Source organism: Rattus norvegicus, chromosome 9, assembly GCF_036323735.1.
Source record: "Rattus norvegicus strain BN/NHsdMcwi chromosome 9, GRCr8, whole genome shotgun sequence".
Taxonomy (NCBI): Eukaryota; Metazoa; Chordata; class Mammalia; order Rodentia; family Muridae; genus Rattus; species Rattus norvegicus.
The window spans coordinates 25,854,352-25,926,440 of NC_086027.1; the positions used below are offsets into that span (position 1 = coordinate 25,854,352).

A 72,089-nucleotide genomic window follows, 5' to 3' on the forward strand; every position below is an offset into this window, starting at 1 on the left:
AAAGAGCACATAATTTCCCCAAACAGTGCCAATAGCGCGGACCGGGTATTCAAACATATGATCCGGCGTGGGCTTTTTTTTTTTTTCATATTCAAACTGTAATGTTGTTAAGGGTTTAGTCATTGATTCAGCCATCAAACCTGCAAGGAGAAACTACTAGGAGCCACAGAGCTTGACCTAGTATGAACTGCATATCCTTTCTGGATCTGACTGCAGCCTTAGCCAACCCGCACATTTTCTTCGTGACAAAATAGTGGCAATAACAGCCTCGTTCGTCTTACTGCGGCTGTGGAGAGGAAATAGAACAATGAAAACCAACAAATCCCAGGGCCACTCACAAGGGAGGTCCCCTTCCAGAGATGAAGAGCCACGGATGCTTTCTGCAAAGGGACAGACTTCATTCCCAAGCCTGACACACCATTACCATTGTGAGTTGGGTCTAGATAAGTTCTAACCTTTATGTGTTTAAAATTATCTATGAGCTCTCCTTTTCCTACTTTAGTAGCCTCTCCCCACCCCCCAGCCAATTCTATTAGGTACTTGGGGAGAATCTGTCTTGATTGAAAAGGTAGCCTGGGAGGACAAATCGTTCAGAAAGAACTTAAGGTTCTAATCCTCCATTATTTAAAAAAATTAAGCAAAGGATTTGACATCAGAAGAACAAAGTATATAGACTGTTATAGTCGGGAGACAACATTAACCTCTCTCTCTCTCTCTCTCTCTCTCTCTCTCTCTCTCTCTCTGATCAATATAAGGGCCAAGTAGCTGCTGTTGTTTTCTTTTAATCACTGATAAATTAAGCTTCCAAAATTGCATCCCTCATAATTCAATAACATGAGCTTGTGTGTGTGTGTATGTGTGTGTGTGTGTTTTTTTTTTCTTTTCTTTTTCTCCCAAGAATGTGATTGGTCCTTTCAGCGAAGGGGTGGGGAGAAGAGCGACATCTAGAAAATGAGTACCTTTTATTCAATAATGTTTAACATCAGCGGAGGTGCAAAGCCACTGGAGCGTCGCTTTGGAAAGAACCAATAAAAAGACCTGACAGATCTGAGCAGACCCGGCTAGAAGCCCAGCAAGCAAACTTCTGGTTTTGGCAGGCCCTTCAAACTCACGGTAAGTTTAACAAAGGGTTGAAATAATTTACAAAGGACAACTTCTAATACCTACAGCCTAAAATTGGACCTGGAGTTCAATGGTCCATGAGGGGGCTTTTGAGGACATCCAGGCATGATTCACAGGGAAAGACACTGTGACCTGGATTCGATGGGTTGTGTTGGGGAGTCCTTCCCTCCTCATTTTCTTGGAGGTTGTAAGAGCAAGGAACAAGGCACTAACTGATCAGAGCTTATTCTGAATACTAATGTGTAATTAAAGAAGTTATTATTTTTTCCTGTTGAGTTTCGGCCTGTGTGTATCAAGTAATGTTTACAAATGGTGTCTGAAAATAACATTTCAGTTTTTCTATTTCCTGAAACACTCTGCTGCTTCATTGACAAAGTAAATATCTTTAACCTGTATGTTCCTGTTTGTAATTTTTTTTAAACCTTGCATGATACTCACTTTTGAGAGCATGAACAAATTCTACTGTTGAAAATTCCACACGTGTTTCACACTGGCCATTATTATCAATTCTGATGCTGTTTTCTGTTGATGGTTACTATTAGCAACCAGTATTTGAGTTCTTCTGTGGCTGTAAATCATAGCTCATGATCTACACAAATCTGTGAGTTCAGGGCTGAAATATTTGAATTTGGGGAGTAAGTTAGGGGATCCTTGGCCCCCTTTTCAAGGTTTTTAATCTCCCCCCACATTTCTTTCCCAGTGATTTGGGGGCTGAGGAGGAAATGAGAGGACCGTTGCGAGGTTGAAGTCAAAGGTGCTTTGTAGGCAAGGATTCTCGAGTCCTGTGTTCCTTGATGGTGCTGGTGGGATGTTAGAGGTTCCAGTTCCATATCTGTTCTTCCTATCTGCTCTTAGGGTAGTCTTAGGCCAAGAGCAGACATTATTGAGTGAAGAGGGTTGGGTCATTTACCTGCTTCTCTAGGAAGGGCTCTTGGAAACATGCAAAGTTCCCCAGGAGAGAGATGGTCAATGGGTGCTGTGTTGGAGATGGTCCACACCATCTGGCCTTGTAGAAGGATTCCTTTCTCATTCTGCAAATAGAAGTTACTGAAGACAAACGATTACAGCAATAAATTTTTATGTAAGATGTGTACCTTGTGGAATTTGTCTAGGAGAAGGAGGCTGGAGAGATAACATGGGTTTAAATCAACCTGAAATTTGCTGCTTAGAATTTCAGAGGGGAAGGTGGGTAAAATGGACACTGACCCCACGAGAGATGTGGTTTAAGACAATAGTAACTATTTCAAAATATTCAAGTGGATTCTTCTATCACTTAAGACTTGCTTTCTGCTCGGAGCTGAAATTGTTGAGAATAAATTGGCACAAAGGTTGTTATTCTCGACAGACGATGCTGCTCTATTTTTTCCACATGGCTGAGAAGATATTGAATTATTGATTATTCTGTTGCTTGCTTGGTTATGTAAACACGTTTTCTTTTTCCGTCTCCCCTTCTACCCTTGTTACCTCTCTCACACGTATGCTCCATGTGTCCTCCTGTATTTTCCCTTTAGTGGCTTGGAAACAAATGCTATTCTTGTATTTGATTGCCTAGTATCATACTGGGCCATACCAACAGAAGTTAGGGCATGTGCATGTGTGTGTGACCAGCACCTGCAGTCAATTTCTAGTTTTCTTCCTGGCTGTGAACATTTTGCTTGTCGAGAAGGCAAAGATCTCATTAACACTCTGTGACAGATGAAGGCTACCCTGGCTTCTGGGATTTGTGTTCCCAAACTGTGTTATTTCTTGATTTCTACTTCAAATGTTCCTGCGATTTCTGGTTGTTCCCATTGTAGAGTAGGCTCGTACTACATCTTGATCGTTGTCAGCATAATCTCAACTTTTTAAGAGGATCAAATTTGATCCACAGTAAATTAGGACAGTATCAACGGTATCAAGGATGAGGGCACATCTGAAGCGTCTGTAGCTGCTCACACACAGAAGAAGAAAAAGCATTACCGAGGTTTGCTGAGTTTATAGGACACTCAGGGGGCAAGAAAAGACACTTACTAGGAAGGAAATATCCTTGGTGACACACGGGATCTGGATTTCTGATTGACATCCACCCAGGGCAGTGTTGGCTTCCGAGAAAACACAGAGGAAGAGAACAGCTGCCTGCCCGGTAGTGAAATTCTAGGGCTCTCTCTGGTTCCATGTAGAAAAACCAAATGGAACCACCACCACCAAAACCCCTTCAACTTCTCACTCTGCAAAGCCCCAAGGACAGTAATTCATAGCCTCCGTAGGGGCCTGTGCAAAATATTTATGAATATTTATATGAATGGATAAATTGATGGTTTGAATGTTTTACTAATATAACCACTAACACTTTTTTAAAAAAATATTTAGACAATTAATATTTCAAAAGTGAGATACCATAGGCAGTTAGCTGAGAAGTTTTGGGTCTCATTAAGAACCTTCCTCACCAAATGAAGTGCAAAGAACTACCATTAAGTGGAATAACTTTGGTATATATTCGTGTGTATATATTTATATATGCAGAAAATATATCTGTACATCTACAAAAAAAGAATCAGTTTTACCCCTCAAAGCATGTATTCCTACTTTCTGTTTCCCTGCTGAGCTCCGACTTCAGCGTGAGGAGGGTCCTGAGAAAGACAGGAAGGGGAACAGTGCTGACTCAATAATGATTCAGCGTCCATAGTGGATGCAAGCTGCTAGTTCGGGGACTCTCTCTGTTCCCTGATGATGCTCATCATTCTTTATACTTCAGCTTAATGACCAGAGAGAGCCCAAACCCAACCTTTTATTTACTAAGGCTACACCACAAAGGCTTTGATCATTGTTAATAATCATCAAAAATTCTCAGATTTACATAAATTCCACAAGTCCTGGATCAATAGTCCAAACCCCCGTTTCCTTAGAGCAGAAACTAAACACAAAGCAAAAACACATTTCTTTTTAGCTTTACACAACCTGTTCTCCACGGGTCACTGGGCAGAGCTCTTGAGGTTTCCTGGTACAGCAGACAGCAGACTTTAGTGACTATTTTCACGTAAGAACAGAAAAGTGACAGACTACTAAAATTGAAATGATTCCTTACAACATTTTAGAGTTTATGTAAGTAAAGCGGTTAGCTCCCTCTAGTACCTCTCTAGGCATCGCTATCTCCAATTCTTCAAACAGCCAGGAGAACAAAGTGCTAACATTTCGTATGCTTCTGCATCATCTTTTAATCCTCTGATCTTTGTTTCCTCACCCTAGCAATTCCATGGCCTTGTGTGCTCTCCTGACATTATCTATTCCTAGATCATATATAAATTCCTATTTTTCTAACCATACCTTTTCTTCTTGAGAACACTCTAACTCTCTCTCCTTGATGTCCCCAAGTTCATCCTGGCTAATTAACACAGCAGTCATTGGACCAGGGAGTACATGTGTCTTCTCATGATTGCCAATTCAAAGCCAAGTCTGGCATTGAACTATTTCTACAATGGACCATGTAGGCTTTTGTGGCCCTTATGGCTATGTAGTCTAGATCCTTTCCCATGGCCCTAAAGGCCAAGTGGAAGGCTGTTTCTCCTCATCCTCGACAGCCTCATAATCACCTCCATTCCTCATTCCTGAACACCGCGTCTGTTTCAATTATTACGTCATGATTAGCTCTGAGCAATGGGGGGAAGTATATCCCCCAGAAAGAAAGATTGCAAGTAGAGTAATAAAACCAGCAGACCAGCTTCAGGGCAACAGCAAACATCAGCAGACATGAGGATCATGGGGATCCATGGCCTAGGGATGCTCCAGGGGCAGACACTGTGTCACACCTCCCCTTACACAGCCAACAGACCCGGCATTTCCCTATGTTTTCCTTCTACTTAAAATATTTATTGGTTTATTGGTATTTAAGTGTTTCCCCCCTAAATAGTAACACTGTTACCATACGATCACAACGTTCCTCAGCTCATTTTTAAAGGGAAGTTATAGATACCACCATGCTGGTGCAATGGGAGAACACATAGCTGGAAACTGGAGAAGTAGAGAGGAGATAGAACTAGAATAGAGTCAAGGCTGAGCTGTGCATCTCCATGGTCTTTAATAAGCAGATTCCTGTGCAATTATGACCTATTGACTGACTGGCTGTTGTTGGGGAGAGGGAAAGGTTTCTTGACCTGCTAGGCTGGGCTCAAATCGTTGGAGTTTATGTAGTGCTGAACTTCAGTTTTCTAACATGATCCTTTAACACAGTAAGAAAAGTAGGCCTCATTTGGTAAATTGTGCAAACCAGCAATGCGACTTCTGAATTCTACCCAACTTGAAGGGTTTGCTTGACTTTCAGGTTTTGCTGTTTGTCTTTCTTTGATATACTCTCTCTCATTCCTAGGATGTTCTTTATTTAGATGTTCCCTAGTATTATTTACAGCCCCCTCACCCATGCGTGTCATGACTGACATAACCCATGCCACGGCTATTTTCCCATTGGGAGGTCTCTGTTATTAGCTTCACAGAGTCCTCATGCTAAATTTTCCAAGGTACTGATGTATTGGATCTCATGTTCTCAGAGAATTTATCACCAGAAGGAAATTTTGTTCATTCTCTCTCTCCCTCCCCCGTTACACACACTCACTCACTCTCTTCTCTCTCACACACATTCTATTTCTTTCTCTCTGTGTTTGTCTCATACACTCGCTCTCTTTTTTTCTGTCACACACATCTCTTTGTTTCTCTTTCACATACACTCACTCTCCTCTCACTGACACACACACATTCTCTCTTTCACACACATTCTCTTTCTCTGTCACACACACATACACACACACAGAGAGAGAGAGAGAGAGAGAGAGAGACAGAGAGAGAGAGAGAGAGAGAGAGAGAGAGAGAGTCTCTTTCTCTCTTTCATACATACACGGCCTGAAGTTCATGGAGTGAGAGCAGACAAGGCCAAGGCCACATGGAGCAGAAAGTTGCTCTCATTGTGCATCTGTAGACACCCATACTTCCTAGAATTTTTGTTATTTTCTGTTTTAAACTACAAGAAATTTAGGGAGCCAGAGGAAAAAAATTCTTGTGTAATGTTTTTATGATTTCGAAGGTGATTTGTGGATCAATAAAACAGAGCAGGTTAGACTCTTTTCTTTTGTACTAGTGTGTGTGTGTGTGTGTGTGTGTGTGTGTGTGTGTGTGTGTGTTTGGGAATGTGACCTTATAAAATATACTTGTTCATATCTGCCACCAAACCATTTTATAAGTCCCCTTTGTTTGGACATGAGGACTTAGGCCTAGTTATGCCTAAAGTTATCCCTTAATTTCAAATACAGATCCACAGAGGCTATAAAATATATTTATATTGTCATATTTATTGTAGTAATCCAAGCTCTATTTAAAACTTCTATGCATCACTGTGGGTAGGAGATGATTTTGACTTTTTTTTTAAAATAGTGAGCTGTTATGAGAAAAGCCTTGTTGTTTTATTCATGGTTAATGAATCAGTGAGTACACCAGTCAGAATGGCTAAGATAAAAAACTTAGGTGATAGCAGATGCTGGCAAGGATGTGGAGAAAGAGGAACACTCCTCCATTGTTGGTGGGATTGCAAACTGGTACAACCACTCTGGAAATCAGTCTGGTGGTTCCTCAGAAAATTGGACATTGCACTACCTGAGGACACAGCTATACCTCTCTTGGGCATATACCAAAAAGATGCTCCAACATACAACAAAGACACATGCTCCACTATGTTCATCGCAGCCTTATTTATAATAGCCAGAAGCTTGAAAGAACCCAGATGCCCTTTAACAGAGGAATGGATTTAAAAAATGTGGTACAGCTACACAACGGAGTACTACTCAGCCATCAAAAACAATGACTTTATGAAATGCATAGGCAAATGGAATGAACGAGAAAATATCATCCTGAGTGAGGTAACACAATCACAGAAAAACACACTTGGTATGCAATCATTGATAAGTGGATATTAGCCAAAAAACTCAAATTACCCAAGATGCAATCCACAGACCACATGAAGCTCAAGAAGAAGGATGACCAAAATGTGGATGCTCCCACCCCTTCTTAAAAGGAGGAAATATCCATAGGAGGGGATATGGAAGCAATGTTTAGAGCAGTGACTCAAGGAATGGCCATTCAGAGCCTGCCCCACATGTGGCCCATATATACAGCCACCAAAACTAGCTAAGAATGATGAAGCTAGAAAATGCATGCTGAAAGGGACTGGAAATAGATCTCTCCTGAGAGACACATCCAGAGCATGTCCAATACAGAGGTCAATGCTAGCAGCAAACCACTGAACTGAGAATAGGACCCCCTTGGGGGGAATTAGAGGAAGGATTGAAAGAGTTGAAGGAGCTTGCAACCCCATATGAGGAACAATGCCCAGCAACCAGAGCTTCCAGGGACTAAGCCACTACCAAAGACTATACATGGACTGACCCAGGGCTCCAACTGCATATGTAGCAGAGAATAGCCTTGTTGGGGCACCAGTGGAAGGGGAAGCCCTCGGTCTTGCCAAGATTGGACCCCCAGTGCAGGGGGATATGGGGGAGGGATAAGGGGGATGTATAGGGGGAATATCCATATGGAGGAGGGGGAGGTGAGGGAATGGGGGCTTATGGACAGGAAACCGGGAAGGGGAATAACCTTTGAAATGTAAGTAAAGAAATAGATCTAATAAAAAATTAAAGAAAAAAGAAACTTAAAAACAAAAGAATCAGTGAGTAAGTGATGGAAGGAGCAGGGTATGTTTCATTGCTTAAAGGCATATGCTAATATGAATAATCAAAAAATTTCCAGGCTTTGGAAAATAAGTATTCCTGTGTGCAAAAATTAGACAGGGTCTCTGGCTTCAATGTGTACAATCTGTTTGCAAATTCATGTGTTGAGGATGAAGAGGTGGCTCCCATGTTAAATTATTCATTATTATTTATAAAAGACAGCATTTAACGGGTCTTACAGTTTCAGAGGGTTAGAGTCCAGGAGGGTAGACCATAGACATGACAACGGAAACATCTGAGATTTCACATACTGATCTGTCTGGGGAGGAAATGGTCTTTGCCCCCAATTGTATTTGCCCAAGCTGAAGAACTACTGCCTGTAAACCACGAAGACCAAGCTGCACATCGGCTACAAACGTGTGGGGCACCTAGGTCCAGCCTCTCCAAGCTCTTTGATTGGTCATTCAGTCTCTGTGAGCCCCCAGGAACCCAGGTTAGTTGACTCTGTAGATATTCTTGTGGTGGGTGTCTTGGACCCCTCTGGTTCACTCAATTCTATCCCCAACTCTTCCACAAGATTCCCCCAGCACCACATCAATTATATGCCCTGGCAGTGGGAGGAGACAGGAACACCACAGGGAGCTAGCTGGCAGGACTTGTGATCTCTGCAAGCTCAGATGTCGATCAAAAGTTATTACCTGTATAAAGATATGAAAGACGACTACCAACATCTACCTCTGGCCTCCACATGTACACCCCTCACATATGCGCTCTCGTGCATGCAAACACGCCAATCACGCGCAGGGAAAGACGAATAAAAAAGAAATTCATTATCTTGTCAGTAGTGAACACGAGGGACCCGTAAGATGTGACTCTTCGGAAGTTGCCATGGATCAGAATTTTAAGATCCGACGAAGTGTGCGAAATCTGCCTCAGCCCTCATCTTCTGTTTCTGAATCTAAGGGGCCAGACAGCCAGAGTGCTTGGGGACCTAGTGATGATAGACTTCACCAGAATATCGGGAATCAGGAGCTTGACAGTGAAAAGAAATCCTGTGGATGGGCAGGGTTTGAGATGGAGTGGACTTGGTAACCAAGTTCCTCTACCCATAGCTTTCTGTAGTTAACTGGGGAGGATGGGAATGGGTATTAATTAGAGTGTCCTCACACCACAGAGCCTTCTGCCAAGTGCCGTTTCTTACTGAAAAGCCTTTGTAGGTTGTAAACTGTCTATCAGAAAGGGGTTAAGCCTGCCCTTTTATAGAAACTGAAAGCACTGCAGCCCCGTGACACCTACTGATTGCCTGTCACGCTGTGTGAGGGTAAGGCAACTCTGGAGAACGGATTCCTTTTACTTCGAATGTCTCAGAGGGCTGAACAGCGACATCTACTGGTGCAGTCTGAAATGAGCTGGTTCTAAGTGACACCTCAGAAGAAATATTTCTCCTCCTTTAGTACCAAGAAGTAGCTACTGTCTCACTGGACGTCATGTTCTTAGCAATGCGTGTCACTTCCCAGAAGCACCTGGTCCTTTCTTACCAGGGAGGGGAAACATGCAGTATCACTTAAAGGTTTTTGTTTGTTTTTTGTTGTTGTTTGTTTTGTAAACTTTGCAAAATCAAAATTCAAAAGAAATAGCACAGAATTCTGTGTGTTTTGTGAGTTTCACATTGCTCAGGATTTTATCCTGGACTTGAAGGAGTGTGGCTGAAATAAGTTGTTCTCTGCTTTAAGAAACTCTAAACCTTCCCGTGGCTAGGCTTCCGTGCTTTAGTCAAGACCCAGTTATTTTCTAAGTAGACTATTTTTCCCTAAGATTTATTTTATTTTTAAGTGTGTATGTGTATTAAATGTGTGTAAGCATGTATGTATGTGTGTATGTATGTGTCTTTCTGTGTACATATGTAGGAGTGTGTCTCACTCTGTGTATATCTGTGTATATCTCTGTGTATGTCTCCATGTGAATGTATGAGAATATGTATGTGTGTCTCTCTGTATGTGCATGTGTGTATGTCTCTGTCTGTGTGTGTATTGTGTGTGAGTGTGTGGGTGTATGTGTGTCTCTCTGTGTGTGCATATATAAATGTGTTCCTGTATATATGTGTGTGTCTGTATGTCTCTCTGTGTGTGCATGTGTATCTCAATCTCTCTCTCTCTCTCTCTCTCTCTCTCTCTCTCTCTCTCTCTCTTTCTCTCTCTCTCTCTCTCTCTCTGTGTGTGTGTGTGTGTGTGGTAAGTGCCAATGCCTAAGGTCAGAGGTACCAGATCCTCCTGGCGCTGGAGACACAGGTGGCTGTGAGCCACCCTGTTTGGGTTCTAGGAACCAAACTCAGTTCTCCTATAAGCATATTGTGTGCTCTTAGCCACAGAATACAGCTCTCCAGCCCTTTGTTTTTTTAAAGATTTATTTATTTTATGTATGTGACTACACTGTCATTACCTTTAGATACACAGACAAAGGTTTTGGATCCTATAACAGATGGTTGTGGGCCACTAAATGTTGTTGGGAATTGAATTTGGGACCTGTGTAACTACTGAGGAATCTGTCCATCCCCCAGACCTTAATTTTTAATACATATATGTTAACATTTATTATTTGAGAAACACAGACACACACACACACACACACACACACACACACACACACATACACACACAAACTATATATAATTTTTTTCCATTCCACTCCTCTGACTCTCCCAGGTCATCCCCACCTCTCAATTTCAATTTCATTTGTTTTTTTTTAAACACACTGAGTCTAATTTGTGTTGCCCGTACACACATGGCTGCAGGGCCACCTCCTGGACCATGGTTAGCCTACCAGAGGCCACATCCCCGAAGAAAACTGACTCTCCTTCCTTTAGCGGCAGTCAACTGTCGATAGCTTCTTAGCAATGGATGGAAGCTGGCGTTCCCCACTCATGAACAGCTTCAACTTTTAGGTTAACCCTGTCAATCTCTGACCTATTAGCTTCATTTAGTGAAGTGTCCATATTTGCATCGAATGCTCTGTTTCTTCCCTCAGCAATACTCAGCAGCTCACCATGCCCGTTAGGAATGGAGAAGCTTGGGCTACCTCGGAATGCTGTATTCCGGCAAGTCAGCGTACATAGAGCCCACATTTCCTACTTCAGATCTTTACAAAGTTCGCTAGGGAGCAATAGGGCAAACTAGTTTTCAACCTTTTATTCACTGGGGAGGTGTGAAAAGCCTCAGAGGCAGCCTGAGGAGAAAATGCAGGCTTGTCTAGACTGCAAATTGAACAACTGCGTGTTGGTGTATTTACGTCATTTAAGAAAAAAAAAACGGTGAGCATCTCCCCACTAGGTACCAATCACCCGTGGGGCCCGGGAGTGTATGCCTTTTGTTTTATAGAAAGGGATGCGTTTGTGAGCAGATTCACGGACTTAGTATTTACGTCTGTTGAGATCTCTGCTGATTTGCTTTACAGACCCTTGGGGGTGTGAGGACAGCATGGCCTTGAACCACACTGCCCTGCCTCAGGATGAGCGCCTGCCCCACTATCTTCGAGACGAGGACCCCTTTGCTTCCAAACTTTCCTGGGAAGCGGATTTGGTGGCTGGCTTTTACCTAACAATAATCGGTAAGGTTCCTTAACGTTTCTATGTCGGAGGCTGCATTGAGAGAATTCACAGGCTGCATTGATTTTGCACAAATGATTCCGATACTTACATGGGTTATTAGCAGGAGTGGAGAAGGTGGCTTGGCATTATGACAGTCAATCAGTGTTTCATAAAAAAAATGATTGCTGCTGTCATTAGGGACAAGTATTTCATTAATAATCCAGAGAACATTCATAGTGAATTCTTTATCTCAAAGCTGTTTCATTTGGTCACTTGACTAGTAGGTTTCTTTTCTGGTTATCAAAATGGATAACAGATCGTTTTTCTTTTAAAAAGAATGGCCCTCAGACACCATCTGTTTTAGCTTCCTCCTCTCGTAACTGAGGGAACTCTGGCCCAATACAACAGTGACGGTAGACACAGCTTTAAAAGTTGCACCATCTCAGTCCTGCGAAGATAGAAATTATTCTGGTGATCAGTGAAATTCTGCCTAGGGTGAGAAGAGTTTCATGTATAACTCACACAGGGTTGAATCTGTCTCATGTTAGACCGTGTTATTCAAACCGGCAGCCACCCATGGCTGCATGGCTTCTGAGTACACAAACTGTTACATTTCAAATGAGCATATTGTAGTAAAAATGCATGCCTCCTATTGAAGGCTTAGTACTTGGAAAATAATGTACAAACATCTCACTAATACTTTGAAATACAAAATGTCCATTGAACTCATAATTTATGGATTATGAGTTTGTGGATTAGATTTCTACATAATTTATGGATTAGTAGATTAAGTATTAAATTATTAAAACTAACTTTTCTATGTCCTTTTATGTTGCTTAATGTGGCTACCAGAAAACGAAACAACTGAATATCTGTGTAGCTCACACTTCTGGTTTATATCATACTTCTATTGGATTGCACCAATGACATTTTGCACCAATGACATTTGGTCTGGGCATGGTGGCACATGTCCTTAAGCCCAACATTTGAGAGTCAGAGGCAGGTAGATCTCTATGAGTTTGAGGCCAACCTGGTTTAGATAAGAGAATACCGGGCCAGCCAGAGCTACACTGTGGTACCGCCTTTAAAATAAATACTTACAGCACTTTTTAAATTTAAAGTGATATTAAATTTGGGCGAGCCGTGTGCAGGTGGGTCCCATCTTTAGGTTTATGTGTCTTTAATATTTCAGATGTTGGTTCGAGCCTGCTTTCTCAACCTCTCTTTCTCTCTCTCTCCTTTCTTTGTTTCTTCCACTCTCCCTCCCTCCCTATTTCTCTCCCCCTCCCTCTCTCATCTGTTTATGACTGCGAAGAATTTCATGTAATTCCTGAAATTGGAAAAACCACATTAGAATGTTCCATAGATCCCTCTATGGTCAGTACTTGAGGCAGAACTTATGAGGTTGAATTACATGCTCTGTTGCAAAATAATTTCCAGGGTCCTCGTACTTACTGTGAGCATTTGACTACTTTTCATTTAACTTAAATTTGGCCTTTTGAACACAAATATATGAAGTATCCACTCTTTGCTACTCTTAAGTAGATGGGGCAGAGCAGTGAATAAATGACCCCTGAAATAAACTTCGTATCATGTCTTATTAAGCTCAGTGATCAGAAAAGGCAGACGAGGAATCATTTCACAAATTGTACTTAATTTGTTTGATGGAGTTGCAAGGGGTGCTTTGAAAATAGCATCCTTAACCAGATAAATGACTCTAGGCAATCTAACAGTGGGAGAACTATTAGCCCATCCCCTCCCTAGCTTGATGGACTTTAGCAAGAGAGTGTAGCAGTGTTGATGGGAAATGAGAGACATTCTCATTTAATGCATGTTGGGGGCAAGGGAGTCAAAAATCAGATTTAAGTGCTGGAGTGAAGCTTAAAGAATAGGTGCTGGAAAGGGAGCCCCCAAGCGAAGGGAGCATTAGGTGAATCAGGGAGACAAGTTGAAGTCACAGGATAATCATTTGGGATGAGTAAGAAGGGCAGATTTGGATGAGGTTGGAGAGACTTAAACTCTTCTTTCTAGACCCATGTCTGCTTGCCACCTGTCTAGATCCTTTTGAAGGAGCCAGAGTGGACAGAGCAACATTCTTGGCCATTTTTATTAAATACTTTGAATCTTAGGGGAAACTGAAGAATGAAAATTGATACCCTAGTTTGGTATGCAGGAGAAATAAACACGAGACCCATTTGCCACTCTCCACTCTTCAAGTTAAAACCTACTAATTGCCTACGAGGAAGGCTTTTCCTCCTGTCTATGCGCAAAAGATACAGTGTTTTGATGATCGAAGAAGATGTCCACCCCAATAGTCTCTATCGCCTTAATCTTGTTTTCCTTAGTCTGAAAAATATATCTGATTTCTTTTGATGCTCATCTGCAGACAAGGTTGCTCATGGAAACAATTGAACATGGCATTTCATAGAGTTCACTATTTTTAAAGTCACAACGGGCACTGGGTGAAACCCTATGAAATAGGGTTAGTAAAATGTTTAAGAGAACGCAAGTAAGAAATAATCTCAAGAGAGGCTGGCTCGTGAAAGGGTGTTGGAGGAGCTTTCTGGATTGACTGCATGCAAATACTTAACTTTTTTGGGATATGACATAGATGGAATTTGTCTTACTATTTTTGAGCTGCTTTTTTTTTTTTTTGGCACTTTTTGTTCCCAGTGTGCCTTGCTAGACGGTTTCTTATCAGGAGTTGCCTTTTATCTGGTTTGCTCTAGGACTGCACGACCCCTTCAGTCCCCCCCCTCCCCCATTTGCTTTAAGAAAGCTAAAGAGCCTTTCATGGACCATTAAGCATCTTTGGCTCCAGAGTGTCAGTATCCCCTAAAAGCACAATGCAGTCAGGTCCTGGTGGTTTTACACCATCAGCGAAGACACATTTTTCCCCCCCCCTTGGCCCCTCAAATGAATTGTGGTGGAGGAAGTAAAGTAGAAGTTTAAACAGAAAACTCTGGGTCTCTCCTGTTAATACTTTGCTTATTCCTTACTACTGAAGGCAGCTGTACCAGATTCTCATTTACACACAGCTACACAATGAAGCAAGGATCCCTGAGGAAATCTACTCTACATGTTAAGCTATGGAAGTAGGTGTATTCTTTTCTTAAATACAGTCAGTAGATAATGGGTCTATTTTTTTTTTTGGATTTTTTTTTTTTTTTTGTAACTGGGTTTGTAAGAAGTTGTGAACAGTTTCATTGTGATGCCCCAAACAACTTGTCATTAATAAAAGAATATTCCAACTTGGGAAACACATGTTTGTCGTTGTTGTCAGGTCTGGTGGGTTGAGGGTCACTTTCTCTCTCCTTGGTGGGAGGGCAATGCTTAAGTTGTCAGTGGTTCCGCACTTACCCTCGACAGCTAGTCCAGGGGTAGCTGAAGGCATCCCGTGTTCCAGAGAGTGAGGGTCCACTCCACTGCAGGAATCTAAGTCCTGGGGCCTGTGTGGAGGAGACGACCCCTTCCTTGCAAGGGCTCACAGCAGCCACCTCTGACCACACCTCTCCCACGTGCCGGTGCTCCTACGTGAGCCCACAGTGGCAACGAAGTCACCTCTCTTGGTTGACTTTATTTGCAGGATCTCATAAATAGCTAAGGGGTTGATTCCACTTATCCAAGGGAGGGAGTCACATAAAGCCAATACTTTATAAAAATGGCTGAGGAAAACACTCTGCCCTGGGGCCAGTACAAGAACTGACCATTGGGATTCCCACACCCTCCTGAGCCTAACGAGAAGTCAGTGGTTCCACTGCCTGGGTAAGTTCAGTCCTGTAATTCCTGACTCCTACCCCTTCTGAGGCGACCCATCCCTTGCCTGTCACTCACAATCCATGCTCTTGCTTCATCTTCTCGACTTAGATTTTATCTAGTGTCCTCTCATTACCCTCTAAATCTGTGGAGTTCATTTAAAACAAATTGAAGTGTTTCATCTGCAAGTGAATCCTCATTTTAATGACGGGACATCTTATTTTTCTTTGTAGGGATTCTCTCCACATTTGGAAATGGGTATGTCCTTTATATGTCTTCTAGACGCAAGAAGAAGCTGAGACCTGCGGAAATAATGACTATTAATTTAGCAGTCTGTGATCTGGGGATTTCAGGTAATTCAGCCACGCTGCTCTTTCTTCATGGGTTTAAGATGTTAGCCACTCTAAATCCCTCCCTGGCTCCGGGCTCACGTTCTTACCGCCTGCTTCTTCCCGTCACAAAGTGTTTTTGCACTGTTTGTAGCCAGTCAATGAGATGTCTGCTAAAGAGACCAGCTGATACCTTCTTACTTTATTTACTTTATTTAATAATATATTTATTAAGAGAGCCTTTATTATGTTTGGCTAAGCATGGGACCTCTGTCCATTTCTCCCTAGAAAACTGGGAGAAAGCTATTTCAAATTGATACCTGGAAACAAAGGAAAAGATTAAATTTTCTCCAGTGGAGGGCCACATTCCAGGGCAGGCAGGGCCTGTGATTAAGAACAGTGAGCCAAAGCGAAACAAACTCCATGTTTTTTTGGCGAGCTTTTAAAAAGTTTTTATTTTATTTTATTTTGGTCTTACTTGTTTTCTGTTTGTTTGGTTTTCATTTCATTTCATTCTTTCTTTCTTCCTTCATGTGTTTGTTTTCTTTTGAGAGAGAGAGAGAGAGAGAGAGAGAGAGAGAGAGAGAGAGAGCACCAGCTGGGTGGGTAGGGATCTGGGAGGAGTTGGGAAGACAATGATCAAAATACATTCTATGAAAAAGAAAAACAAAAATTATTTTCTATTTTTCTTTCCTTCTTTCTTTCTTTTTTCTTCCTGTTTCCTTGTTTCTTTCTTTCTTTCTTTCCTGACCACCTGTTTCTTTTTCTTTTTTTCCTTTTGAGACAAGGTCTCCTGTACAGCCTGTAGCCCAGGCTGTTCCCTGACTTCCTACGTAGGTGAGGATGACCTTGAACTCTTCACCATCTTGCCTTCCCTGAGTGGTGGGGTCACAGGCATGTGGCTCTTTTGTTAGATTATTTTTGTCAAATATTTTATTTTTCACTTATTTTTTCCTTGAATATATACATGTGTTATGTATGTGTGGGTGTGCATATGTGGGCAATTTTGCTTGGTTGCACACATTCATGTGTATTTTTGTGTGCATGAATATTCACGTGCATGTAGGCACACATATGTGTGTGCCCACATGTGTGTGTGTGTGTGTGTGTGTGTGTGTTGTGTGTAAACCAGAAGCCAACACATTGCTGTTTTCCTCAGTCCTTGTCTTCCATATGTACTGAGGCAAGGTTTCTCCCTTGAATGTATAGCTTGCCAATTTGTTTCTCTAGCTAACCAGTTTGCCTTAGGGAATCCATTCTCTCTGTTTCCCATGGGTTGGCCACCTAGTGTTTACATGGGTGCTGAAGATTCAAACTCGGGTCCTCACACTTATATGAGAAGCACTTTACCCTTGGAGCCATTTTCCAAGCCCACTGTTAGGCTTTATCCCAGGGATGTTGTGTTCAGGGTACAGTTTTGGACAATACATGATACCATCCCATCCATACTTCAAGAGTGCATAGGGCTATGGATCCAGACTCTAACCGCCCACTGCTTTGCACTCTGTGGCTACTTTCCCGCCATCGTGGAAATCTGGTGAAAATAAACTGTAAGATGATAGAATCTTAAAGGGGAAATTCCAGCCAAAGACAGTGACAGGTCACTACGAGAGCTGCTGGAACAACGGTGATTTTAATTGTAACTTAAGGACTCACCACAAGCTTCTTCCTCCATGATGCTTAAAGTTGGCTGCATAAAAACATTACAGGGGGGCACTTAAACGTACTAATATCAGGGAGTTTAATAAGTGCCCGAGAAGCTCGGTGGATAAAGTACTTTGCTGTGAAAGCATGAAGACCTGAGTTGGATCCTCAGCCTCCATAAGTGTGACAATACATACATGCAATTCCAACCTTGGGGAAGTGGAGACAGAAACATTGGGGGACTTCGACTACAACAGCATCTTTGAAAGTCCCTAGTGCCCCCCATAAGGTGGCAAGTGATTGATAGAGAAAGACAACTAACATTAGCATTTGGCCTACACATTTGCATAAACAAATGGGTGTACCTGCACACACATGTGCACACACACCACACCACACACACAGACACTCAGAGATACAAACATATCATACACACAGAAACACACAGAGATACATACATACATACATACATACATACATACATACATACAGATACACAGAGGTACGCACTCACGCACACGTATTTCCACACATGCATTTCCAGATAAGTTACTATGTGGATCAAATAGAAAACTTCTGGATTTTTCTCTTGCTTCTTAGACTTTTCAGATAACCCAGAAAAGAAGAGCTACAAGATTCTTTCTTTAACTATAATTTGTTTAAGAAAGAGTAATTCTGGGTATGCGTCATCTTCTTCCAGGGCTGACTGGGCTCTACCCTACCCTTTATTTGGATTCAAAATCTGTTGTTATCTAGCTATTATCTCAGGTTGTTAGGGAGGGAGGAAGAGTCTTTGAAGTCTTTGCTTTTACATTGAGTTTTTTTTAACAAAGCAGTTTCTCGCCTCCCGTTTAAAATAGTGTGCATCTTCATAAATCAAATTTTCTACTGCTGCTAGTTTACAACAACCAAGTTTAATAATAGTTATCATCGACCCATTGATGCAGTATTAAATAGCACGTGTTACCCTCTTCCTGAGAGTTTGCATGCTCCAGGTTACTTGAGAAGGCGTTACTGGGTGCAGATAGACTCCAATATCACAAACAATTTTTAGAGGGTGGTAACTGTCTATTAGAAGCAGAAAGAGGTCCTGTAAGCATCTTTCCCTGTGTGAACCCACGCGGTTTGTTGAAAGGCGGCAAAGGGCCTGCCATTTCCGCTCTTGCCACGCGATGGCGGTAGAGCAGCAGGCATGGTTCGGTTTTTCTCCATCTGCTCGCCTAAGGCTCCCTTCCTAGTTCTGAGTGTAAAATGTCTGTCCTAGTGAACTCTGTCATTTCAGTTACATCCTTCGCCAGTGAGTAATAGCTGACTGCTGCTTAAGGCTGACACAGACAAGACGCGAATTTAAAACAAAATGCTCTTAATTGGTCTGATACATGGAGACTCCTTTCAGCCTTGCCAGTCTGCTCTAGAGATCTCAGGAAGCACATCCTCCCTTCCCCAGCCAGTGTGCTTAGAGGAATCCACCAGAAGGTGTTTTCTTCCACCTGAGCTTTCTTTGGTAAATCTGGGTCACGTTTAGTGTCTATAATACACTCTTCCAATACATCCTAAAAAAATTGTCTTTTTCCCTTACCCAGCTGCATTCTTTATTTTTTAATATTTTAGTTTTATTTTTTACTTATTCACTTTCATCCCTCTCACAGTCCTCCTCCTGGTCACCCCTTTCCACACACCTTCCTCCATTCCCTTCTCCTCTGAATGGGTGGGGCCCCTGGGCATCCCCCTACCCTAGCACATCAAGTCTTTGAGACTAGGTCCATCCTCTCGCATTGAGGCCAGGCAAGGCAACACAGTTAGAACAACATATCCCACAGAGAGGCAACAGTTTTTTTGTGATAGTCCCCGCTCAGTTGTTCAGGACTCACATGAAGACCAAACTATACATCTGCTACACGTGTGTAGGGAAGCCTAGGTTCAGCCTGTGGTGTGTGCTCTTTGATTGGTGGTTCAGTCTCTGAGAGCCCCAAGGGTTCAGGTTAGTTGACTCAGTTGGTTTTCCTGTGGAGTTCCTATTTCCCTAGGGGTCACAATCCTTCCTCCTATTCTTCCATAAGAGTCCCCAAGCCTCATGGGGACTTGGCTGTGGGTGTCTGCATCTGTCTGAGTCAGCTGCTGGGTAGAGCCTCTCAGAGGACAGCCAGGCCAGACTCTTGTCTGCAAGCATAACAGAGTATCATTAAAGTGTCAGCGATTGGTGCTTGCTCAAGGGATGGGTCTCAAGTTGGGCCGGTGGTTATTGGTTGGCCATTCCCCCCGATCTCTGCTCCATCTCTCATCCCTGGATTTCTTCTAGGCAGGATAGATTTTCAGTTAAAAGTTTTGACCCAGCTGCATTCTATTCTAAACACTGAAGAAGCAGATTCTAGAATCAGACGTGTCATATATATGCAACTAATGTAGGTTGTCTTAGGCACAAATGCTCTTATTCAGGAATGTGTAGTAGAGTAAGCTAGAGAGTTAGAGAAAGTAAATCGGTGCCTGCGTTCCCTTCAGACAAATTGTATCAGCAGGCCTAGGGGTTGGAAGTCCTGGACAATGAGAGCTAAAGCAAAGCAAAACACAACGAAAACCAAACTGCAGTGACTCCATCGGGAACCAGGCTGAGGAACATTCCACTCTGTGGAAGAGAGGAGGGGGAGAGGGAGTGACAGAGGGAGGGAGACAGAGACAGACACAGAGACATTGATATTTGTTGTAGATGACCTTGCCGAGACGCATCAGAGGCTCCACTGCAGGCTGGGTGTAGTGTTAGAGCTCACAATCCCAGCATTTGGGAGGTGAAGGCAAAATGCTCAATAGTCTGGGGTCACCCTGTATCTTCAGCTACAGAATAAGTTTGAGGCCAGTTTGGGCTGCATAAGGCCCTGTTTCAAAACAAACATACATGTGCGTCAGCATGCATCTTCTCTCCCTGTCTCTCTGTCTCTCTGTCTCTCTCTGTCTTGCACACACACACACACACACACACACACACACACACACACACACACACGTTTGCACCCCCTCCCAACAAAACAAAGCAAAGCAAAACAAACAAAAACGCCATTTTGGATGGAGACCTAGCATGGATATTAGTTCTTGTCTTTAGGCCACGTTAATTTCTTCTTCTGCCTTGACCTCCACACAGGGGATTCTCTGCAAGCTTTGGGGTTTGCTGTCTTTTCTGCCCTGAAGACTTTTCAGGCTACAGATCTTCGTGCCACCTCAATGTAAAAAAACCCTTATGTAAAATAACGATGCCTGTCTATCTCTGCTTGTTTTTCCTCACCCCACTAATTCCTATTTATCATTCTGTCATACTCCCCGCTTCTCTCGGGGCCTGGTTGTAAGCATATTGAACCTCGAATTTACTAATAGCTGTCGGGTGTTTGAACCTCACATTGATTAAAATGGCTATCTTGTATCTGAGTAAGACATAAATCAACAGAACAAGTGTGACAAAGAATGAATAGAAAGGGAAAAATTGCAAGAGAACATGGGAACCTGGTTTTAATCTAAACATGGGAGAGCTTAAAGAAGTGATTGGTAAGCAATTTTTGTTCGATTTTAGAAATAGTGTACAAAGAAATGAGTTTTGCAGAACTGTCTTCCATAGTTTTCATTCATTCTCCCTTCCCTTCCCTTCCCTTCCCTTCCCTCCCCTCCTCTCCCCTCCCCCTTACCCCTCCCTAAGCCTAATATTTTCCATCAGCCCTCTAGTCCTCTGTTCAAAAGCAGTAAAACACAAAACCAAAAGACTTCAAATAATGTCATAAACTAACCATAAACAAGATATTATATTTTTCCTGATTGAAAGAAGGTTGGCCTCTCCATGACAGTCTTGCCTCACACACACAGAGTCACGCACAGATGGTGCAACCTTCCACACACTCACACACATGCCTGTCTACATGCAAACATATACATATCAAGTCTACACACACATATATATTCGCCATGTAGACACACACAACTATCTATCTATCTATCTATCTATCTATCTATCTATCTATCATCTATCTATCTATCTATCTATCTATCTATCTATCTATCTATCTATCTATCTATCTCTATATATTTGTGCTGTGAGAGGCACTTCACAGACTCCTGGAGGGGGGAGCATTTGAAAAATCATTGTATTAGAAAAGTTCCTTCCAATTCCCAAATTTCATTTCTCACATTTATCTTGAATGGTATTGTTTTCCCGAAAACAATATATGTACTTGTATGTGTATATGTATATGTAATATATATGTACATACAATGTATATGCATATGCATATGGCATATACGTATATGATGTATATGTATAATTTAAGTTCAGATTGAGAGAATATGAGTGTCACACACCTCTGTGGCCTTCTACTCTCCTTGCCCTGAATTCAAGGCATGGTTTCTTTTTCTGCATAGATGATCTCCCCCTTTCCTGTCCCAAGTCCCACTTCTCAGGGCTTAACTCTGAGTGTGTGATGTTACATCTGGTGTTAGGAACCGTATCAACCCCTCACAGCAGGAGTGATTGTTTTAACACATTCAGCGAGGACAGAAAACTCACGAACAGTGTGTAAAAATTCATGAAAGGTGCATTGGAAAGTTTTTAATAAAACTTAATATGTATTTCTGGTTAAAAGATTCTTAACAAGCTAGCATGATGAAGGGGTATCTTTGATTAAAAGGCAGCAAAAAATATCACATTCAATAATAAAAGATTTAAAGGTCTCTCTCTCCCCCTTTTGCTCTCTCGCTCTCCCCCTCCCTTTCTTTCATTCTGAGTCATAGTCTCAGGTAGCCCAAAACGTCAACCAGCTCTCTAAGTAGTACAGGTTGATTTGAATCCCTGATCCTCCAGAATCTACTTCCCAAACCCTACAGCGGCAGGCTAATGCCGACATTATCTGATTTGTGTGCCCTGAAGATTGAACCAGGACCTTGTGTACCCCAGGCAAACACTCTACGAACTGAGTTGCTACGCCAGCTGAAACAAATAGAAACACCTCTTTAAGAATTAGTCAATAGGTGGATGTCGACTATGATACATCTATTCAATATTATTCTGTAAATCTTAGATGTTGTAATGACACAAGAAATAGCAATCAAATGAGTTTAAAGCTGTAATTAATTACTTGTTATTCCTGCGACTACACAATGGAGTATCAGCACGCTTTACAAGCTAGTGGACGCAGTACATAAAGGTTCCAATTCTTGGCACTGAAGTATTTATTGATCTAAGACCTTTAACCTTTTTTTAATAACTGAAAATAGAATCTTCCCTGATATGCATTCTGGTCACAGTTTCCCCTCTGTCATTCCTCCCAGCTCTCCCCCATCTCTCCTCTCCCCCTAGCTAACCCCTCTTTATCTCCCTTCTGAAAAGAGCAGGTCTCCAAGAGAAAACAACCAAACATGACAAAGCAAAATGCATCACTCAAGGCAAAAACCATCACACTGAGGTTGGACAAGGCAACCCAACAGGAGGAAGGGTCCCAAGAGTATACAAGGAATCTTATTTTATTTTTTCCTACTTAGATGAGGCATATTTCATAATCTGTGGAGTAACAACACCAGCAAGAGTATATAGTCAATACATCTGGGCACAAGATGCTTTCTGAATGGAAAATTTGTAAACGTTCTGAATATTCACCATTAAAGACTAGAGCTGGTACCCTTTGTTGGGTATCGTTTGACTAGCCAAGTATGTTTGCTTTGGAGGCCGAGACATAAATCTGCCAATAAGTGTGGCTGAATAGATGTTTGAAGGTCACCGTAGAAAACCTTTTTCCCTGGAACACTCGTTCAACACTCAAAGTTGAATATTTAATTTTGAACAGGAGGAAAACAATGCAGTCCTAGACAATCAAGGAGGAAAAATCAGCTTAGAAAACGTATGCTTTAGGAGAAAATTTCTCTTGGATGCTCTGTTGTAAATGTAGTGTCCTTCTTCCCCATCTTTTAAATGAACCACTTTAATAAAATGTTAGCAAGGATCACATGGCTGTCATCACCCTTCAGGGTCACATCTATTGTACTCCTTGAAGCCCAATCTCTCTGAGACAGTTACAATAGTAAATAAAGTAATACTTAACTTTAAAAAAGTTCTTTGACTATTGGGATGAATGAAAACTTTTCAGGGTAATTTCAAACTTAGTTCATGAAAAAAAAATCAGTGACATTTTAAAAATAGTTGAAAGGTAATTTTGAATGGTTTTATTAGCATATATTAATATATGACACTACATACATGTATATAATATTATTAAAATCAATTCACTCCTTCATTACCCCCTCTCGTTTCCCCATCTTTCTCACTAATTCCTTACTACTTCCCTAACGGCCTTTTCTCTACTGTCACATCTTTTGTATGTGTGTCTCAATGAATTATATTAGCATTGCTTACAGAATCCTGGTCCCCCCTTACCAGTGCACACCGCTGAAGGATACATCTCTCCCTTCCTCAGCAGCCGTTAAGTACTTATCACTCTTCAGGAAGGGATGGACACCTGTGATCCCCTTCCCTCCCATGACAGGATGTTGACCAGCTTAGCTCACCTAGTACAGCTAATCATGTATGCCACGAGCTCAGGAATGTTAGTCATATTACGTCATGTCAGGACATGTCAAATTATGTTAGCACTCCTTATGGCTTCCTAGTCCTTCCCGCAGCTCTTACATTCTTTCTGCCCCTTCTTTTGAATTGTTCCCCGAGAAGGGATGTGTTAAAAATGTCCCGCTTGGGGTTGGGGATTTAACTCAGTGGTAGAGCGCTTGCCTAGCATGCGCAAGGCCCTGAGTTCGGTCCCCAGCTCCGGAAAAAAAAAAACAAAAAAAACAAAACAAAAACAAAAAATGTCCCGCTTACAGCCTGACATTCAACAGTCATTTATTCTCAGTACTTTGGTCAACTGTGATTCTTGTAGTCACTACTGTTAACTGCAAAGCGACAGTTTTCTGAACAAAGCGACGTTAATCTATGGCGAAAAACATAGTTATTTAGAAGACAGATCATGCCTCTTTAGTAGGTCAACGTTAGTAGCTTCTTCCCAGTGCCCAGGACTTCCCACGCCATCAGCTTTTGATTAGGGTTCCAGTTCCACAGACAGTTAGTTCCTCTACTTCTGGAGCAAGCCTCGAAGCCAATTCGAAAGTAGCTGGTTACTCCTATGATAATCGTGGCATTATCCATTAGTGTACAAGTGGATTCATGGGTTGTTATTGAACACATGATCTACAGCTGAGTGGGGCTGTTGAGGACAATTCTCTCCCAGCAGTCTGCACGGCACCTTTACGCCCTATGAAGCCTAGCCAGCATGGAGGAAACTTTCAGGCCAGTTCCTGCTTGATCACTTTATGTCTGTGACCAAGACCTGTTGGGTCTTCATTTGGTTGCTGTGGGCCATCAATGAACTGCCAGAATTTTACTAATCTATCAGTTTTGTGTAATGAAGTAAGTGGGTGTGTGTGTGTGTGTATGTATGATTGTGTGTGTGTGTATGTTTGTGTATGTTTGTGTGTGTTTGTGTGTGTGTGTATGTATGTGTGTGTTTGTGTGTATGTGTATGTATGTGTGTGTTTGTGTGTATGTATGTTTGTGTGTGTGTGTTTGTGTGTGTGTATGTATGTGTGTGTTTGTGTGTGTGTATGTATGTGTGTGTTTGTGTGTATGTATGTTTGTGTGTGTGTGTTTGTGTGTATGTATGTTTGTGTGTATGTATGTTTGTGTGTGTGTGTGTGTGTGTGTGTGTGTGTTTGTGTGTATATATACTCACACCTTGAAATGTGTCTGTAGGAATGCAGGGCCAGCTGAGTTGAGTGAACCCATGAAGGTTTTAACTGCAAGGATCCTCCTTTGACGCCTGCTTGATGCTCTAGTTGTAGGCAAGCCATTCACCATCATCTCTTGCTTCTGCCACCGCTGGGTGTTTGGCTGGTTTGGCTGCCGCTGGTATGGATGGGCTGGATTTTTCTTTGGCTGTGGAAGCCTGATTACCATGACTGCTGTCAGCCTGGACCGCTATCTGAAGATCTGTTATCTGTCTTATGGTAAGTGGGAAGGTTCCTTGTTCCCCGATAGGAAAGTTAGATGATTTGAGTGTCAGACCTGTGTATATTTTATACAGTAAATAAAGGTTATTAATAACTCCAGTGACCAAGAATCCTTTTATTCATAGCCTCTCTGGTTCTATTGTTTATTTAGATTTGACCTGTGTTGATGTATGTGTCCTTTAGTCCTACTTTTATAATATGCCTACAGCTTTTAAATGTCTCACTTTCTGTTGTAAAATACGGAAGTGTCTACACATTTCCTCATGCGAAAACCAAAAACGAAAAGAACGAATGAACAAGATCAGGATTTAGCTGATGACCTACTCAGTTTTTGTGATTATAAGAACTGCTATCTATGGTTTTTTTCTTTAGGACTCAGGCTCTCTAAGGTTTCAAAGATGGAGAATTCCAGAATGTTCTCCAGGTTTAGAGAGCCATACAGATGTTCCTACCTGAAAGGATACACGCACTGAAATACGACTCTGCAGGTCTCTTGTGGTGTTGGTAGGTAGATGGAGCAGCTAAGACCTGGAGAGGCAGCAATAATGGAGTTTCCAGAACTCCATATTTTAAAGATTAGGCTATTTTACTAATTCAAGTTTTAGTATGTTTTTTCTTTGGATCCTGGGAATTTATTGATCCAGGAGAAAATTTGGGGGCACTTAATTTTCATAGTAAGAATCAGACCTAACCAGGGCATGGTTGTGACTGTCTTTGGCTAAAGCTGCTTGGACCGACAAACTGTTAGGTAGTGTGGCTGAAGCTACAGGACAGAGGATGGCCGGCATACAGACATGGTGAAGAACATTTTCTTTGGTCCTTAAAAAGTTGATACTCTGAAGGAGGACTCTGAAGGAGACCATGTATGGGGCAGGAGGAGGGTAGTTGTAAATGTTCTCAAGATTCAACACTCATTAAATAATTACATCTCGTTTCATAAATGTCTAAAACTTCCAGTTGAAACAGCCTGAGCCCAAAGTTCCAATAAGATAAAGCCGTACAATTATGCAGTTTGTATGATGTTAGAGTCCAATTCTCACCATAATCTTGTCTTATAGCACAGCAAACGGATTTTTAATAAAACCGTAGATTTCATAGACAAGAAGACAAAAACGTTCAACTTCTCAGGAGTATTTGAGGAAGAATAAACTGAGATCTCTGTTTTAAAATGTCATCTAGAGTTTAAACTTTGTATCAACTAAAGAGAGGATGCTCTCCATTTTCAGAATCATGGCGGGGCATAAATGCCGTAGAAGAAAGGTATATATCACCAAGCTTCCTCTAAGCTTGACTCTATGACATTTCACCCTTTAACCTGATTCACTATTGGACCTTCACACAGTGTTCTCTAGCCTATTGGAATTTAAAAGGTCACTCAGGGACATGCAGACATATGTGTTGGGAAGCAACCACGTAATGTTGTTAAGTGGTCATTCCCGAGAGATGACCTTTTGGACTCTTGAGTAATTCCAGTGACCAGTGACGGGGAGCTTACTACTGCTCAAGGCAGCCCATTCTCTGATTGGTCTGCTCTCATTGTTACAATGTTATTCCTTATATTGAGACAAAACTGCCTCCCAGTAACCTCCACCCATTGGTCCTAGTTCTGACTTCTGGAGCACCACAGAACCCATCTACTAATCTACTCCCTCCTGTACTTGACAGCCTTTCAGCATACTGGAACGTAAGTATAAAAGCATCTCACTCAGTAACCCTCACTATCAATGCTTATCCGTATGCCTATGCACGTCCTCATGAAGCTATGTCCTAACCTCTGCCAGTGTTTGACGCGTTATGATGGATAACCAAGAGCTGACGAACATTTGTGGCTACCCGATCGCTACCCTCCTCTGGTTGGGCTTGAGGAAAATTTTGTATTTCATGATGTTCAATGCCATGTATTTGAGTAAACAGAGACGATGGAGCATAGATACAGTTTCTTCTGTTTCTTCTTAGTGATCACACACACACACAAACACACACACACACGAGAGAGAGAGAGAGAGCGAGAGAGAGAGAGAGAGAGAGAGAGAGAGAGGAGTAAATGAGTAAATGTTCACGTTAAGGTCTAAGTTAATAGTTTGCAGAGTTGACACGATTTCATTTACTTTAAACATCATCAAAACCTTTAAGCAAAGACTGGGGCGGAAGATCAATTGGCAGAATGCTTGCCTACTGTGCACGATGCCCTGTGTTCTAGCCCCAGCATCACATAAACTAGGCACAGCCGGACTGTGCACCTATAATTCCAGCTCTTGGGAGATGGAGGCAGGAGAATCAGAAGTTCAAGTTCATCCTCAGCTCTCTAGCTATTCTGAGGCTAGCTTGGGTCAGAGTCCATTCGTCAAAGAAAACACAAGGAGCTAACCGCAAACCATAAGCCATGGGTTACCAGAAATGCCCCTTAATGTCAAGAACACTGAACACTCAGAAGGGCCACACGAATGAAATCACACCGCCCTCAGAGGAACTGAAGTTTTAGTGACTTAAATCTCACTTGCCTAGAACAGAAGCAGCCCCGAGTGCATGTGGAAACAATCAGTTAGCTTTACTCGGTGTTTTTTGATAGTTCTTCCCTGCTTCTGTGCAGCTGAAGCAGCAGGGAAGCCTTCTCACCTCCCCTTCGACAGTATGCTACGTCAGGTGAAGTGATTTCCATGGTGACTGTTGCAAAAGAGCTAGCTGACCTGGCCTTGGTGACTGAGTTGAACTTCCGGAAATGATCACTAGAGTTTTACAACTTAAAAAAAAATAATGACAGTAGCACTTCTTTCTCTTGGAATTCTCTTTTGGTTAAGGAACTAGTGTTGAAACACTGAGCTCTTTTGTCTCCCACTCCTTTGATCCCCATTCTTCTTGAAGACATTTTTTTCCCCCAGAATTACTTACACAGCATGTCCGACAACCTAATCAGATTGCCCGCCGCTTTCCCATCATGCCTCTGAATTTTCAAGCACAGTCATTCACTTTAGCACCACACCACGGGTTCAGGATCAAGACCCGCCAACCCCACTCAACAAATTCCTAGGCAAGGAAAGGATGTAGACACAAAAGAGGTTTTAGAAATAAGGGTGCTTTAAAGGCAGGACGAATCCTTTGATTTCGCACCTCCTGGAAAGGATTCTCCTTTGACTTCTTAGACTACTCACTAACATACTCTTGAGATGTCTTCCCGAGCTCCCCCATCGTCTTCCGTGTCCTTTCCTCTTTTTGTCTTGCTTTCCCACCCTGAGCCACTTCTCCCTCCCAAAACTCCTAGGTGCCTAGAGAAAACTTTCCCCGTGAATTCTCTTCAAATTGCTTCCTCCTGGACAAAGGCTCCAGCTCTGGAACTTTCTTTGCCTTGACTTCGCTCTCCCCCAGGCTTCAGTTAATCTGTCCGCGTCTCCTAGAATTCAGTGGAATAAATCTTTGGAGATGGAATTTGCCATGTCCAGGGGAGGTGTCCGGGTGCAGGGCGGGTTACATGTGGGTAATGCTCTTTTTTTCCACCTCCAGGGGTCTGGCTGAAGAGAAAGCATGCCTACATCTGCCTGGCAGTCATCTGGGCTTATGCTTCCTTCTGGACCACCATGCCCTTGGTGGGCCTGGGGGACTATGCACCTGAGCCCTTCGGAACCTCGTGCACCCTGGACTGGTGGCTGGCCCAGGCTTCGGGTGGGGGTCAGGTATTCATCCTGAGCATCCTCTTCTTCTGCCTCCTGCTGCCAACGGCTGTGATTGTTTTCTCATACGCGAAGATCATTGCCAAGGTGAAATCTTCTTCTAAAGAGGTAGCACATTTCGACAGTCGGATTCATAGCAGCCATGTGCTCGAGGTGAAGCTGACCAAGGTAACGGTAACTGTACTCCCTCTATAGGTATGGTTTTATTGAACACTCAAAATGTATATGTGTACACACACACACACACACACACACACACCCCTCACATTTTTTTGCACAGTTTGCGCCATTTTGTTTTGCTTGGACTCTGGTTGGCTTTTTAAGGACATGCTGCCATCCACATGGCTTCCTGGTTTACCACAGAGTGTTCCTTAATGGTTGGATCCTTGGGTAAGTGGGAAAGAACACAGTTGGCAGTTCTTTAGATATTATGGCAAATGGAAAAGAGACCATGGAATTTGACAACAGATAAAGGTTTGAATAACACCACAGACACTGCCCTGTTTGTAACCCAGCACTAGACATCTAGCTTTTTAACGGTAGTCGATTGACTTTTTACATCGTAATTAAAATATAATTACATTACTTTCTCCCTTCCCTTTCCTCCCTCCAGTCCCTCCCTGACCCCTCCCTACAATTCCCCATGTCTGCCCTCACCCTTCTTGATAGCCTTTCTTTCTTTATTATTGTGTACACACGTTCGCGCGCCTACTTCCCACCATGCACGCACACGTGCACCTACGTATTGACAAATCTATAAATACGGCTTGCTGAGCCCATCTTTTGCTGTGACACCCGGCTTCTTAGAGTCCATCTCCTCACTGTGTAGCAAGTATAGTAAGTCTGGGTCTGGTGACACAGCTCGGCCCGTCTTACAGAGGAACCAGATTTGCCTTCGGCATCCACGTGGTGGCTCACGGTTCATCCGGAGAGTGAATGAGATTCAGGCAAGTGTTTGGATCTGTTTAGTTCTCCATTCCACAGCCCATCACTCGCTGTGGTGGCTCCATTGACTACTTGATTCAAGGTGGCCTTGATAACTGTGAAGTGCTCCTGTCAGAGGAGCACTCTGGTCACGCATCTCTTTCTTTGGCCCTCTCAGCCACCGGAAGTGCTCATGATGTACATGCATGGAGGCAAAACACCCCCACACATAAAACAAAAGTATCTGTAGGAAAAAAAACCAGTGCAACTTCCCATTAGGGCACCCACTATACGTTCACACTGATTTTACTTGATTTCTACTGAAGTAAGAAGATACAATCTCACAGCCACCCTTTCTCTGTCTGGAGAAAACCCTTCCTTCATTCAGCCTCTGCTCAGGATTGCTTAGTTTCTCACCCCTCAGAGTTTCTGCTTCCTGCCAGGCCAGTGGTCTAAAAGTGTGTAACTCAAGGTGACAGTCCGAGATTTAGTGGCAAAGTAAGCTCATCGTCTGCGTCCTCTATTTCCTGCTGGTATTATCTCGACTTGCCTTCTTTGGGTCTGATCTCGTCCAGCAGGATATGAGGTGGCATCTGTCTATAGCTCCTTTTCAACCCGCTCTCTTCTCTAGTTGTTCTTTTTATGGTGGTTTCTCTGACTTTCATCGTACACGCACTATGAACGGAAGCGTAGTGTGTATTTGCATATGCATCTGGGCATCCTTCACACACGAGCACGATGCTTTTGTACTCTCTGGTTCCATGGTTCGACATCACCTCACTTTTCTGTCTGCATTTGACCCTGTGAAACAAGTTTCATTATTGGCCAATAGAGGCATGTTCAGTAGCATCAGAGACTGCCTTTCTTCTGTTCCCAGAGCTGCCAGTGCAGCCTGAGGAGTTGTCAAAGTGTCCTGGTGAACATTGGTTGGAGATCCTGGTCGGGACTGTTCTTTACTGACCTGGCTTTTTATGAGGTATCCAATTCCTTTTGGTCATGTCATGCAGCTCAGTGCATGTGCTTTATCCTAACCACAAGGCCTCTGTGAGCAGTGTTCCTACTCTCTGCTATAACCTGGGCGGCCAATCCTGTGAACTCAGCTAGTTCTGCTGCTTTGCTCATACAGCCCTGCTCTCTGCTCCTTGGCTCAGAAAGGCCAGTTCAGGACAGGCTTTCGACTCCCCTGACATCCTCTCTTGTTCTCTGGACTATAGACATTTCACCTACTCAAGTGGAAAATTGGACTTAAATTTTCTTGCTCACTTTCAGCATCCCTTAGGCCTGTAGCTGGGACAATCGATTGTTTTTCAACACACACACACACACACACACACACACACACACACACACACACACACACACACTCCCCAAAACCCCCAAAGCTTTTATTTCAACTATTTCTCTCTCCTGTTTCATGTTTCCTCTCTCCCTCTCTCCCTCCTTGCCTTCCTTCTTCCCTTCAGATTTCACGTATTCCAGAGTGGCCTCAAGGTCACTGTGTAGCTGGTCTGGCTCCGCCTCCCAGGTGTTAGAATCACAGGTGTGCTTTGCCATGCCCAGCTGTGCTTAAATTTCTATTTTGAAACAGAGACACCTCAAACTGAATATTTAGTTATTCCACTGGGCATTTCCGCTGGGAAAAGTATCATACACTGAAGTGAGTCTCTTGCAGCTCATCTAAGAAGGGGGACAGTGCTGTGGCTGGAAGGGAAGGTCAGAGAGTGTGCCTCTATTTTTCAAACATTATCATGCAGATATCTTGGCATTCACTATTTGTTCCTTAGCATTCCCTAATCACCTATCACATCCAGATCTGTAGTTAATATGAGGATCCCAGATAGCTCGTAATGTCCCTTTCATCACTATAAAGCAGTCCTAACTGTCCCTAGACAGAGTCCCTAAAGCAGGTCACTAGAGAATATGGGCATGTTGCCTTTAGAGGTATCTGTCCCACGGAGTCAAGCATTTGTCTCTCTTTCTCTGCAAGAGAGTGAATGAGATTCAGGTAAGTGTTTGGTTCTGTTGGGTCCTCCATCCCACAGCCCAGCATTTCCTAGATGGTAACTGCGGTGGCTCCATTGGATACCTGATTAAAGGTGGCCTTGATGACTGTGAAGTGCTCCTTTGACCTCTGGCTCAGGCGTCTTTTTCTTTGGGACAGTTGGTTTGTTTCACTTTTTTCCTTTGATTGTGAAGCCTTGAGAAAAAAGCCTGAGGTATGAACTCGGGTTCTCTCAGGTGACTTATTTCATTGGTTGGCCTATTGATTGTTAACCTGTCAGTGAGGTGTCAGATTCAAGGCACTCCCTATGTGGATGCTAAGGGCAATGCAGAGGAATGGCTGCTCTTTTTTTTTTTAAAAGCTAATTATTTAGTTCTCTTTGTTCTCCTTGGTGTGTCCAAGCTTAGTGGTCAATTCTCAGAGAGGCATTTCAAAAATGGAATTCAGGTCTTCCTCTTACCGTGTTTCACAGAAACATCATTACTTCTTGAGAATTGTCAAATTTCTAGTTAATTCGCAATTACATACTCATTCTTGTGATTTCTTGCTCAATGTCTTTTACTGCCAGTCAATAGAGGCTGCAGGGACACTTTGACTTTTTGTTACTTCAGGTCCCCAGGACCCAACGCATTGCCTCTAGCATGCTAAGTGCTTAATATATATTTGTTGAAGGGAAGAAAAAAAGCCAAGTCAGAGAGACATAATAACAAAAAAGAATTTCAAATTAATGATCATTTCCAATTGTGTCCCTAGCCCCCTGAGAGGACATACACTGTTACCATTTATTATTGACTTTGGTGGTCAGTGCTTGAATCCTGTGTTGAGAAATTGCTAACATTTTTAATTGTTTTGGAGGAGTATGGGTAAGAGGAATACGACCCAAGTTCAAAATGTGGAAAAATCCTGGGACATACCTGTGGATGCCTATCACTAGGCATCTTGTCACGTGTCTCAGGGTCTAGTGAGAGCAGATTCAAGCCCAGAGTCCTTACCCAGGTCGGTGTTTTCTACAGCAGAACCAATCAACTGCCATGTTTTGAGTATCTCCCATTCCAGAGTCTCAACTGTAAGTTAGTGCCCCAACCTGCATCTTTTTTTTCATCTTTATTAACTTGGGTATTTCTTATTTACATTTCGATTGTTATTCCCTTTCCTAGTTTCCAGGCCAACATCCCTCTAACTCCTCTCCCCCTTCTCTGGGGGTGTTCCCTTCCCCATCCTCCCCCCAAAACCACAGCTTTTGCTTGGTTTTAGAGTAGTGGTATTTTAAGGTTTGAGAAAATTGCAACTGGAAAGTGTGGATTTTTTTTTTTAAAGCATGAGCTCATGTTCTCTACTTGGATCCTAGCCAGGGCAAACAGATGGCAGGCGCCCCAAAGACTCCAGAAAAGTTTCTTTGCAAGTTGGGGGAAGAGGGTGTGAGACGGTTGACCTCAGTTGTCACTCTGTGGGTAAAACAGAAGAACCCAAAGTGGACATGCTTAGGTTGTTGAATGAATTAAGCTCTTAGAAGGTAGCCTGAGAGCTCAGACGTTGTTACTCGTGTATTTGTACATGAATGAGGGAACTGAGGAACAGAGAAGCTATAGCACGTTATATTTCCTGCCTTACTATTTATTTTCTCCTCTTCACCTCCTCCCTTTCTTCTTCTCCTCCTCTTCTTTTTGCTTTTCTTTTTTAAAGATTATCTTCTATAATACGAGTTTGCCTGGGACTCACTCTGAAACCAACATTGGCCTTGAACTCATGGCCATTCCTCTGCCTCTGCCTCCTGAGTGCTAGAATTACAGGCGTGCATTCAGGCTGGCTTCTGGCTTTTCTGTGTTTTAATAGTATGTATCACTTAGAGACCGGCATACTCACCCCTGTAAAGCAGCTGCCCCTGAAATGGCATTACTGTCTTTCAATCCAATTTTCACTGGTTGTGGGCAAATGTATGCTTGCTAAGTAGATCTATTATAATATATCTTGTTCTTTTCATCCCATGCTTGGACCAATCAAATACTCTCCTGCAGTGGGCAAGACCTCCTCCTACCCCTTTCTCTCCGTGCACTGATCTCACTCCAGGCACTGAATTAGGATGGCTGTTGCTTGCTTGGTGATATATTTCAAACTTGCTATTGATGGAGGTTTTATTCCATTTCTGTCTTGATCGGGGGTTTTATTCCTACACAAAGCATCATAACCAAGAAGCAAGTTGGGGAGGAAAAGGTTTATTCAGCTTTCACTTCCACATTGTTGTTCATCACCAAAGGAAGTCGGGAATGAAACTCAAGCAGGACAGGAAGCAGGAGCTGATGCAGAGGTAATGGATGGATGTTACTTCCTGGCTTGCTCAGCTTGCTCTTATAGAACCCAGGACCACCAGCCCAGGGACGGCACCACCCACTATGGCTCCTCTCACTCTTGATCACTAATTGAGAAAATGCCTTACAGCTGGATCTCATGGAGGCATTTCCTCAAGGCAGGTTCCTTTCTTTGTGGTAACTCCAGCTTAGGTCAAGTTGACACACACACACACACACATACACACACAAAACAACAAAAAACAAAAAACAAAAAACAAAAAACAAAAAACAAGCCAGTAAGTACAATCTCCTTGGCCCCTCTTCTGGGCTTCACCTTTCTCATAAGTTCCATGTATTTCATTATTCAACAAGCATGCAGCTGATGCCTGACTCAGATCCAGGCAAAGGAGCTCAGAGGGAGGAACTGAATTGCTCTTCTGTAAAGTCTGTGAATAGAGCAACAGAGTTTTTTGTTCTCTTTCTAGTCAGTGGGGTTAATCTAAGAATGAGACCATAAAGAGGCATAGTATCTCATAGCCAAAGACTCCTGTATCATCCTTCTACTGAGTCCCTCACACTGGGAGGATGGGACCTTTATACTCGCTCCTCTCTCTTTGTCTGCTCTGATGAGTGAGGGTCATGTATAACTTCAAATATTTAAGCTCAACCCCATCATTTTAGGACCCTGTTAACAAGTTAGTTGGATGGAATTGAGGACATTCAATGGCATTACTTTGTAATACTTGCCAACTTGAACTAGAGCTGGGGAGAACTGACATCCTTGGGTCTTCTGTGGCAACTTATTTCAAGTGATCCAAGTTGCAGATGTGCGATTCTTTTGTACAAGCTAAACATGAATTCTGTGAGAATTTCCTCCCACAAAACTGTCTAATTTGGGAACTGGGGGTTTTAGTGCTTTGTCAGTGAACCAAGAAACAGTGATGGGAGTGAAGTCATTAAAACAATAAACAACCTGGGATGGATCGTGGCTGCTGGAGCCTCTGGTAGCACTGGCTCGAGGATGGCTGGGAGGTAAATGTTGGAAAATAGGAATGAGATTGAAGTGGGAAAAAAACAAGAAATGAATTGATGAAAATGTTAAGCCCCAGTCCAAGCTCTGGAAAAATATTACAAAGGTTTTTAGAAAGCCCATGGAAAATATACTAGGATATCTTGAACATTAATGAGTTATCTAGTTAATTGATTTAGGCATGTGTGTGTTGTGTGCTCGCATGCACATGTGCCTGTGCTTGTCCCATTGAATGCGCAGATGTCAAAAGACAGCTTGCAGGAACTGGTTTTCTTTCCCCAGTGTGAGTCCCTGGGATCAAACTCACCTTGTCAGGCTTAGTGACAAGTACCTTTCCTCTGTGAGTTATCGCATTCATCCAGGCTTAGTATTTAAACAACTGAGGCCCCACCCACTGTACTTAATTTGCTGTTTTGAAATCCACAGTACATCCAGTTCTCTATCTTCTAAGAAAGGATAACAGCAGTCATGTCATAAGCCTTTCCTGTTCCTATTGCACCTTCCGATAGAAGGAGAAAATATTATGGGCTTTTGCTAATCTATTTTCTGTCAATGGCTTTGGCAGCAGTGCAGAAAATGAATTTCAAGATGGCATAAAACCATCCTATGACTCACCCTAGAATCAAAGATGGGGGCTACGTTAAGTCTCTATGAAGCTGCTAACACAAGCTTTATTTATGTTGCCAGAGTTTATTTGGGAATTTAAGAAAAAAGGGGCTTCACTGAGCATTTGGGGGGAATCTACTCTTTACAAGCAAAAATCACACTAAACCAAACAGAAAGGACTCCTGGGTAAGCTTCTGACGGAAGAGCAGGTTCAAAGGGCGACGGGTGTGTGTGTTTAGTTGCAATGGGTTAGAAGTGTTGATCACAGAAAAGAATTTTTTAGCTTATGATGCAGAAGTATTGTCGCAAGACTCTGGAACAGCAGCTCTGGTCTCATTTGATTCATCTCTTGAGGGGTCCACGTTCTCTGAAAAGTGGAACAAACTGTTCAGTACTGAGGTTTTCCTTGCCTGCCATTAGTTTGAAGATGAGCTTTGAAATTCTTTCTTTCTTTTAGAAATATTTATTTTATTTCTAGTCTCGTGTGTGTGTGTGTGTGTGTGTGTGTGTGTGTGTGTGTGTGTATCTGTGTGTGAAAATGTGTGTAAAGGTACCACAGTGACCAGAAAAGGTATTGGATTTCCCAAAGCTGGAATTGTAAATGGTTGTGAGTACTGGGCACTGAATGTGGATCCTCTGAAAGGGTAGGCTACTTTCCTCAGCCTCTTGAGCCTTGAAATTCTTGAGTGAACATTTATAACCTCAAACATGAGAGCATATTTTCCATGTGTGTATGTGTGTTTCTGAGCACACGCTAAGCAAGCATTCTATCACTAAATTCAGCCTTATACTTCATTCTTACATATCTCACAAAGGTAGGTTTCCATGGCAACACATCCACATCCATGCTGCTCTTTAGGTCACAGACAGGCTTTGGATCATTCCCTGGCTATAGTAATTATGCTTCTGCTAACTCATATGGAGATACACATGCATATGCATATGTATGAATTAATACACACACACACACACACACACACACAAGCCTTATTGTCAGAAAAATAATATCCAGCCATGCCACTAAGACAAAAGAGCCTCTATAAATATTATACCAAGTTTATACAGCAGTTTGCATCTCATTCCTTGTCAATAATCCTCTCTCTTCATAGCTCACCATGACCAGGATATCAAGGATGGTCTCTGACTTTACGTTAGGTGATGGAAAGATGTATTAAGGACATATTTGTTAGCAGTATTCTTACATCTTCCCAAGATCTGAGGAGACTCAGAGATAACCGTGAGGTTCACTAAATCTCAGAGATGAATTTGATTAAGCTCCTTGTCCCTGTGTAGTCAGGAGAGTTTAGTCCTCTGATTGGTCAGATCTGACTCATGTGCTACCTGTTATGTCAACTTCATGAAACCAGGAAGGGTGGGGAGATGCTGGGAATTCTAAAGTTGAAGATACACCAAGAAGATTAAAAGAAGTGCAAGCAGACACAAGGGGAGGCACGCTCAGAGAATTAGCTTAAATATAATTTTATTATTTACCTCACTGGAAGAACAACAGTGTAAGGACACTTAGAACTTAGTAATGCTCACTTTCAAGGTATGCTTGAAATAGCACACTTAAAATGAAAACCAAAGCCTGGGCTTCATTTTCTAGCATTAGTACTATCACTGAAACAATCTTATTTCTAGTTTAGACGTTAGTCTAAACGAATGTGCTCAGAGTGGAAATTCTAAGTGGGCAGGGATGTGTCTGCTTTGCCTTTCTGTGTCTTCCATACAAAACACGGATTCTCAATGTGACTTGTTGGATAAGGAGCGGTCTCTCTAGCTGCTGTTTTCTCTCAGGCATTTTTTTTTCCAGTGGGTTCATCTTCCATGGTCTGCTTATGAACCTCTGAGAGCTGCAGAGTATGTGGAGCGAAAGGAAAACTCAGTAATATGTTTCACGAAACACTGAACACATGAGTATTACCTGAGGGTCTCACCACCCCATTTGGCTTTCCCACATCTTGATGCCCCCTTGACTTGTTTCTGTACAAACCCACTCACGCATGGGACACTTTCCCAGCATTTCTCTCACTACTTCTATTTCATCTTGTCCAAGTGCAGGGTCTATGCAACATTCACCACGAAGCTCTTACTCCTTCCAATAAGAAACAAATGTTCTCTTCTGAGCTGGCGCCCAAATCATATTCAGCTGTGATCTGCTACTATTTGTACTCAAGAGGGAGACAGCTCAGGAACAGGGGCATGCTGGGATGTCCCGTAGCGCCCAATTTAGCTCTTGCCAAAAGCATTTGCTAAAACTGTTTGCTAACTTGAACTGAGATAACAAGATCAGAAGCTATAGGGCAGTAGTTAGGGCTACACCATTAAAAGGACTCGGTTTGGGATGGTGAAAAGCTGTGAGGGTATTTTATATTGTCAGTCATTCTGTGTTCTGACAATTAAGAGGTTCATTTTGTGAGAGCAAAATCACTTTCCATATTGCTTCGACAGAAGCCCTGCAACTCTTTTTTCTTTATATTTGGGAAATTTCTGTAATGCGAACCTCAAAATTGTGAAAAACGTGAGCCAGAAGAAATAACATTTCATAGACATCTTTGAAGAAAGTTCACATTAGAATTTCAAACCAGGGCAACACGTCTCAGTTTCCTGAGGCAAAAGATTTCATCAAGATGAACTTATTTTCTGTCAGGTCTTTAAGTGGCTGTGGGTTGAGAACTCTGGCAAGCTCAAGAGAACTGGCATCCTTTTATTCTGATCTCTTGTCCTAGATATAGTCAAAATCTGACAGCTATTATAGGGTTATAGTTTGGGGTTTTCGGGTACATTCAAATTCTGAAGTGTAGAATGGGTAGGGCATGTAAACGGGGTACAGACATGTGCCAACTTCTCAGAAGTTCATGGGAAGCAATGCTCATGGCAAAAAAAAAAAAAGGATTTTCTTCAGAGTGAAGGGCTTGCGCGTGAAGTAACTTACTTTGGATTGCTTATGAAATCCCTTGACCCTGCTTGTCTGTTACTTTCCCTGTGCCAGGTGGCGATGCTGATTTGTGCTGGTTTCCTCATTGCCTGGATTCCTTACGCGGTAGTCTCCGTGTGGTCAGCTTTTGGAAGGCCGAACTCCATCCCTATACAGCTCTCCGTGGTGCCCACGCTCCTCGCAAAATCTGCAGCGATGTACAACCCAATCATCTACCAGGTCATTGATTACAGATTTGCCTGTTGCCAGACTGGTGGTTTGAGAGCAACAAAGAAGAAGTCTTTGGAAGACTTTAGGTAACATTCAGAAGCTAGAAATCAATTGTTTCCTTTGTCTTAAAATGCCATAGTGATTTAAGCAGACACTTGGGTGCTAACTAAATTCCTAAGGAGTTGGGTTAGGAGGATTTTGTTTTCTGTTCATAAAAATTCCAGAAGCCAAGTCATCAGATACGTATGGGTTGGATGATGGCCAGATATTGAGACCAGGCGTTCTGTTTTTGATCCTAGAGCAACTAGGATGCTATACTGTGCTTATTCACTGGTTGCAGACTTCCTTTTGGGGTATTGAATCCATATCAGTCCAAGAATGCTGGTCTATGTGGAATTGATTCAATAATAAATTCTTGTCAAGGAATTATTTGCCACTGTTGTTTGGGCCATCAGAACTCTTGGCTAAAAAAAAAAATCCAAGGACTTAAGCAGAAGTGAGAGAGAAGGGCCATGAAACCATTCCTCTCTAACTTTTTTCTTTCTGGTTCTTTAAGTTATATTGAGAGATAGAAGATGTTATTCATCTGTGTTAGATGAAGAAAGAGGTTCAAGTAAGGTTAAGATCGGGGAAGCCACTCATATTTATATAGTCCAAAGGGAGTGGGGTAGGAATTGTTACTTAAATCCTAGCTTTTAAAAAAGTCTATACTGCTATACTGCTTTGATGCAGAGTGTACAAGAATTTGAATTATTTTTCCTAGAGGTCCAATACTCAGATCGAATGAAGAGCTGGGCCAGTAGCTGTGGGGAGGCCTTCTGTAACTATTCCTTGCCCATCTTTGGGTAAAAAGTGGAAGATGCTTTTCAAGTCATTTTCTTGGCTAAGGAGGTAGAGGTTTTAGGGTCTCTGGTCCTCCTTAATTATTACTTAGTGACAAGGTATTATTCAATACCGCTTTTCTTTAATAAGATGTACTAGAGAAAGAACATCAGGAAGACATTAAATTTTGCCTGTAACATTGACCAAGTGACAGCTCTCTTAAACATATATATATGTATATGTGTGTGTGTGTTTGTGTGTATGTGTGTATGATCAAATAAAAATCATCAAAGTTTATAAATGAATAGCATTCTTGTCATTGTTGCTGTGACAAAGGGACACAATCTACAGTTTGAGATGGAAGATTGTGTTTAAGACCTCAGTTTCCAATAGTCTGACTTTTGAGAGGCACTTTAGCTGCTTTGACTCTAAGGGTAGGATGAGCTACTAAGGACATTGTAATAACTGAACAAAAGGATGCGTGGGAAAGGCCTATGTGACCGCTGTGGATGGGTGGCCTTTCATTCTTCACAGTTCATGTCTTCTCTTCGGAAATGAATAGGTAAAGCCAAATGCAAACATGCATCTCTTTAGGAAGTAATAAAGCATTGTCCTTGTTAGCTGCCAATTCTTTATTGTGAATGCAGGTAGGGAGAACAGAGAGTCATTTTCACAGAGAATTTTGGGACAAGGTAACGGGACACTTCTTTATTTAAAAAAATGAGAACATGGCAGGGACGGCTGGAAGCACATTTCACCTAGCTCAGAATTTTGCGACAGACTAGCTCTGTGATTTGCACGTTTACTCACAAGTGTGAACAGCACATAAATATTTAACATTCGGCAAGGGAAAGAGGGACAGAAAGTGACTTTGGGCCACAAGGCTTGAGAAAACTCAGTCAAGCAGGAGACAGCTCAGTTCGGTTGTTCTCATTAAACATTTATGTGAAACACAGTGACTGCTTTTCTGAAGACGACTAAGGCTAGTTCATTCCCCTGGAGTTCCTGCTTTCTCTGGGGAACCTGGCATCAGGGCTGAGGCTGAGTCTTTGGATTCTATAGGCTGAAGTTGTCTCCCAGGAAGCCATTTTGAAGAGGTGTTGAGCTGTAGGCTTTAGAAAGGTCTATTCCACAGTGCAGAGCAGAAGTGTGGAAGGTGGCTATTAGAGCTTATCTTATAAATAAAGAGAATAAAATGAATTCTTGTTTACCTTCATTGTTCTTGAGAGGCTAAGTGCTCCTTGGGTGACAAGAAGTGACGTGAAGCCAGTTCAGACAAGTCACTGGCCTGAAGTGAGGTTAACTGATGATATCTTTGCTCCTCCTGTTTCTGAGATCTGAAATGGGTTTGCTTTGAAGAAGAAAACCATTGAATTCAAATAGAAAAGCTACTGGGTCGAATGTGAGATTATGAAAATAAATTTCGAGTTAATTTGAACGGTCATTGCAAAATAAAACTAAACCTTCCCTTTCCACAGCCAAGCTTCCTGAAGTTTTGGCAGAAGGTAACGAGCCAGTCAACAAACAAAAAGAGACCCTAAACTTCCTAACATAGAAAGACTCTCATTTGAAATGACACTGCACTCTTCATTCGGGTGTCTAGATGTAGCCTCTTGTTACTGTGTAGTCGAGTTATCTCAGGAACTCTGAAAACCCCACCACCAGAGACCAGCTTTTCATTGGTCCAGGCTGGACGGGAGTTTCAGCCTTTTGACTGACTCTTCCCGGTGGTTCTCATCATAGCCAGGTTAGAAAGATGGAGAAGACACTGAGAAGGGAGTGCTGTTGACAGAAGGCAAAGTTACAGTTCTTTGTTCAGCTTCCATGGAGACCTATGAAGTCACCTATAGCTGCTGACAGGGGAATTAGACTTCAGATGCTTGCACAGAAAATAATATCCAAAGACTCAGTGGACTGTGCTATGTAGGACAGACGCCTTTCACATTTCTAATACTTTAGAGGGTTGAGGCCCATAGGAAAACAACACCCTAAATTATGGGATGCCTGTTATCTGTTAAGTCTCTCTGACTGCCCTGCATGCTGCATTTCCAGATGAATGAGTACAGTGAATTACAGCTTTGACATCACAGGGAATGGGCTATAAAGTGGAGACCTGTATGTGGAAGGCTTTGCCAAAGAATATGATTTTTTCACTTTGAATATTCTAAATTATTAGTTTTCTCCCTTTTTAAGCTGAACTCTTATATTGATGGTCTTCTCCCACTGCCCCAACAAATTGTTTTGTTTATTTTCTACCACTTAATATGAATTATTTTTTTTCTTTTTCTTTTTTTCGGAGCTGGGGACCGAACCCAGGGCCTTGCGCTTACTAGGCAAGCGCTCTACCACTGAGCTAAATCCCCAACCCCGAATTATTTTTTTTCTTTTAGATTTTATACATGTATTCAATACATCTAGGTGACATCTACACTCTTTCCCCTCAGGCTCCCCTGAATAAGTGGTAATGGTAGTTAAGGTGACATGATAACATGTGCACATGTACATACGCACATGTACATGTAGATGTGCCTGTCTATATGCCTTTTCACGTCTCTTCTCTTATTTCCAGGCTGCACACTGTAACCGCAGTCAGGAAGTCTTCTGCTGTGGTGGAGATCCATCAAGAGGTATGAAGATGGACAGAACGTCACTCATGGACACACTTATTCACACGCTTGCCTCTCCACTCTTCCTAACATTCAATCGTGGCCTCACTCTTGCCTTTATATTATATTTTTATATTTTGTATATTCCCCCCTTTTTCTTGAAGCCAGGATTTGTTGGGAAATTGCAAATGGAAACTAGGCTGGGACTTTCTGAACATTAGGAAGGATGTCTTTGATATTCTCTTTTCCTTATGATAAACCTATCCTTATGCCAAAGAGGATTTGCCTGAGATATTAAGAAAAATGTTTACAAGTTTTATTTGTTAGGTGTTATTTTACTTATGCTATCCTGACATCTTCCTTATCATCGACACATTGACATCGTCATCATCATCGTCGTCATCTTCTCCTTCTCCTTCTTCTTCTTCTCCTTCTTCTCCTTCTCCTTCATTTCTTAGTGTAGGGTCAGGGATGCTGTATCTAGGGTTTACTTAGGCAGTGTAGGGACATAGTTATTTGGTAGGACTAGGTTCTCAGAGTTCTTCTCTTCTATGGTGATTGAGGGCCAAGTTCTATGTGTTAGCAATGGGAAGGAGTCCTCAAGGGAAATCAGCTTTGTCTGAAACCCCTAAATGGTTTTCTTGTATCTCTAAATTTGAATAAAAAATCATTCTCATTGACGGCTGTTTTATTCACTTGGATTTTTTATTAGGTTCTGGCTACTTGAATAGAGTGGATAAAATAAGGCATTACAGTCACCATTACCCAAGGAAGGAATTTAGGTAAAAGTACTATTTGTAAGTGCTGTTTCTTTTCTTTGCTTGTTCTTTGTGACCTTGGTTCTTCTTGTCATTGTTCATTTTATTTCAACAAGTACCTCTTGAAGCCCGAGGTTAAAGAGATACTAGTATGAATGAGAAGGAAGGATTTCGAAGACAGATTTGTGTCCTGTAAAAGCTAAGGAGACGAATAAGGCATGTAGATACGTGGTCTAGCTAAGCATTTGTTTCATCAATGTCCTTCTGATTTTCTCTTCTTGTCTGAGCAACAGGCCCAAGCAGGTGTCCTCCCTGCTCCTGCATCCTGTCTCCCTCTGAGTCTACCATGAACACAGCCTTGTTTCTAGTCTTCTGGGAACAGCTAGCAAGAACAGCCAGAAGCAAGTGGGGTCTCCACTGTACTGGTGATCTCTCTACTCCTTGCATTTGAAAGTTTGTAGAGAATCAGCCAGTCCCTCAAGGCTCAGCCCATTGTATATGACACCTTCAGTTCCTTTGTGTTTATTTTCCTTGGGGGTAGCGGTAGGGATGAAGAAGGGGTTCATGTATGCTGTTGGCTTGAGATAATTAAGGAGAAATGACAAAACAAGCTGTGTGATTAAAGCAAAACAAACAAACAAACAAACAAACAAACAAACCCCAAACCAACCAACCAACCAACCAAACAAACAAACAAGTTAACATCTCTGCCTGGGTCTTAGAACTACCAAGGTAGGATTGAGGAAGGACACAATTGTCATGAGAAAGGAGAGGCAAGCTACTTCTGGACAGCTATGTAATTATAGAGATGTGGGAGGAACCTAGATGGGGGAGGCACAGGGTTAGAGCACAGGCTTACACTACCTGGATTTGCAACCCTAATTCAGTGCCTTTAGCAGGAGAGGAGGCAATACCATCAGAGGGTTGTTGTGAGGTGTAATGAATAAGAAAACACCTTTCAGTACCCTGCCTGTCAGAGAGGATGTACTACCAACGTGTTAACTATTGCTCTTATGATTAAAGTAAGGGGTGATACATACCAGAAAAGTGGTCAGCAGTTGTTCTAAACAAACGGACCAGGAAGTTAGGGTGTTTGCAATGTCTAGAATACCAACTACCAGTCTCAAGGCATTGCGGTGGGTGGATTACTTGGTTAGGAGGGAGAGTCATGGTTGTACATTCTCCCACTTATGAGGGACTTTGTAATGAAATTATACCTTATGAGACCTTGGATGAAGGAGTGGCCATGACCATGGGAATGAAAACATAGCTTTAAAATGTCTTACGAAATAGGAGTCCCTGGCAATCGACAGCACTATGATAGAAGAATTAAGAAGGGCTTTGGGAAATCTGCTTGGGAAGTAGTGCGGATAGAGAAAAAGAGCCGATTTTAAAAGACCTGAAAGAAAAGATTAAGGCATAGGAGTGTCTCAAGGAGATAATCTTAGCGGAGGGTGAAGGGGGGGATGGGAGAGATGAGTCCACTCATGCTAGTGCAATCTAGCAGAGAAAGCTAACATTGACCTTTGTGGGAGTCCCTAAATGTAGGACGTACACTTTCATTTATTAACTAAATTGTGGACTTTAACAAGCTTTAAAAAGCATGTATGAAAAGGGATTAACATAGTGAGGAGGGAAAATCGAGTTTAAATAGCAGGAGCTTTGGGGGAAAAGATCCTAGCATTGGTTTTCCCTACCAATTTGAAACACACGGTTTAAATCCTCTGTGCCTGACTCCCATAAGTTTTTGTGATACCCTCAGAGCTAGAAGGATCTAGAATAATCATAAGGATTGATAGAGGAAAGAGAATTGATCCTTGGGGTAGAATGCAGTAAGAAATAGGAGTTATTGAGGTTTGGCTTCACAAGCCCAGACTCTCAGTGACTTCCCCATTGAGCTGGTGTTGCTTGCCCCAGAGCGTCCAATGTTTTGGGGAAACAAACAGTGCCTTACCAAACACTTCACCATCCTCAATCCCAGCAGCCTTTTGTGCTGGTAGTGTGCATTGCCTGTGTGTTAATGACATCTGAATCTTTGAACAGACTGCGCATAGTGTTTGGGCTCTTGGTAACTGGCTCAATGCTTGCCACCTGAAGGATGCTTGGAAGTTAAATGATTAGAATCAAGTGGGTAGCTGTCAGGTTTTGGGAGAGATCAGGAAAAGAGGGGTAGACTCTTAAGTAGAAAATGTAAAATCCTAGAACACTGGTTTATTCATTATCACTATCATTATGATTTATTATTATTACTATTATTATTATTTCTTGCTAAGTATCCAAGCTGTTTCTAATTCACCTCATACCTGTCTTGTGTTAGAAGTACAGGCATGTGTTACCGTGTCCAGCCAGTTCTTATTTTAAATTGCCTTCTTTCTACAGGCAGCTATTTATTTTTGGTTGTGAGCCTAGCCTTTAACGGCTGAGCCATCTCTCCAGCCCTACAGGCAGCCATTTAAATATAGCTTTTTCCATTAAAAAAAATGATGAACTTAGGAAGAGATTAAGAACTGAAATGGTCCATGAACTTGAAAATTCAATTTTCAAGAATCATGATAAAATCCAAAAACAAAACAAAAAAAATTGATTACTTTTGGAGTAAGGCAGCAGGAAGGTAATTTGAAGTAAAACTGTTTGATCACCCCCACGCAATTTTATTAACAGTCAAATATTAGACTTAGTTATAACTCAGTTGGTAACTAAATATTTGATTTCATTTAATTTTTCCTTGCCAAAAAAAAACATGCTCTTGCCTTTGATCATCTATAGTGACTTGAACCAGATTCTGAAGAGGAATAGTTCCACTAAGTCAGGGCAAATAGGAAACAAAGACACAGCTGAGGAGCATGACCGAGGAACCATGTAAGCAGGTATTAATAAAAAGGGTCTGTAAGGGCTAGAAGGTGCCAGCATGACGCTAGGTCCTATAAAGGAAAAGGCTAGTGAGGCAGTGTTCATCAGCTTTGGATTTATAATTCATTTTGGTGTAATGGAGCCAGGCCTCATTGTCCAGAGGAGCAAAGTGGCAGTCCTTATTCATTCATCCTTATTTTAGATAGTGTTATTCATTGTGCATATTAACTGGGGCTCAATTTTGCCCCTCTATAGCCCTTCCTTATCCTTTCCCAATGGCTGGTCATCACTGTTTTACATTTGGATTTACTTTGATTTTAACTTTCACACATGAGAGAGTATTTTAACTTATTTAACTCATTGTCATATAGCTAGTTTGTTGCATGTGACAGAATATTAATTTTTCTTTATGACTCAATAATATTTCACAATATGCCCCTTTCAGTTCAGTGTCTTTTTCCATTTACCTGTCTAGCGGTACCTAGGTTGTTTCCATATTAGGCAATTATAAACAGTTTGCATGCTTCTTGTGAAAAGGTAGTGAAAGGCAAGGACTTCAAAAGTCACAGGGAATCCAGTAAGAAAACATGTTCAAAAGCATGGCCTCGGTTGGCCCAAATAGCTGAAAACCTCAAGCTTGTTAGTGTATTCTACTGAGAAAACCCTAGATCGCCACTGTGGCTATTGTGAACTTGAACATTTTGCTTTATAAAGATTGTATAACTTTCAACATGTATATTCACAGGTCATAACAATGGGTGGAATACATTCAGGAAACCATTCAACTGCACAGATTGGAATTAAAACAAGTGCATGTATCTAAATGACCATTCTCAGTTACTTTAAATATCTGTTCCTCATCTCCAATCTCCATTAATTGTGTCCCAAGTGCATTAGGAGATTTGGATCCAGGAATGAATGTTCTATGAACGGAGCACTTTCTTTAGTATGTTTCATTAGGACAAAGGGACAGTACAGCAACAGGTGTCTCAGGAGGACCTTTGTGGGAGGAGATTTTTGTGGAAGGCTGCGGGGAGAGTCTAGTTAGCTCATGGAGGCAGGGAAGGGGAGAGTGAGTTGCATAGGTAAGCATTTCTTCATCCACAGTTGTTAATGGGGATTATCTGCTGCTCTGAGCTCAATGGTTCAGACAGTATTCTTGTCCTTCTTCGCCCAAGCTATAAGCCCCTATGTGTTTTCTACTTTGAAAGTGCCGTTCACTTCTAATGCCCTCCTGACCCACATACACACACTTCCAAATGAACAAAATCTAAGTTGTCTGAGGAAGAGTGAAGTAGGCATTCATTTGGAAAAAAAGATGGACCCAGTTTTCCAGCAGACATGGGGTTTACCCAAATCGCCCAGAATTAGCTCCAGTGCTACCCATTTTGATATTCTGTGCAGGTCGAGGCCTGGTTATCTTTTTAGAGAAAGGAGCCCACTAATCCATTCTGGGAATGTACACTGTAAGTCACCGCTTTAATGGAATTATTCTCTAGCACCAACCCTTTAAGACATTTCGTCAACATGCTCATCGGTATAGTATCTGTCTGATGTCTCATGCTAGGGCACTATAAATTTCTTGAGAAGTTGCTTTGATGCTGTATCTTGGGGATCAGCACTACCTAAATGACTCTGAGGGTTAGGGCTTTTCTTCTTTCCTGTCACAGGCAGGTGATAGGGGAGGGAGAGGAAGGAACAATGGAGTCCACATCCAACAGTTTAGTGCCTTCGTTTCATTCAGCATTGAAGGGATTTCATTTAACACAGCTCTTAGCTAACACTTTATCAATCAATACAAGTAATTTTCGAGCGGTAGAAAAACCATTCTTAGCACCGAGGCTGCTGTCGCTGCTGCTGGTACAGTCTTACAGAGAATTTCAGCCGAACTTCTGTGCAGCAAATTGCTTAACATTGTAAAAGAGAAGCCATGCGTTCCCAGGTCCACCCCACTGCTTTGCCTTCTGATGACAGACATGGATTAGAATTATGGGAACCATTGGGGTAGTGAGCTCCAGGTGACAGCCTATGATATTGACTTCAGTGGGTACACATGGTCACTGTGCAATCTCATTACGGTGGGAACACAATTAAAGGTTGTATAAGAGGCTGAAACTCAGGATGCTCACCAAGTAGAAAATTTCTTCAAGGGAAATAATAACATCAAAAAACTCAGAACCTGCTGTGTTTTCATCTGTTGCAGAAGTCTGCAAACCACAGCCCTCAGGCTAAGCCTTACTCACTGCCCATTTTCAGAAAATTCAAAATTGTATTGTCACGCATCCATTCATGTCTATATTGTCCGTTGGTGCTTGTCCTTTTGAATAGTTGAGAGACTCTATGTTGCAAAAAGTTTTTAACTCCCCAACCTTTATCTTAGGTTTTATAAAATACATCCTTCTCTACTTAGTAGAAAATCTTTATCCAAACCATCTTCGTTGTCTTAAAAACCCCAGGGGATGTGCTTTGCTCCTGATCAGAAAGAAAAGACATAGAGGGCTGATGTAGTCTATCCACTGGCGAGCAGGGCTTCCCCTTTTCTCTCAGTCAGCCTGTGGTATCTTTACTCTGCTCCACGATCAACAGAGATTTATTCTGCAGTGAGATTTTCTTCTCTCTCCTTGCTTGCTTTCAAATAGTCATCCATTTCCCTTATGGTACTTTTCTCTCCATGCTTTAGCTCCAAATGCAATGACAAATAAGAGCTGATCCCATTCTCTTTAAAATCCTGGACACCAAGCTCTAACCATATGGGATAAGGGATCCATGGTATGGGGCTGCAGTCACAGATGAGAATGGATTCAGGTAGACAGCATTTATTGAGAAGATTTATTTATTTTGTAGAGGAGGTGGGCATAAAACCAAGTGTATGAAAAGGGGTCATGACGCGGCAGAACAAACATGAGTAAGTTAGATGGCTACATTGCATCATGGGAGATGCTATGGTTGACATCGCCAAGGGGTCTTTAAGAATATAAAGGCATTGGTTGTTCTGAACCACATGGTATGGGGAGGGGATGGGACGCAGGGGTGATCTTAGAAGAGGAAGTTTCAGGTAAGCGTTGTTCAGTAATAGTCTTTGGGAGAGTAGTACAATGTTTGTGAGGATGTGCATACCACTTAGTCTAGAATGGAGTTTTCTGAGGTACTGCTGAGTTGGGTAGGATCAGAAGAAAGGTCTTTGAACAACATGCCACTGAGGTCAAAACCTTCCCTTGTTTCTAGTTCATGTGGGAAAGCATGTGTTTTTAGTGTATGTAAGTTATTTTTATATTTCCATTTTAGATGACAGACACATCAGTCCTTGTTCTGTCCCAAATAAAGCCCGATTTCAGAATTGCCCACAATATGTCTATTAACATGTGATTTGCCTGGCTGGCTTTGTGGACTGGTATCTGTGTGTCTATATTCAAGAGAAAGTCCCAGCTAATTCTCCTACAGACCATGATTTAAAATCATTGTTGTCAGGTAAGGGCTGATGAAGGCCCCATACATTGTGTCTGGCATGTAGAGGTAGAGTCATTGAAAATTAGAACTGCTTTGGAAATAAAAAATGAATAAGTGCTGGTATTTAACTGGGTTGAAGTCTAGGCATCAAATTAAATACCTTTGTTATTTAAAAACTCCAGGCTTCCATTATTGACACAGTAGAATTTCTTCCCTTCTCAATCAGAACCTTGCCTGTTTCAATTCATGGATTTGCCCAAGAGCCTCCCTTCTGTTCACCATGAAATGAAACATGCCAGTCAGTTTGGAAGCAAATGCCCAGTTCATTTCCTCAGGATTCAGAGCTCTGCCCAGAACAGTAGGATGCAATGTGTATTTATTCATACTTGCTGTCAAGAGTCTGATACACAAGATGGTCTGTTCTTGAAACCAATGTAGGCAAATGTGATATGGAATTTGGCACAGGACAAATCAGTTTAATTAAGAAATCTGTTCTTTGGGCAGATTGTTTATTAGAGAGCCACCAGGAAGACTTGTTTAGGAATCACCACTATAAAGATGACTGCTTCCCCAACCCCCACAAAGTGTTATTTGACTTTTTTTCCTTCCAAAATAATCACTTCATATGTTCGATGATCAAGTGAAATTCTTAGACTTCACAGTACCACCTCACTGTTATTAAAAGTGGGATAAGTGGTCCCCCATATGTGCTTACAGGACAAGCACAAGGACACATCTGTCTTTGACTGTTCTTAGCTCACAAGAAAATAACACAGAACTTGTCCTAACTCAAGCGCAGACTTAAGCAACAGGCATATAGGAACGAACATTGCTAAAGTGTTTATCAAAAGTAGGTTCCACCCCTGGTTAGTTTCATCACCTTGGTCCATTAGCAACTGGCTTGTATCATTGAGTAAGAAGATGTGAGTCTAATCCTCAAGGTTCCTATTCTCTAACAAAAAAAGACTGAGTTGGGGAATGGAGAGAATTGGCCTTCAAAGAGGAAGTGTGGTTTCTTCAGAATATAAAAGAATAAATTAAACTTCTACCATAGGCAGAGGGTCAGAAACTTGTCCCAGAGAGGATTGACCAGAAGCTGGAGAACTCATTGTGCTTAATGGATTTATGGGCAGGTAGAACATCAGATGGTTCAGGTGACCACAGAGGAGGTGTAGGATAAATCTGTGATCCACTCTAGAAAGGATGAATTTCACTTCTGTCAAAAGAAAAGGAGCCTGAAGTATAACTGAGGTCATTAGAAGGCCAGATAGGGGAATAGTCTGCTAGACTAACTAGGCAAAGGAGGAGTTATGAGAGACCCTGTCCTCGAGAAGTGGACCCCCACATGGTCTTTATTATTTTGGCATATATATATGTATACATATACATATGTATTTATACACACACACACACACATACATATACACATATGGAGCAGTTACAGTTGCATTTAACTTTTGCTTTTTGCTGAAGCCTAATTTTTGCTTCCATGAAATGGGTAATTAACTTTCTCATTGAAAAGGGCACAACTTAAATACTTACACTATGTCTAGTATATGCAGAGAAGGTCGCTTACAAATGTTAATTTTCTTTTTTTATAATTAAATATCATTATATGTGTAATTTATTTTTTTGTTTTTCCATATCAACATATTTATGTATATATTTAAAAAATATTTTAAAAGCATTTATTTTTTCCATCTTTATTAAATTGGGTATTTCTTATTTACATTTCGATTATTATTCCCCTTCCCGATTTCCGGGCCAACATCCCTCTAGCCCCTCCCCCTCCCCTTCTCCATGGGTGTTCCCCTCCCAATCCTCCCCCCATTATGGCCCTCCCTCCAAGAATCCCGTTCACTGGGGGTCCAGTCTTGGCAGGACCAAGGGCTTCCCCTTGCACTGGTGCCCTTACTAGGCTATTCCAAATGTTAATTTTCTGATTTCTAATCTCTATCCTATTTCTTCTGTTAGAAGAAAGAAATCAATGAACAATATAAAACATTGGCATTGCCTATCAGTACCAAAGCCCATTATTTCATTTTTTATATTTTTTAAATTTTTTTCTCTGTTATTTTATTTTAAAGCAGCGACAGTGTTACTGAGTGCTAGACACCCACCCTTCTATGTTCAGCAATGCGCACCCATGCCTAGAGAATAAGGATCCTCGTTTTTGCCAACCTAATCTTTGCTAAAGCTTGGTTGGAAAGCACAACTAAAGGTGTCAGGCTCTGTGTCCGTCCTGGGCAGGTCAGGCCATATCTGGAATACGACTTATTATTTTTTATCATGCAGACATAGGTGTGAATCAGAAAAATATATTTGTGAATGGAAGCATACAGGTAGAAGTGTCAATTCTAGAAATTGAATTACTTCTTTTTAAGACCCCTGAGGATATGTCCTTGGAGAATTTGCAGTCAAAGCAGGTCAACCTGAATCTGAATTCATGTATTGTGTGATTGGAGAGCCATGAGCCCCGCGACTCAATACAACAGGTAGTTTTTATAACTATCGCCTCTAATTTTAGAGGTAACTCTTAGTGAAGAAGAAAGTCATTGTGCCTGGCTGGGGATGAAAGGAAACAGGGACTTTAGAGGGAGGAATCAAAGTCAAGTGCCCTGTAAATTTAGATTGGATTATAAACACACGCTAGATGAATGAGAACAGCCTTTTGAGAGACTGTGAAATTGGCCAGTTGAGAAATCACCGAAGTAGCACAAACCTTGGTGACAGATGGGTCGGCGAATGTAACTGAAGTAAGTTTAAGTCATAAGATACATGGTTCACATATGCAAGTATGTTAATTGCTCACAATTAGAAACAATGTGGTATGATTTGGAACAAAAGGACAGTGAAGGAGAATTTGTCCAAAAGACCCAAAGTGATGTCTGCCTGCTGATTTCACTTACAGGAGCAAAGATAATTCTTATGAAGAACTAGTGCTTTGGCAAGAGAAATGAATTCTGGTCCAGATGAAAGTAACATAAGATTCTCTGGACCTCCCCAAAGACTGCTGCAGTGAGAACGAAGACTGGGCACAGGTCTTCAAATCAAGTTCACTATTGTCCAGGTGCTGATTGTGTTGTCAGCCCTGTCAAACTTAACTTGGCTTTGACTGTAGTATTGCATCTGTCAGGCAGGTAAGACTAAGTGGACGATGCCATTTATGCCATGGGTTAAAAATAAGATATTTTTGCAGTAAAGTTCAGATCATGGCTAGTGATGCTCCTAGACCTCCACATACCCTGTATAGACTCTCCTCAAATGTTATCAGCATGGACGAACTCTTTTGGTTTTAAACTGTGAGAAGAGTTCTTTCCTAAATTCATTAAAGAAGCAAATCATTTATCTTTGCTTGACTAGACATTCCAGGAATGTAGGAGCAGGAATTCCAGGGCAGTAGCCATTTTCTTAGAGTCATTGTATGTATTAAAAAATAATCGGTGGCCAGTGAGATGGCTCAGAGGACAATGGTGCCTACAACCAAGGCTGCTCAGCTCAGTTGGATTCTCAGGACCCACACTGTGGAAGGAGAGAACTGACTCGGGCAAGTTCTCCTCTGCCCTCTACTTGTATGTCACAGGAGTATGTGCCACACCCCCACTCCATCTCAAACCCACAGACTAAATAAACAAAATGTAATACACTGAAGAAAGTTACAGTCTATCTGTATGTACAGACACATCTTTTTTCCTGGTTTATTTAATGTGTTTTCTAAAACGTCCATGGAATTTTTTGAAACATGCACAAATGGGGATGCACAGTGTAAATAAATAGTGTAATGAGATAATTTGTTTTCATCAGCTTTCGACTGCACATAACCTTCCTTCTTTCATGAGGCTGACTAGAGGGCAAGTAGAAACAAGAATTTCCCAGGAAGGAAACAAATCAAAGTGCCTTGAAAGTCAGCGAGTTAGAAACAAAACTAGATGCACCCAGCCATTTCTTCTCTGTCTCCTCTCTTCGTAATTTAAAAATGTTTCCTAAATAAGTTTCTTTGTGTTTCAAGGTAGGGAGCACATGCTATGGCATGCAAGAGAACTCCCAGGAGTCGGTTCTCCTTCACCTGCCAAGTCCCTTTGTTGATCCTCCTTCTCATATTTTGAGGAGCTTAACATCATAGTGTAATAAGGATCTGATTAGAGAACAATATACCTCAAAGCATGACCCCTTCAAGTCCAGTTCTGCAAAGCTCCTGCAGGAAGAAGGCCTTTTAATCTTCAAACACACCATGCAAAGAATAGATAACATGCCTACAATTTGAAGAGTTGACCTGTGCACTAAGGGATCTGGGCACATTGATGGTCTCCACATAGGACTTTATCAATTTATAAACTTAATTGATTCTGAAAATTCTCGTTGCTTGGAGGTTCTATTCTTGCCAGATAGAAGCCATTGGAAGAGATGATATTTAAAGCACCAAGCAGGTACCCGCTGGGTGCTGGATTTCATCCTCTTCTATGTGACATCCTCTTCTATGGGCTAGTTCCTACATTTAGTCCTTACTTATGATAGTCAAATTCGTTGGCATTTACTCATGAACTTATCACCCCACTTCAGGAGAGGAAAGGGAAACTCAGAAAATACTCCCATAAGCATGTGAACTTGTGCAGGGGTTTCTGAGGACTGTGTGGCGCCTGCTGAACCTGAGTTCTCAACCACCACACTGCATGTGACAGGGAGTTAACAGCAGCTGATGACCCGGAGGGACCTCTAGAGGTCCTGACATGGTTCATATTTCTTGTACTGACAAGGTACAACAAAAATCTTAGGCTAGAGCCACTAGGATTTCATTTAAGAGTAGTGTTTTCCATTTCTTTCATACTGCGTGCTCTTGTTGAACCCCCTTGTTTTAAGTCAACTTTCCAGTGCCTTGTGAAATGGGGAGGAGGGACAGACTTTCCTGATCAACAGCTAAGGCAGAGAGTGTGCATGCCTTACCCAAGGCCACAAGTACAGTGTGGGATTGGAATTAGAACCTGTTATGTCTGGGGAAAGTCTCTTTTGGATGCATAGTGAGTACTCTGTTCATAAGTAGAATGGAATGCCAAACCTGAGAAGTTCTAGCTGAGATGATGGGGAAGGCTGAGGGATAGGGTTATGGAGATGATACTTTATGCGAACCTCTTCAACAGAGGTAAATGCTCTACTGGAAATGCTTTTCTCCGAATCTCGTAGAAGCAGGTACTCATGCTTTCAAAGAAAATCTGCAGATAACCTGTCTATGCAGAAACTATCAGTGACCGATGAGTGGAGTTTTCCATGAAGTAAGTTGGGAAGGGCAGAATAGAATTATGAAAGGGACATGTGTCACTCTTATTATTCCCTCTTCAAGGTCACTAGACAGCCTGAGAGTTATATTATCCAATGAGTACAAACGCATGCAAAAACTTAGATGTATACAATTCTGCTCAGTGCCTCATGGGAAGTAGGACAGTTGTATGCTAGGGACAGAGAACTAGGCAACAACAAAACAGAATGTTTGCAACAGAACAAAAAACAAAACGAAAATTCTCCAAACCCTCTAATACCCTGGGCTTTTATTATGGCTGAACCATACTTGCATGGAGATAGGGAATGTTTAGCAGCAGAATGGCTGCTGAGAATGAACCTTACCAGTTCATTCAAGTAGGTCAAGGTAAGCAAGTGTAATATTTTTCTTCCCACCTGCTGTAATTACCAAAGGTAATTCAGTCAGCTTTAGTCTTGCATTTATCTGGGCCATAAAATTATATAATAAGCAATCATTCATTGCAGGTGATTAAAAGGGAACATCTCTAGGGAGATTAGAAAAGGAAGGGTACAGACTGAAGCATCTTGATGCAATTATATTATAGCTACTCTCATAATTATGAGAGGCATGAACTTATAGCTTGCTTTTTAGAAATGCTGCCAACAAAATATAGCAGATAGCATCGATTCCATTGAAAGTTCTCCAGGGTTGAGGGCTTGCTTCTCCTGCTTGTCCAGTGAATCCTTGCAGGGAATAACTTAGTCTCTTTGAGCCTCAGTGTGATTATCTGAAAATTGAGATATAACCCTTAAATTACTTTTTTGGTGATTAAGTGACATAACACGTGGAGCTGTTAAGTCCTACATGTAATCTACAAATGGGACTGATGAAGCCAGAGCAGAGGAATAGTCACAAATACCTTCTCCTAAGACTTAATGACTAGCACAGCAATGCAGCAGCAGAACTGGAGATGACATCCCAAATCCAGGCTTTCCTGCTTCTAGAACTCTTGGGAATTAAATTGTGTGTCTTATAAACTGTTCAACAAATGTCTATTATTCCATAATAATATTGATGAAAAATGGAATCTATCTATATTCCACAATAATATTGTGGAGATAAAAGGGTGGATGGGGGAACCTCCACACACCATTCTCACAAACACTATGCTAATACACACAGCATCCTCATATTTCTCACCCACAAATACATTTTTTTAAAAAAAGAGGAAGAGGGACTATACCCCCCTTTTCCAAACAAAGGGGGAATGCATGAATGGAAGTCTGGGGATACATGAGGACAGGATATGTAAAGGGTGCAGCTTATAGCTTGTTAAAGAGATGGGCAGGATAAATAAAAGATGACAGGTTGGCACTGTGAGGTGGAGAGGGGCAGGTGGGAGTTTGTCTTTGTTGTGTTAAATGTTTAATCTCAATCTCAACTTTGATCATTCAGTTCCCAGATAAAAGACACATAACCTTTATAGTTATAATAAGGCTTTAGTTCACTAGAGCTGGGCAGATATCTACCCTCTAAGCTATTATGTCTATTTCCCTGCCAATAACCCTGAATTATAACTTGCCATGTTCTATCTGGGCTGCTCTTAACTTTAAGTGGCTAGTCCTCATGGCCATGTTTTCCTAACTCACCTACCCCATGGCATCTTCTCCTCTCTCCTCCTCCTCTCTCCCTTGCAGTCTCCTGCCTCAGACCCAAGCCTGGGAACCAAAACTCTGCTTATCTCTCTTCTATAGCCAACCAGCTGTAGGCATCTTTAGACACCAATCAGGGATAACTTGGGAAGCAAGGTTACATAGCATCACTTGGGCCTATGTAGAATCTCCTTGTTCCCAGGGGCAACCAGGGCCAATATTTTACATTACAATACATAGCAACAAACCAAATATCAACACTTCCAGATCTGAAGCCGAGCTCTGTAGTTCTCTGTCTCATAATTTTCAGGTATTATCATCATACTATTCCGGATAGACTTGTGATTTGAGAATTTCTAAATGTCCAAATGCAGCATTAGTACTCACTTCAGAGTAAGCTTCATAAAGATTCCCAGTGTTTTGAGTGACAAATGGAATTCCTGTTGGAAAACTATTTCTTAATATATTGAAGGTTGATATAATGTCCAAGAAAGAGCAAATACAGATTTGTGTGACTTCACTCCAAAGAGGCTAAGAATACTTCAAAAATATCAAGGAGAATTTTTAAGCATTTTGTTAGTAATATTACTTTACTGGCACAAATGCAACAATACGGTGAATGTAAAAAAAGTGAAAAGAATCTGTCACTCTCCTTCACTATTACCTTGGTATGAGTAGAACTATATTTATCCTTCCTACAATATCTTAACTCACATACAAGAAAAACACTTTAAAGAGGCAAAACATCAGATGACACCAGGGAATCTCCAAAATGTTTCAGAGTTTTCATCATTAGGGACAATCAAAATTGGGTTGAATTGGAATAGAAGAGCCCAGATTGAAGCCTTAGGGGTAGAATCTAGGGGAGGTCACCAGAAGGTATTGAGAAGAATATATTTGCAATCTTATTTGCAGCCTCCTAGATGCTAGATAACCAGATTTCTCTCCTTAACCATCCCCATTTCCCTAATCAAGCTTGACAGAGATGGCATGCCAATTATTGATTATTAGCTCTTATCAGCAGAGGGTATTTAATAGGTACCTTTGTGGGGGAGAGTAAGGAAATCAAGGGAAAGATACATGGTGCTACTGTCAGAACATAGAGAGTCAAGGATGTGGGGTTAAAGAAACAGCGACATAAGGAGCAGAGTGAATTGAGACTACTGTGTGCTTGTTGTGCACGGTCTTCCCTCTATGGAAAGATAAGGGAGGGGCGTCTGGAAAAGCTGGCTCTGAAGAGGTGATCTTGCTTCAGATATGTTTCTGTTTCTGCTTGGCAAGTGGAGCCCAGAGGAGGGCTGGGCTAGAACCTCCAACTTTAAATCCACTGAAGGAAGTTATTTGCTTTCCATCTTTTAAGGAGTGCTGTTTTCTTTAGATGAAGGGCCCTGTCTGAATTGTGAAAGGCTAAGTAAATACTGTCATAGATGCACAGTGTATGCTTCTACTTCATGGGAGAATTGAAAGAAAGATCTATTTCTTTCATCTGTATCCATCCACATTCTTATCATCCACTCATCTATTTAAGTACATGCATATATATATCTTTGCATACATATGTGTACTTAATCCATCTCTCATCTAAAGTAATTTTTAAAGATATATGGTAATTGTACTATATTTGAGGATTTTCTGAATAAGTGGCTGTATTCTTGTGGTCACTGGTTTTATTTCAAAGGCAGCAGAATGTCTTTACTGACTTTCTAGAGAGGCATAGCACCATAGTTCATTCTGATTTTAAGTTCAGCTGAGTTCAGACTCTATTCTTGAAGCTCCTCCTTTCCATTGGGCTTCATCTTTAGCATCTTCCTGGAGTGTCCTAAGGTAAGCATCAAATATTTCTGCTCCAGTGATCATTGTTAAAAGGTGGGCAAATCCATACAGATCCAAGCCTGGCTTCAGAGAGTGCGGGTCAGGGGTTCTAGACTACCGACAGCATTCTGATTCTGTGACTAGTACTGGGATGCTGGTGAAGACGGCCTGACATTAGCAGACATGCACCTCAAAAATGTTGTTGTTCTCTCAAACAGAGCAGTTCCAGATTTACTAGTGCCCATGTTATGGATGGAGAGAGTCACCGTAATGACGGTGACTGTGGCAAGAAATAAGCATCTGTGTTCTGAGGCCGAGAAACCCCGCAGCTGTCCATCAGGGCTTCAGAAATAAGTGGCCAGCTTCAATATACTCTTTGAAATGCTGAAAAAAAAGCTATAGTGTATTCTTTGCATTTGTTTTAAGTTTGAGAAACTATATGGTCAGCGTTGACTGCGGTGACGATATTGAAGTTTAATCATGAGTGCATAGCATGTGAAGTGTCCACTCTTTAGGCTTTATAGATGATGAAAATGGTCTAAGAAGAAAAGCACATCCTAAGCTTGGGAAGTGCATCATTCCTCAAGCTTTCTATTCATTGTGATAGTAATGGAGCTTGCTAATGCATTGATGACTGTGAACATGCCTTTGAAACCGTCAACCTCTTCTTGTCCATGGTTAGAATGTTGAACATTTATCTGGGAAGCTTCTAACAGCATACTCTGTCAAGTCAACCTGTACATAGTATTTGTAAGTACTCTCTATGAGAACATTCAGAAGATGTTTTAGTGTTTGACTCATTTGTTTCGTCCCAGTTGTGTGTCGGACTGAAGAAGTTTGTTGACCGTACCAGGAAAGGATGGATTACTACTTTTCATCTCTGTCCGTCTCTCTTTGCCACACTGAAATAATTTTCTTTTGAAGCCATAGCTGCTGTTCAAGTACTTTTTTTTAAATAAAGAAAATATATTGCACCAACATTTTGAACCATTTTTGTTTTGTTGGTATTGCTTATTCTACATTTAAAGAATCCACAACACTCTACAGCTCTGACAGGACTAAAATAAAGGTATTTACATTAAGGGAAACAGCCAAATTGCAATGGAGATTGGTAATTCTCCATTGTCCATAATGGTGATTTATGTTAAAACCACAGAGCTTAGGAAAAATTGCCCAGTGGTTGGGAATATTTCTTTTTTCTTTTTTAGTTTATTCTTTTTCCCCTTTATTGAAAATAACATTTCTCTCGTATAATATATACTAAGATAAAACAAAACCCAGTACATCAAAATAGGACAAAACAGAAGGAAAAGGGTCCAAGAAAAGGTACAAGAAACAGACAGATGCAGAGACCCATTTGTTTGCACAATTACACCAGAAAACTAAACTGGAAGAGCCTGGAGGGTAAAAGGAGAAAAATATAAACAAACACATAAATAAATAAAAATAAGATAAAATTAAACAAAACAGAAAACCCCCAAAATCAACCAACCAACTGAAGTCCCCAAACCATGACATGACATGATGAGACAAGGAACCTTGGATTGTTTTGTTGAATTAGTTTGTGTTGGCTGCCTAGATGACTCTCAAGGCACAGTGAGGTCCCTTCTTTCTCTGGCTGGGCAACCCTCCTAATAGTTTCTTTGGTCCCTGTATGAGCTATTGATGGAAAAAGCAGCCTGGTGACCCAGTCACCACTCAATAGCACTAGCAGGGGACCAAATTGTTCTCGGAGGAACCTTTGTGAGGGACACAACATATTCAAACCGTAACATAAGGTAACAAAGAGAAGCCCAGAGAGAAGAAAGGTCTTGACTATTTGTATGAAATCTACTACTGCATGAAAGAAAAATCTCAACTCAGAATGGTTTTTTTTTGTCCTCTTAAATTATGCTTATATTTTAGATACTGTCAAACAGTTTAGAAAGTTTGCATTATACAACAAAAGTGAAGTGGGGGTGGGAAGAACAAAAACATGATAATGGAGCAAATACCTTCTTTGGGGCTTATGATTTAACCCCTTATGGTTGCCTTGAAGAATATTAAAGTTGAGCACACTAGCACATTGCGGTTCAATAGGTTTTCTTATATATATATATATATATTTTTTATCATCATTTTTTTTATTAACTTGAGTATTTCTTATTTACATTTCAAATGTTATGTTATTCCCTTTCCCGGTTTCCTGGCTCAGACTGTTTTTAAAACTTAAAAATGTCTTGGCCCTGATAATATAGCTCAGTGACATGATATTTACTGAGCACGTGAGAGGTTCTAAATGCAATCGCCAGCCCTGCAAAATAATAAAATATTAATATTTTTCCTTTTTATTGACAATAAACTATTTTTCACATAATAAATCCTGATTATAGTCTCCCTTCCCTCTAACTACTCTCAAGTCCTCTCCTCCATCCAGATCTGCTCCCTTCCTGTCTCTCTTAAGAAAACAGACAGGTTCCTAAGGGCTAATAATAAAATAAAATAAAAATAAGATAAAACAAAATGAACACTTGGAATTTGAGAAGACAAAGAAACAGAAGGAAAAGAGACCAAGCTAGGGCACAGAATCAGAAAACCACTCACACACACACACACACACACACACACACACACACACACTTATACACACACACTCATACACACACACACTCATACACACTCATACGCACACACACTCATACACACACACACTCATACACACACACACTCATACACACACACACTCATACACACACACTCACACACTCACACACACACACACTCATACACACACACACACACATATGCATGCACGCGCACAGGAATTCCATAAAAACAGTAAACTGGAAAGCATAATATCTACACAGAAGATCTGTAGGGTAAAAAGAGAGAAGGAAAAATAAATAATAAGTTTATATATAAGCTTATTATTTACAAGTTTAAAAAATGGGAAAAACCACCCATAATGATATTGTGAGACAAGGAGCCTTCAAAAACACCAGTGAGTTTATTTTCTGTGGACCATCTAATGCTGGCATGAAACCTAACCCAAAGAGTAGTTTGTTTCCTAAGTGAGACTCCCTTAGAGAAAACCAAATTTCCATTTGTAAGAGGTTATCAATTGGAGAAAGCTTCTACGTTAGGGGTGGAGGTATATGCCCAATTTTCCTTTCAGCTCTGGACCCCATCAGGAGCAAACCTGTGAAGGTGCTGCTGCCTGTCTCTGTGGGTCAGTCCTATTGATGCAGAGGGCCTTGTTTTCTCGATGTCTTCCATCCCCTCTGGCTCTCACACTCTGTTTATTTATTATTATTTAAAATAATAATAATAATTTATTTATTTACTTTACACCTTCCCTCCCCAACATCTGTCTTCCCTTCCCTCCCCCCGCCCCCCCAGAAAAGGCTCAGAAAAAAGGAGGCCTCCCATAGGTACCAGCCAACCTTGGCATATCAAGTATCAGTAGGACTAGAAGCATCTTCTTCTATTGCTGCTAGACAAGGCATCCAAAGTGATCCAAAGGCAGGGAACACAGTCCGATGCAGCTCTTGCTGTTAGGTGCCCCACAGGAAGACTGAGCTGCACACCAGTGACATATGTGCTGAGGTCATAGGCATGCTATGTATGTTCTTTGGTGGTTCAGTCTCTGTGGGCTCCTGTGGGCCCAAGTGAGTTGATTTTGTAGGTTTTCTTGTGGTGTCCTTGACCTCTATGGCTCCTTCAATCCTTGGTCCCTCACTTCCACAGGAACCAAGATCTGGCTAGTGTGGGGCTGTGGGTCTCTACAGCTGTTTCCATCAGTTACTGTGTGAAGCCTTTCAGATGTCACTTATGCGAGGCACCTTTCTGGAAGTACAGCAGAACACCATTAATAAAGACCATTAATAAAGGATCTCTCTCATGGCATGGGTCTCAAGCTTGGCCAGTCATTGGTTGGCTATTTCTTCAGTTTTGCTCCATCTTTATCCCTGCACATCTTGTTGGCAAGAGCAATTGTGGGCTTAGGGTTTTGTGGTTGGGGTGAGGTTGAAGTCCCTCCACTAGAAATGTTTTCTGGTCACAGGACATGACCACTTAAACTCCACATCTGCCATTGATAATAGTGATATCTAGGGTTACCCTCATAGACTCCTAGGAATGTCCATTGTCCCAGCTTTCCAGGTCATTTCAGATAAACTAGACATCCGCAAACCAAATAACCTAATTAATAATGGGTGTCTTAGGGTTTCTATTCCTGCACAAACATCATAACCAAGAAGCAAGTTGGGGAGGAAAGGGTTTATTCAGCTTACTTCCACCTTGTTATTTCATTACTAAAGGAAGTCAGGACTGGAACTCGTGCAGGTCAGGAAGCAGGAGCTGACGCAGAGGCCATGGAGGCACGTTCCTTACTAGCTTGCTTCCCCTGGCTTGCTCAGTTTGCTTTCTTACAGAACCCAAGTCTACCAGCCCAGGGACAGCACCAACCAAAATGGGCTGCGTCCTCCCTCCTTGATCACTAGTTGAGAAAATGCCTGACAGCTGGGTCTAATGAGGCCATTTCCACAACTGAGGCTCCTTTTCTCTGATTATTCTAGCTTGTGTCAAGTTGACACACAAAACTAGCCAGTACAATGGAATACAGATCTAAACAGAATTCTCAACCGAGGACTCTCTAATAGCCAAGAAGCACTTAAAGAAATGTTTAACATCCTTATTCACTAGGGAAATGCAAGTCAAATAGACTGTGATATTCTATCTTACACCTGTCAGAATGGACAAGATAAAAAACTCAAGTGTAGCTCATGCTGGAAAGGATGTGGAGCAAGGGGAACACTCCTTCATTGCTTGTGGGAGCCCAAACTTGTACAATCACTTAGTAAATCAATTTGGTGGTTTCTCAGAAAATTGGGAATAGTTCTACCTCAAAACCCACTCATGGACAAAACACCAATGGCTTATGCTCTAAGATCAAGAATCGACAAATGGGATCTCATAAAACTGCAAAGCTTCTGTAAGGCAAAGGACACTGTGGTTAGGACAAAACGACAACCAACAGATTGGGAAAAGATCTTTACCAATCCTACAACAGATAGAGGCCTTATATCCAAAATATACAAAGAACTCAAGAAGTTAGACCACAGGGAGACAAATATCCCTATTAAAAATGGGGTTCAGAGCTAAACAAAGAATTCACAGCTGAGGAATGCCGAATGGCTGAGAAACACCTAAAGAAATGTTCAACATCTTTAGTCATAGGGAAATGCAACTCAAAACAACCCTGAGATTTCACCTCACACCAGTGAGAATGGCCAAGATCAAAAACTCAGGTGACAACAAATGCTGGTGAGGATATGGAGAAAGAGGAATACTCCTCCATTTTTGGTGGGATTGCAGACTGGTAAAACCATTCTGGAAATCAGTCTGGAGGTTCCTCAGAAAATTGGACATTGAACTACCTGAGGACCCAGCTATACCTCTCTTGGGCATATACCCAAAAGATGCCCCAACATGTAACAAAGACACATGCTCCACTATGTTCATAGCAGCCTTATTTATAATAGCCAGAAGCTGGAAAGAACCCAGATGCCCTTCAACAGAGGAATGGATACAGAAAATGTGGTACATCTACACAATGGAATATTACTCAGCTATCAAAAACAATGACTTTATGAAATTCGTAGGCAAATGGTTGGAACTGGAAAATATCATCCTGAGTGAGGTAACCCAATCACAGAAAAACACACATGGCATGCACTCATTGATAAGTGGCTATTAGCCCAAATGTTCAAATTACCCTAGATGCACAGAACACATGAAACTCAAGAAGGATGACCAAAATGTGAATGCTTCACTCCTTCTTTAAAAGGGGAGCAAGAATACCCTCGGCAGGGAATATGGAGTCAAAGTGTAGAACAGAGGCAGAAGGAAGACCCATTCAGAGCCTGCCCCACATGTTACCCATACATATACAGCCACCCAATTAGACAAGATGGAGGAAGAGGAAGCAAAGAAGTGCAGACCGACAGGAGCCGGATGTAGATCGCTCCTGAGAGACACAGCCAGAATACAGCAAATACAGAGGCGTATGCCAGCAGCAAACCACTGAACTGAGAATAGGTCCCCCGTTGAAGGAATCAGAGAAAGAACTGGAAGAGCTTGAAGGGGCTCGAGACCCCAAAAGTACAACAATGCCAAGCAACCAGAGCTTTCAGGGACTAAGCCACTACCCAAAGACTATACATGGACTGACCCTGGGCTCCAACTGCATGGGTAGCAATGAATAGCCTAGTAAGAGCACCAGTGGAAGGGGAAGCCCTTGGTCCTGCTAAGACTGAACCCCCAGTGAATTGATTGTTTGGGGGAGGGTGGTAATGGGGGGAGGATGGGGAGGGGAACACCCATACAGAAGGGGAGGGGGAGGGGTTAGGGAGATGTTGGCCCGGAGACCGGGAAGGGGAATAACAATCGAAATGTAAATAAGAAATACTCAAGTTAATAAAGATGAAAAAAGCCCACTCTTGGGCGTATACCTAAAAGATGCGCCACCATACCACAAGGACACTTGCTCAACTATGTTCATAGCAGGAACTGAAAACAACCCAGATTTCCTTCAACTGAAGAATGGATAAAGAAAATGTGGTACATTTTCACAATGGACTATTACTCTGCTATTAAAAACAATGACATTATGACATTTGCCAACAAATGGATGGAACTAGAAAAGATCATCCTGAGTGAGGTAAACCAGATCCAGAAAGACAAACATGGTATGCACTCACTTATAAGTTGATAGTAGTCATAAAATACAGGATAACCATCTTACAGCTCACTGACCCAATGAAGCTAAGTATCAAGGAGGGCCCAAGCTGGGGTCGCACTTGAATCTTACTAGAAGGGGAAATAGAGTACACATCAGAGGTGGATAGAGGGAGGGATTGGGGAGAAAGAGGAGCTGGGGAGGGAGCAGAAGGAATCAAGTGTGTGTGTGTGTGTGTGTGTGTGTGTGTGTGTGTGTGTGTGTGTGCTGAAGGAAAGAGTATGGGGAGAGAGAACTGGAAGTCATAGGTCTTAACATCTTTCTACTTCCTCAGCCAGTATCACAGTCGCTTTCTCCTTCATCAGATGGGAACACATAGAGAGACCCACAGACAGACATTATGTAGAGAGTGAGAGACCTTGGAATGCTCAGTACTAAACAGGATTTATCCATCAAATTTCTTCCCTCAGGGCTCAGGGAACCCTGGGAAGAGGAGGCAGAAAGAGTTTAAGAGCCATAGTGAATGGAGAATACTAAAGATCAAGGCTCTCTAAATCAACATGATCCACATATGAATAAAGTCACAGACTCTGGGACGATATACATAGGACCTACATGGGTCTGTACCCGATCCTTTGTGTATGCGTTCTAGCTTCCATTTTGCTGCTTTTATGGGATTCCTGTGGGTGTGAATGAATGGGTTTCTGATTTTTTTTTTGCTGTCTCATTGGCTTTCTTTCTGTTTGTCTTGTCCAATTCTGATGTTAGTTTTTGTTTTATCTCATATATTCTTTTGTTATATCTTATTACTATCCCTTTAAAACCCGTTCTAATGAGAGACAGAAAGGGAGTGGATTCAGATAGGAGGTGAGGTAGGGAGGAAATTGGAGGAGTAGAGGGAGAGGAGACCATAATCAGGATATGTCAGGTGAGAAAAGAATATATTTTAAATAAAAGAGAAAAATTTAAGGCAATTTTGAGATTGAAAAGAAAAAGCAGCTATGAAGAGGGTATGAGTGCTTATACTTGGAGTGGGGGGATAGCCAGAAGAGAAGCAGAAAGCGGAAATGAGAATAAAGACATAGAAGGAGAGCTTGAGCTATGAAACAACAGCTATATTGTGAAACTTTTTAAGATTTTACTATTGAGAATCACACTCTTAAAGGCTGTGCTGTTCTGTAGTAACATTAAACAAACAAAACTTTCCCCTCACCTTCCAACCTCTGCTATTTTATGCTATAGAATTTTATTTCTTGGTTGTATCATGGCCCATGAGTCCCCCAGAAGGACTGTGCCACATGCAATCACTCAGGGTAAAAGACCTTTCCCATTGGGATACATCTGTCTCCAGTATAGCATCTCTATTGTAAAGGATGCAATGAGTACAGAACCTCAAAGGGTGTGATTTTATGCCATTCCATGCGTGATATTGCAACCCTACCACAGTCCCTTGGCCAGCACAGAGTTCTATGACCCAAGCTAACTGAGGCAAGATGCAGAAAAGTGAGTCTTCCTGAAAAGCCAAGAAGAAAATGCAAGAGGAAAAAAAATACCACAGGATATTGTGGTTTTCTGACTCATTGATAACAATGAGGATGTCAACTCCAATGATTAGTTTTAGATTTCTAATTAAAATGTAAAAGGGGAATGAATTACTGTTCTTTCTTTGGTTTAAAAACTATTCTTTCCTTTAATTTGGAGACTATACCATTTCCCCTTTCTAAATTCTCCCATATATCCTTCCTTCCTCCTTTTCAAATTCCTGACCTCTTGTCTTCATTAATTGCTTTTTAAAAGATGTGTTTATCTTTATTGTTTAAATTATATGTATGCATTTGGATCTGTGCATGAGAGCATGAACCCAAGGATATCGAAGAGGACATCGGATCTGGAGCTGGAGACAGCTATCTGTGGACCTCCCAGTTTGGGTGCTGGATGCTCAACTCTGGTCCTGAACAAGAGCAATCCAGTTCTTAACTGCTGAGCCAGCTCTAAGTATCCATAGTAGTTCTTCTTTCTCTTATTTCCTCCTCCTTCTTCAAAGATGTATTTCTTTCCTTTTTTATGCATGTGTGTTTGCTGGAGTATAGAAGTCCTCATAAAATAGAGGGTGTTGGATCACATAGAACTGGAAGTCTAGGGAGTTGCGAGCTGACATTTGAGTTCTGACAACCAAATCCATGTCCCTTGTGAGAACAGAGAGCCATCTTTCCAGGCCCCATTAAGTTATGTTTCTTGAGTATGAAGTACAAAAGTATGAAGTATGGCAGTCAAGGGATAATTCTCAGGGTTGGCTTTCCTCTGCCTCCTTGTAGGTTTCTGTGACCCAACTGAGGTTGTGAACCCATGCAAACTGTCTCTACCTGCTGAGCCATCAGCCTTTCATTAAGTTCTTTATACACTACAGAATCCATAATGCTTATCCAATCCTTTCTGTAACGGCCTTATGGCATGAGATAAATTTGTTTACTCTTCCTCTGTCACAGAAGATCAGGGATTCAATCAAGAAGTTATTGGTGTCAGTCACCTGTGACTAGAGCTTGGACTCTTAGCACACCATATTGCTCCCCACACAATGTCTTTCTTTTATGTGTCTGCTTGAGGTGACTCTTGGTCTTGACTCAGAGCAAGTGCTCTGCCCATCTGTGCATGATCTCATGATGAACAGGGAGTGAGAAAATACCTACCTCCTAAGCTCTTGGCATTTCAAACCAAATGCGGTGGTAACAGTTCTGTTAAATCCAGTACAATATTTTTGTCAATGAAGCATGATACTTTTTTCCCAGGGCAGGGGGATAGGTAGGTATTATATTAATATAATTTAGCTTTTAAAAGAGGACAGAATCCAGAATGGAAAACCCACCAACCATTTATATCCTTTTCCACAGATTTTGTGACAAGGAAACAATCATTTTCTTGTTATTTCTTATACACAAGGCCCACAGTTCTCCAGAAGCTTGATAGTATCTTAAAGTTAATATTTAAATGAATACCTTAGCTATTGACTTTTGTTGGCAGTTGTAAATTGAGTGTTATGGTAAGAAGGAGATGGATAGTGTCGACTTGGCCGTGTCAGAATGAAGTTGCTACTAAAAAGCTGAAAATGTGGTCATTGACACAAAATTCAAGAGTTATTACTTCAGGCCTGCTTTGATATGGATACTGAGTCTGCCATCACTCCTCCTAGAGATTTTTTAGATCACAGCTCCAAATAATAACTAATATTACTATTCACTACAACACCATTAGAAGGAGTTAAAAATGCACATAAACTTTATGAAGCTACTTTAGATGATATTTTAAATGTATAATAATTCTGCAGCTAATGTTCTGATTTTTAATTTCGAGTTATAAGCCAACACCCCAAGCTTAAGGATATAATTGTCAAATATTTTTTACAGTGTTCATGCCATGACATGTAAACCAGAGAACAAATATAATAGTTCAAAATAAGTCAGGAGCTAGTCTTTTTTTCCTACATGATTTAATGCTGTCTGGATAATATATTCTCTCTCAGCAGACACCCTGGATTCTTTCACCTGTGATGTAAATAAAAACATTTTCAATGTTCAGAATGGCTTGACTAGTAACTCAGGTCACTTTCAAAGTTCTGTCACATTCCCAGATGCTGGAGGGTTGAAAGGATAAGACATCAAGTACATTCTTCTTAAGGACACACCTTGAAAGTCTCACATAGCATCCACGTACAATTTACTTGCCAGAGTTTAGTCACATAATGGCATCTAATTACACTGGTGACTAAGAAAAGCGTTTTCTCTATTTGGAGGATATGATTTTTTTTATAGTTAATATACAGAGTTAAATCAGCAAGAGGAGAGAATGGGGGACAAATAGCAGTTGTTATCACATCTGTCTGATAACTCATCTTATGCTTTCATGGTTTTCCTACACAGACACACTATCACCTACCTATCCATCCACTTCCACAAGGGAAGGTTAGCTTAAAGTCTCAATTGGTTAATACATTAGGAGAGCTTAGAATATTAGAAGATGCAAGGAACATAACTACTTTTGTTTGGGAAAGACATCCCATGCCTAGTACCACTATTCGTCTTACACTAGAGACAGTGTTAAGGGTTATGAACCAGCTATCTATCATCCACAGCCTCATTCCCAAACAAGATGGAAATACATACCAAGGAGCCATAGTGCTGATCAACTTGGAAGATGTTTTGAACTGGTAGAGTTGGTCATTTCATTGTGAGTTCCTTCTGATAGTTCTGGGCTTCTGATGGAAAGAATCTTTATCATTTCGTTTTCATGGCCTCTGGCTTTGGCCTTTGGGAGTTCTCTTTGGCACTGTCCTATTCTGCCCACACTTGTACATGAACGTGTAGGTAATAGGAAACTATTGTATACAGGGAGGTCAGATTTTCCTCTTAGAAATGCCATCAAATGGAGCAACATCAGGAGAAAGGTGATGTTATGAATGGTGAAGAAAGGGCAGATGTGCCCTAAGGTTTAAATATGTTCTTTCTAAGAGTCAGTTGGTGTTGAAGTTTGGCCAGTGTGATGGACTTAACTGGTGGGAACTTCAAAAGATGATGAGGCCATTGTAGCTCCTCCCATGAAAGGGTTTTTGCCATTTGTCTTCTTCCAGAATCCGGGCAAGCATTGATTTCTGTTTCTGCCAGTTGTCATATGAGGGCATAGTCCACTTCTGGAGAGCATAGCAATGAAGGTACCACCTTTTGAGTAGAGAGCAGTTCTCACCTTCAGATCTATGACAAAGTAGGTTCCTGTTCTTCACTTATTAAGCAGTCATGGCTGAGAATGTAGCTCAGTTGTTAGAGTTCTTCTTTAGGACTCATGAAGTCTAGGCTTGATTCCAGCACCATGGAAATGAGGCATGAGGGTTCATGCTTGTATTCTAGCACATGTGAGATGGAGGGAAGAGGATTAGAGGTCCAGTGTAATTTTTGATTACATAGTGAGTTTAAGGTCAGTCTGGTATACATGAGAACCTGTTTCAAGATAAGACAAGCAAACAAGCAAACAAACAAACCAGTCTGTATTATTCTGTTATAGTGGAGGAAAGGGAGTAAGACAATGTGAGACACATTTAAAATAGTGTGAGCAGACCAGAGGTCCGAGCACTAGATGCTACTGATAATGGAGAGTAGAGTGCAGGGTGCTGACACATAGCTCTTGGCGTAAAGCAAGGAGGCATGATTCTGAGAGTGCCTGACAAATGGAAAATGGAGACGATCCCGAAAGATGACCAGAGGCATTCAACGTTCCAGAGATGTTTTTGATGGCCTTTGAAGCATCCTAAATGAAAATATTTATTAAACAAAAAACATTAAAATTACTTACAGCAAGTAAAATTGCTGCTCTTTTGTATTTGTGAAATGGAAGCAAAACTAGATTTTATGTAATTTGAAGATCAAGCCAAAGGGGAAATACGATCCCATGGTTTCCTTTAAAAGTGATACAAGCATTTTCTCACTTTTCTCCCAGTAAGATGGAAAGATTCAGTAAAAGGGAAATTACTTCATCTCACCAGACAAAGTGACAGGGCTGCCTCATAAAAGTCTATTCACAGTAGTGTGTTTCCATCACCATAATGCTGAAACACACCTCCGCTGAGATTTTGCACATTAGCAATTCATCATGTCATGAGTTCCTGTTGGTGTAAAATTCCTGATTAAGATGAGCTGACAGCAGCGAGACTATGAAGTAATTCCCTCCTTCTCCCCTCTAAACAAGTCACATTTAGTATTTCTTCAAGGTCAAGTTCAATTGAAAATAGGACAGGGCTGTAGCTCCTTAGATTTGTACTAATAATGGCTGGGTGTTCTCAGCAGAGGGTTTCTGGCAGAACGGTAACACTAACTTATCAAAATGCTTAAGAAAGCAAAATTGCCTTCCAGACAGGAGATCTAGAAGATTTATGGCCTATCATAACTGGATTTTTCTTTTAGAATATAACAATAAGCCTAATGCTAGAATAGAAATTGCAATGAAGGCATGCTTTCATAAGCAGTACAAACATTTTCCTGTCTGTTCATAATTTTAGGTGTTTCTTTCCAACTGGCTTCAGTGTGTGCTAGAAAAAGTACCAGAGAAGCCAATGTTCTTCATCTGGAGGCAGTAGTTTGAGTGATACCCAGCAAGCTGTATTCAAAAGACCACACAGCTTTCTCAGCTATACCTTCAATCAGTCTAATCATAACTCTGGGTGTGGAAAAGTAACTTGGTTGTCTGTTGAGTCAAGAGCATGTAGATAGAGTTATTTTAAAATTGTTTAAAAAATGGAATTGAGAGGTAAACAGATGGAGCTAGGAAAAAAAATCATCCTGAGTTCGGTAACTCACAGCCAAAAAGACAACAATCGGTATGGATTTACTTATATGTGAATATTGGCTGTTAGTTCTTCGAGCAAGAAGGCTACAATCCATGTAAGTGCAGAGGTTAGTCATAGAGAAGATGCTGAATATAAGGAAAAGATCTTCCTAGGAAGTAGCACAGACAGTTATGAACATACATGGGCAAGTGGTGGGGGGAAGGTCAAATGGGGAGGGGGAAGGAGAAGGAAGTAAGGGAGGGAAGGAGAGGGACAGCTAAAAGTAAGGATCGTTTGGGGGATTATATGGAAACCTAATACTGTGTGTGTGTGTGTGTGTGTGTGTGTGTGTGTGTGTGTATGGAATCCATATATATATATATATATATATATATATATATATATATATATATATATATATATATATGGAATCACATAATAACTGGAGACAAAAAAGCCAAACTACTCATCTCTCACCACCATGAAAATTCTATGCCAGGGATGGGATACATGTACTCGAGTTGTTGTCCAAAAGGCCCTCATAAAAACCTCTATCTGACCCAGGCTATTGCAAGGCTCTCCACAAACTGATGGCAAGGCCTTATTGCTGAAGAAAACATATGCATAACTCACTGAACATGGACTGAACTTAGAGCCCTCACTCCCACTGACTATATGGGACTAGAAGGTACTCTCCACTCTATCAGAAGAGAAAGGTACACATCAACCTGTCAACAGACCCTGTGATCTGTAACTCTGACCTTCCTGCAAGATACATTGGTGCAAAAGTAGCACAATAGTTGTGTGAGTAGCCGACCATTATCTAATTGAAATTAAGGTATGAGATGAAACCCATGCCGGACACTACTATGGTGGATAAGAACCTAAGCCTAGGTAGACAATGAGCTTAGGGGGAAAAACATTTACTATTGTCCTGTTAAAGGAACATAGTAATATAATGACTCCGAAAAACATTGTGCTGTATTCATAGGTAAGCGTCTTGATCAACCTTTATCAGAAAAGCATCCCCCGGAAGACATGGAAACAAATACAGAGACCCACAACTGGACCATGTG

The 72,089-nt window shown here is 41.5% G+C and overlaps 1 protein-coding gene and 1 non-coding gene across 3 annotated transcripts; one reads left to right on the top strand and one right to left on the bottom strand.

Moving 5' to 3' along the window:
* Nucleotides 1-11,258: 11,258 nt before the first annotated feature.
* On the top strand, nt 11,259-58,964 carry Opn5 (opsin 5). 2 transcript variants are annotated; one of them, XM_039083542.2, is made up of 9 exons: nt 11,282-11,411; nt 15,381-15,500; nt 24,972-25,142; nt 28,644-28,978; nt 32,692-32,802; nt 38,653-38,894; nt 45,761-45,853; nt 47,515-47,704; nt 58,133-58,441. In XM_039083542.2, exons 1-9 carry the CDS (start codon nt 11,282-11,284, stop codon nt 58,340-58,342), a joined length of 1,602 nt encoding a protein of 533 aa, XP_038939470.1. In that variant the 3' UTR covers nt 58,343-58,441. The 2 variants fall into 2 exon arrangements, with proteins under 2 accessions (NP_001376199.1, XP_038939470.1); NM_001389270.1 differs by lacking the exons at nt 32,692-32,802; nt 45,761-45,853; nt 47,515-47,704 and adding an exon at nt 42,200-42,257 and having other exon boundaries at nt 11,259-11,411; nt 58,207-58,964.
* Nucleotides 41,922-42,002, bottom strand: Trnat-agu32 (transfer RNA threonine (anticodon AGU) 32). Its single transcript has one exon. It is a non-coding gene; the product is annotated as a tRNA-Thr (tRNA).
* Nucleotides 58,965-72,089: the final 13,125 nt, after the last annotated feature.

Coding starts and splice junctions, on each gene's coding strand:
- Opn5 (XM_039083542.2), top strand. CDS start 11,282: ATGGCCTTGAACCACACTGCCCTGCCTCAGGATGAGCGCCTGCCCCAC. Junction 25,143..28,643: donor GATCTGTTATCTGTCTTATG/GTAAGTGGGAAG, acceptor TTCCACCTCCAG/GGGTCTGGCTGAAGAGAAAG. Junction 45,854..47,514: donor GAGCATGACCGAGGAACCAT/GTAAGCAGGTAT, acceptor TTCCTGTCACAG/GCAGGTGATAGGGGAGGGAG.